The 52,673-nt window shown below is 44.4% G+C and overlaps 1 protein-coding gene across 1 annotated transcript; it reads left to right on the top strand.

The window, feature by feature from the left end:
- Positions 1-31,223: 31,223 nt before the first annotated feature.
- On the top strand, positions 31,224-33,875 carry TMEM158 (transmembrane protein 158). The gene has a single exon (XM_081164179.1). It carries the CDS (start codon positions 31,918-31,920, stop codon positions 32,809-32,811), a length of 894 nt encoding a protein of 297 aa, XP_081020305.1. The 5' UTR covers positions 31,224-31,917; the 3' UTR covers positions 32,812-33,875.
- The last annotated feature ends 18,798 nt before the right edge of the window (positions 33,876-52,673 follow it).

Below are 52,673 nucleotides of genomic sequence, written 5' to 3'. Positions count from 1 at the left end.
TACTATTTCTGGGTTAGCGGAGTCTGTAACCTGAAGCGTCTGTAACCTGAAACGTATGTAACCCGAGGTAACCACTGTACCTAGGTGTTACCGAAATGTATACCTACTGCTTCATTAAAGGACTTTTGATTTTGTGCGCTCATTTACCAAAGACGAGGTGGCGCTTGTCATTCACAACAGTGGCGCTTGTCAGACTCAATGACGGCGCTTGTCATTCTCAATGGCGCTGTGCACGTGAAATTAACTCTTACATCAAAATATTATGTTATGTGTTGTATTGAGCTGCTGTGTGGCAGGGCCAGCAGCACCTTTGACATGACTGATCTCACCGCCTGCCTGCCTGTCTGTGCAAGACCAGTCGTGTCAAAGGTGCCTGGAGTGAAACACTGGGAAATTGCGTTTTAATTTCATCACTTACAGTTCAAATTCATTTAGATAAATTGTTAAGAAAATTATGTTTAATTTGGGGGCTAAACTAAATTTGGGGGCGCCGGGAGGATCTTTGCACCCCAGTGGCGCATGTGCTAAAGACTGCCCTGAGAAGAGAAGAGGCCTGGGATGAATTAACTTGCTTCAGACTTTCCACAATAATTTTTTATTTTTTTATTTTATTTCTATACCACTTTATATTTTTAATAAAAGACTTGGCTGGATCCTGGATCCAAAGAGTGGGGCTAAACATGCTCTCCCATAAGAGAGAGCCCCCAGCATAGGTTTAAAGTCACAGTATGGTACCAGAGCATCTGCATCTAATCTTGCCCCTTTCTAAAATTCATTTATTGGTGTGTGCTTTTCTTTTTGTAAATCTACCAGAGAATAAGATAAAATAAAATCTGGATTAAGGTTGTTTTTTTCCTGAAATGTGGAGAGCATGTGTGCTGTGTCCTATTGGTGTTTGATAGGAAATGCTCTGCTGGGGGGGGACGACCCAAAATGGGGTTGAGGATGTTTTGGGGTGTGTGAGAAATGTCTCTGTTTTCATCTGAGGAATGTTGGAGGGTATGCACTGTCAGTACAAGTTATTTAAACCATTTCTTTCCTCCCTTTTGAATAGCCAAGTCATGTCACTGTTGTCTTTCTCTTTGTTGCTATAGATAAGGTGTTGACGTTGAATGAATTCAGTACCTCTCCTTTTCATTCTCTTAAATTTCTGTGGGAGTTGTGGTACAAATCTATAATGTTCTCTACCTTTCACACTGGGGTGTAGAGCCTACTGTAAAAAAAACAACAACCCAAAAACCAACAGAACACACACAACAAATTATATTACTCTGAGTTCTACCCAAATCTCAGAACAAGCAAATAGAAGCGTGGGCAGTAAGTCACCTTTCTCTACAGGGAGTCCTCCTTTTGCAGTGAATGCAATTTTTGCCCATTTCTCTTCTCTGTTGGATGATCCCTCTCCTCCTTCACTGACGTGTGTCCAGCTCTTTTCTTTACATTAGTTTAAAGATAACTGTCAGCAGTCGTGGTCTATTTATTATCAAAACGACACCGCACAACTAAGCAGGCTCCTGTGGATTCTGTTAGCCAGGCATGGGGCTTTGCTGAAATCTAGATTTGACACCTGTAATAAAGACTGCAAGCTCCAGGCATTGAGAGCCTCAACACAGGATTCCCTCTAAATCATAAGGTTGGCTTTTACACCAGAATGTATTAAGGAATATTTCTGTTTGTCATGCCTTCCTTGAGTCCCACAATGACCATGTTTTTGAGCTTTCAACCGGCTTCAGGAGCAAAAGCACCTTTAGAAAAATTGAAATCCATATGCTCATGTAATGCCGCAGGGAATGTTAGTTATACTCTGGGTATTTTTATGCAAGAAGTTTAAGGATGGAAATTTGTACTTGATATCCACCAGAGCATCGTTGCCAGCTGGGTGTCGCTACCTACACAGCTCCTGGTTCATGAGTGGTTTCCCCCCACAATCTTCTCACTTTGTAGCTACACAAAGTAAGCCTCTGATGTCCAAACCACAGAACCACAGGTGGAATACAGAAAACCAGATGTTCACACCCAAGAGGTTTGATGAGGACCAAGATCTTAAAATTTGCAATTATGCGGATGGCGAGACCTCAGTGCCATTTAATGAAAACGATGTCCTAGAGATATAGGCCCACACTTACGATGGAAAGGACACAGACTGCAGCTCAAGCTGTAATATAAGGGTTTGGGTGTTCAAGTTGCTGGCTGGGGTTGATGGGAACTCTAGTCCAAAACATCTGGAGGGGAAATATAGAGCCAGACCCCCACCCAAACTAGTGGTATTGAATAATTCCCCCTGGAACAACATATGTTTAAACAGCAAAGTTAGCAGCAGTAAGGTTGAGCATTGCACAATTCAGGAAAGTTATGAAAGGCAGTTACAAAAGCTTGCTGGTTCAGCAAAATATGGAGCATTGCTTTAGTGGGGAAACGGACAAAGAAATTAAGAATGGCAGGGGGGGATTGAAAGTCACTCTGAACAGCTTTGATTTTGCTATGTCTATCCAGAATCTGACATTTTTGGTAGGTTTAAAAGAAGAGGTGCGAAAACGCCATTGTTGCAATACGCTGATCTTTGGAACTTTTGACCGTTTGTTCATGATGTAATACGTATAATGGCCTCAATCATGCCAGATACCGGAAACAGATCAAATAAAACCACTGGGGAAAATCTTTTCTAATTGCAGGACGATGGGCTGCATGGACTGGGGCCCCATGCAGTGATCTCTTTCAGGCAGCTAAGCAGGCCCTGGAGAGGCCGGCTCTCTCTTGCCCCTTCTGCACAGAGAAAGGCAAAAAAACAATTACCAGGCAGATCCCAAAATTCAGGAAATCCGAGCGCCTTTGTTACTGAAAGCCGGCAGCTCCTGAGCGGCAAATTATTTCAGTGCATGCCACTTTCTTCCCTAGCATCCTTCTCCAGAATCCGGCTTTCCTATGTGGCCTGTGGACAGATCTTTTCCCCAGCTGTGATGACCCCAAATCTTATGCCAGGAGCAGAGGAGGCTTTCAGGGCTGCTAGCCAGCATCACTATGCTCTGCCCAGGGCAGATGAAGACCTTTAGAGGCCCTAAGCGCTCTAAAGATTTTGGTGCCCCCAAAGATATCAAATTCAAAACATAAACCACAATACAGTAAACCCTCAATTAAAGAGCTATTTTTTGAGATGAAACGAAAATTTGGGAAAAGGAATACAAAAATCAATGTCAGAGCTAAAAAGCTAATCTAAATAAAAACAAAATAAAGGGGACGTCTTAAACATGGGGGTGTCTTATCCATGGGAAAATACTGTGCTGCTCTCTCGCCTGGGGATCCTGAATCTGACCTTCCTGGAGGCCCTGATCCGCATTTCTCTCGGGCGTCCTACTGAAGGAATCATGTGCTGGTGGGCTGGAAGGCCTGGGGGTGTCGGCTGCCGCTGGATCTTTCGAACCAATCTGTGGGTTGCAGGAGAGGATGTCGTCTGCTGGAGATCTGCAAAAGTGGCACATTCTCATCAAGTCCAGCAATGGGATCCTGCCTGTGTGTATGTGTTTTAACTGGTGGTTTTTTATCATTTTATTCTTTTTGCAAACAGCTTTGAGGTTTCGTAACAATAAAGCGGTATATAAATCTTGTAAAATGGAAAAGAGAGCGCTTCAGTGCACCATTAGTGTTGGACTAGGACCTGGGAGATGAGGGAAAAACAGCCACCTTTGAGGTCAAGTTCTCTCCCTCCCATTCTCCCTGCCCCAGACCCCCAAGAACTGAAGCTCAATCCAGATCAGACAGAGGCCCTGTTAGTGGTGTCGGACCCTCCGCTACGACCGAGCTGGAAAAGCTCATCCTCCGGTCGAGTCCTCCGAAATCGCCTCCAGTGATGATTAACGACCTGAGCCTTTGATAAGGCTCCAGGCATGTTCCCTCATTCAGCAGAGTATCCAAAACAGCAGAAGGACGAGAAATACGAGCTACATTGCTAAGAGTTTTCTTTCTAACTACGCAGACAGAAAATACATCCTCTCTCTGTGAAAGCAGAGAGCAACCGGGAAAACAAAGGAACAGGAAGCCAGTAACATCACATCCATCTCCTGTCTTCCGTGAGACTTCCAACAGTCTGGAATGTTTGGAATGCAAAACAGAGTCTTGTGACTCCAAGCACTGCACAGTGGCAACACACAAAAACCTAACAAGTGGGTGGTTCACCTGAGAAATGTGGGTATGCACTATCAGTACAAGTTATTTAAGCCATTTCTTTCCTCCCTTTTGAATAGCCATGTCACTGTTGTCTTTCTCTCTGTTGCTATAGATGAGGTGCTGACGTCTAATGAATTCAGTACCTCTCCTTTTCATTCTCTCAAATTTCTGTGGGAGTTGTGGCACAAATCTATAATGTTCTCTACCTCTCACACTGGAGTGTAGAGCCTACTGTAAAAAAACAACAACCCAAAAACCAACAGAACACACACAACAAATTATATTACTCTGAATTCTACCCAAATCTCAGAACAAGTAGAAGCGTAGGCAGTAAATCACCTTTCTCTACAGGGAGTCCTCCTTTTGCAGTGAATGCAATTTTTGCCCATTTCTCTTCTCTGTTGGATGATCCCTCTCCTCCTTCACTGACGTGTGTCCAGCTCTTTTCTTTACATTAGTTTAAAGATAACTGTCAGCAGTCGTGGTCTATTTATTATCAAAATGACACCGCACAACTAAGCAGGCTCCTGTGGATTCTGTTAGCCAGGCATGGGGCTTTGCTGAAGTCTAGATTTGACACCTGTAATAAAGACTGCAAGCTCCAGGCTTCCCTCTAAATCGTAAAATTAATAAAATTATTATTATTATTATTATTATTATTATTATTATTATTATTATTATTATTATTATTATTATTAATATTTATTTATACTCTACCCATCTGGCTGGGTTTCCCCACTCTGGGTGGCTTCCAGCAGAATATTTGTTGTTTAGTTGTGTCCGACTCTTCATGACCCCCGGACCAGAGCACACCAGGCGCTCCTGTCTTCCACTGCCTCCCGCAGTTTGGTCAAACTCATGTTTGTAGCTTCAAGGGCCCTAATATTCCTAATGCTATATTGCTATATTGCTACTTGACTTTTGTGTGTTTAGACTCTGCTATTGGGGATTCTCTCCTGCTGGAGAGTGTGCAAAGCCCCATGTTTTGAATCCAAGCATGCAGCCGGTTCTTTTGTTATTTGCCCCCCTCCCCAGTGGGTCACAGGGATTCATATTTCCCTTCACAATCATGACGTTGTGCGGCTGATGGCCTCCCTCGCTCCTGCTTCTTTCAAAATGTGTAGCACTGGAGGAGGACATTGGAAGAATGCTCTCCTGCTTCCTTTCAGCTGTATGTGCTTTTCTTTTTCTGGAACTCATGCTGGTAGCTTCGAGAACACTGTCCCACCATCTCGTCCTCTGTCGTCCCCTTCTCCTTGTGCCCTCCGTCTTTCCCAACATCAGGGTCTTTTCCAGGGAGTCTTCCCTTCTCATGAGGTGGCCAAAGTATTGGAGCTTCAGCTTCAGGATCTGTCCTTCCAGTGAGCACTCAGGGCTGATTTCCTTCAGAATGGAGAGGTTTGATCTTCTTGCAGTCCATGGGACTCTCAAGAGTCTCCTCCAGCACCATAATTCAAAAGCATCAATTCTTCGGCAATCAGCCTTCTTTATGGTCCAGCTCTCACTTCCATACAAGGAAGTAAAGGAATGAAGGAATGGGTTTCCAAAACCCAAAAACTGACTGTGCAGGCAGTTTTAAACTGCACCAAAATTCCTATTTTTCCTTAGCTAAAATCCATTCATTTGAGCTCTGAGCTCAATGCATAAACAAAAGCCCGGCTGTATGGACAAGTGCTCAGAGCCCGCTCCTTTATCAGTTGTGACGGCAACTATGGCCTTCACTGTACCAGTAGTAGAACAGAACAGAGAGAAGACACGTCTGTGCTTTATCTTATGTCCTGGACACACTCTGACACACAAACCCAGGTCCAGGAACAAACGCCAGAGCGTGTTCCCGGAGATGGTGACCTCGTCCCAGATAAGAGTAGGAAGCCGAAGATCCTTTTATGGTCAGAAGTACCGGAAGGAAGATCCTTTTATGGTTGAGAGTACCAGAGCAGGAACAGATGTGATGTCAACCTGCATACGTAGGCTGACATGGTTGGGCTCCTAGGGGAGGAGTGAGAGGATGCCTGGAGGATATATATACTGCATGAAACTTGTCATTTCTTTGGACTTGCTGTGGACTTGATCACGCAAGTGCCTTCTGCTATCCGGAGAGCAGAATAAACTCTTTCTTTGAACCAACCTCGGTGTCATTTTGACTTCCTTCTTCCCGTCCCGGAGCAACGCAGAACCAATCGGTGAACTCCAATAAGGCTTCAACTAATGGGAAAACCATAGCTTTAACTATATGGACCTTTGTCGGCAAGGTGATGTCTCTGCTTTTTAAGATGCTGTCTAGGTTTGTCATTGCTTTTCTCCCAAGAAGCAGGCATCTTTTAATTTCGTGGCTGCTGTCACCATCTGCAGTGATCATGGAGCCCAGACTGTATTTTGAGCTTCAGACTGTATTTTGCGCTCTCCCCTTTCACCCTCATTAAGAGGTTAATTCCTCATCACTTTCTGCCATCAGAGTTGTGTCATCTGCATATCTGAGGCTGTTGATATTTCTTCTGGCAATCTTAATTCCAGTTTGGGATTCATCCAGTCCAGCCTTTCGCATGATGAATTCTGCATATAAGTTAAAAATATAGCTTGTTTCATCGCCATTATTCTCCCCAGAAAGAAGTCTAGGCGGAAGGGGCTACCACTTCTAAACACCCCAATAAATCCTCATAAGACTGACAGTTGTGGAAATAGTGCAAGTTTTGAGATCTGCAACCGTTTTGTAGATTACGACATGCATTTATGTTGCATTTATGTTATGCATTTACAACTGGCTCTTGCAACAGGAAGGAAAACATGATCTGCTCCCGTGCTTTAAAAAAATATGATATGAAGAGACCTGAACATCTAAGCCTGTGCTCTTCTCACTCACGTTCCTGTAACCTTTACAGTTTCACACATTTTCTATCATTTCCCTCTCACCCTTTTCTAAAACAGTAGGGAATCTCTTGCATTCAAGGAAAAAATGTAGATTATTTACCTTCTGCAGGGTGGCAGAGGGGGGTTGGCTGGAGAGAAAGAAAATGCTTCTCACTCACTTCCTACCCTTATTCAGAGCTGAGAAATCAATGTAACACAAAAGAGGTTTAGAAGATGCCTGGTGCCAGGAAAGAGGCAGCATTTACATGAAAAAGAAGCAGCCAATATATTTTTTAAAACTGCATTTTTCCGTCTCTTCACCTGCTATGTCTCTCACCTAACGTAAGATCAGAAGTGTTTGGGGCAGCCCTGTATAGGGGAGGTTTTTTTTAATGCTGAATGTTTTATTATTATTTTTTATATATGTTGGAAGCCACCCAGTCAGAAGGGTGGAGTACGAATAATAAAATTGTTGTTGTTGTTTGTTGTTGACTAGGACGTCCCTATTTCCATCAGAGACATGTTGGAGGGCATATGCTAATTCCAGGTTAAAGGTAAAGGGACCCTTGACCATTAGGTCCAGTCGCGGACGACTCTGGGTTTGTTGCGCTCATCTCACTTTACTGGCTGAGGGAGCCGGCATACAGCTTCCGGGTCATGCGGCCAGCATGACTAAGCCGCTTCTGGTGAACCAGAGCAGTGCACGGAAACGCCGTTTACCTTCCCACTGGAGCGGTACCTATTTATCTACTTGCACTTTGACGTGCTTTCGAACTGCTAGGTTGGCAGGAGCAGGGACTGAGCAACGGGAGCTCACCCCATCGCGGGGATTCGGACCGCCGACCTTCTGATCAGCAAGTCCTAGGCTCTGTGGTTTAACCCACAGCACCACCCGCGTCCCAGAAAAGGTTTAATAATAGGACCCATGGAGGGAAGGTGGGAAGTCCAGAGATTCAGAGGAATCTGTAAATGTGTATGTGTATGATTGTATTGCTATAATTTTATACTTGTGAAACCAAATAAAAATTATTATTATTATTTTTTAAAAAGAACATCCCTGCACTGTCCCCAAACAATTCTGTTCTCATAGAGGCCAGCCCAGATACTTATAGGAAGGAAGCTGGCAAGCAAGACCCGAATGCGACCATACTCTCCTCGCCTTCAGTTTCCAGCAACTTGCATTCGGAGACACCCTGCTTCCGACAGTGATTGAACTTGCAACTAACAAGATTTCCATGCAACTAACAAATCTTTTTGCATAACCAACAAGGAGCACTTGCAAAACTGTTTTCCCAGCACCAGACAGAGTTCAAAATTAACAGTACCGCAGTGCTTGTTTTATTTATGCACATATATTTTATAGAAGCTATCAAAATTGCAACGTCAAAAGCACATCTTTTAAAGAACGGTCTGTTGCAGCATTATCCTATCATAGAGTCCATTCATACCACAGCTGGTTGTGTTTTGATCATCCAAAGCATTCAGCAATAGCTTTTAATACATTTAGCTAACGTTTCTATATTGAGCATACTTGAAATTCATCGTGGGCCAAAAAGCAGACAAGGATAATGCTGCTATCTTAAATCTGGGATGTGTGTGTTTTGGGCACACAGATTTTTTTTCCAGATTAAATGAACAATGCCAGCTACAACAAATTGGCACCTTTGTGCAAATTGACCCTCCTTAACCTGGAATTGCGACCCAGAGTCGGTCACGACTGGACCTAATGGTCAGGGGTCCCTTTACCTTTTTTACTTCATCTTTTCAAATAATCTATGTTTTATATAACTCCATTGTCTCCATAGTACTTGCTACATTACAAGTGTTATTGCAGTCCTACTAATATTTTCATCTGCTTACAGTGGTCTCCAAGATAAATTATGAATTTTCCCCATTCTTTTTTAAAGCTTTGGTCTTCTTGGTTCCTGAGCTTCCCAATCAGCTTTGCCATTTTTGCATAATCTAACAGTCTAATTTGCCATTTTTCTCTGGTACAGAAGATTCTTTCCATCTCTGGGCTAATAGCATCCGAGTGGCTGTCATCGCATACATAAAAAGTATGTTCTGCTCCCTTGGAATATCAGCACCTATAATTCCTAATAAAAAAGCCTCTTTTTTGTTTTTGTTTTTTTAACAAAAGTTAATTTAAACATTTTTTTCATCTCATTATATATCATTTCCCAGAATGCTTTATTACAAGACCACCGCATATGATAAAAGGTGCCTTTCTTTTATTTATATTTCCAACAGATATTTGTAGCTGTCTTATACATTTTTGCTAACTTACCAGGAGTGAGATACCATCGGTACATCACTTTCATATAGTTTTCTTTCAGTGTACAACACAAACACACCATGAATTTCAAATCGGTTTTCCATAGCCTTTCCCAGTCTGAAAGTTGGATATTGTGTCCCAAATCGGTTCAGGGATGTTCTAGGTTTACCCCAATATTACCCCCCCCAAGCAAACTTCAATTTTGTCTGACCATGTTGTTGTTGTACATTTTGTAGCCTTAGTAGATTTTACTGATTGGTTGGGTGAGCGTTGCTCCTGGATGGGAGGAAGGACACCGAGGTTTGGTTCAGAGAAAGAGTTTATTCTGCTCTCCGAATAGCAGAAGGCACTTCATGAATCGGTTCACCGCAAGCACAAAAGCAAGAGAAATTGCATACAGTATATATATCCTCTAGGCACCCTCTCCCCCCCTTCCCCAGGAATCCAGCCACGTCAGCTTATACACGTAAGTTGGCACCCATGACCATAAACAGATGTTCCTGTTCCTGTACTCTTGACCATAAAAGGATGTTCCTGTTCCTGTTCCTGTATTCCTTATCTTGGGGTAAGAAGGTCACCAACTCTAAGAGCACTCCTGGCGCTGTTCCCGGGCGGGGGGGGGGGCTGACAAGGTCTGTGTGCCAGTGTGGTCAGGATGTAAGATAAGACCCAGATGTGCCATCCCTGCTCCACTTGGAACTGACAAGGCCATCCGTCATTACCAGCCTTCATGGACTGATAAGGGAGACGGTTATGTTTGTACAGCTGGGTTCCTGTTACACATGAGCTCAAGTTAATGGTTTTTAGCTAATGCACCCTTGGAGAAGGAAAAATGGGGATTTTGGGGTCCGTTTCAGACTGACTTCACAGTCAGGTTTTAGATTTGGGAAACCCATTCCTTCAATTTCATTCATGAATTGCTTCCCTTGAGGCATCCTGAAGCAATTTACACCATAATAAAAGCATGTATAGAACAATTATATCTATATCTATCTAGAACAGTTAAACAGCTGCATATATAAAACAGTTTGAAAAACCCATTATATATAGACACAAGCCATTTAAAACAACGTCAGCAGGAGATACATGAGAACAATTCACATCCCCTCAGGTGTGCCAGCTTGAATAAAATATATGGGTTGGGGCAGGTAATCCCCACCCCACATAACTGATCACATGATGCGGCGTGCACACACACACACACACACACACACACTATTTGAATGGCAATGCCCAACAAGTGGGGGGCAGCACCCTCAAATATTTTAGTGGGGGGTGCAAAGACCCTTCAGCCCCTGAGACCTGCAGGTATAGGGCGGTATATAAATTAACAACAACAACAAACCAAAGGAACATCTTACTAGTTAGTTCGTTAATAATCACAGTGAGATAAAAAAGAAGACATCTCCTAGAAATGGCGGTGCTCCCAATTAAGGCTCACTCCCCCCTCCGTCCCTATTACTCTACATCACTCCTACGTCCTGTAACCTGAACTTGTAGCCTCTGCGCTTTCTGTTCTAACACTCTCTGAGCTCTCTGGGTCTTTGGAGAAAGGGGGATGTATACTATCCAGAGACTGTGAATCTGTTAACTCTCTCTCTTTTAGTGTTTCTTCTCCTAGCTGCTCCCCAACCGGTATTTCCCAGCTACTGCCTTCTGAACTATGACCCTCTGCAAACCACTGTTCCAGATCTATGCTGTTCTCCTGCTCCTGGGTAGATTCAGGATCAGGGGGACAGGGTGGCTCCCACCATTCTTTCTCAGTGCAGCCCTCCTCAGCACGGTCCCTGACAGCATCCAATACAGATACCAACTGTGATAATGAAAAAAAATCTCAATTTGAAGTTATTGTTGCTGCACTCAGGAGAAGGAGGTAGAAATTGTTGTGCATTCACCTCATAGGTCAACGCAGAAGCGCTTAGGATCAAGGAAGGTTGTAGCTTAGCAACCACAATGCTCTTAATTATATCCCTTCCCCGTGGCCTGAATATTTTGCTGGATGAAATGTGCAGCGATGGGTCACCAAAAGCAGCAATGGGAAGCTTGTCAGCTAGTCAGCATTTCACCTGTGTATATTTTTTATATATATATTAAGTTTTACATAACAAATTTAAATTCAAATAAAACATCCATCCACATCATCATTTAGGATTCCTTGAATCCTTCGACTCCCCTCTGCCCTTCTATGGTTACCATTATTGATCTATTTTTCCCCAACTGCTTCTCTTATTTTCTTTTTTTTAAAGAAAAAAATGCATTTTTACCATAGTTTTTCGTACATTACAAGCATTACTCAAATCCTGCCAAAGTTTTTAGTTGTTTACAGTGTTCTCTTAAATACATTATAAATTTTCCCCATTCCTTCTTAAAATTCTTGTCTTCCTGGTTTCTGATTTTCCCAGTCAATTTCACTATATAATAATAATAATAATAATTTATTATTTATACCCCGCCCATCTGGCTGGGCCTCCCCAGCCACTCTGGGCGGCTTCCATAAAAACCAAAAATACAGTAAAATGTCACACGTTAAAAACTTCCCTGAACAGGGCTGCCTTAAGATGTCTCCTGAATGTCAGGTAGTTGTTTATCGCTTTGACATCTGCTGGAAGGGCGTTCCACAGGGCGGGCGCCACTACCGAGAAGGCCCTCTGCCTGGTTCCCTGTAGCTTTGCTTCTCGCAGTGAGGGAACCGCCAGAAGGCCCTCGGCGCTGGACCTCAGCGTCCGGGCAGACTGATGGGGGTGGAGACGCTCCTTCAGGTATACTGGACTAGTTCGGCGTAGTCCATCATCTTCATCAACCATTTGTCTCTGGCTGAAACTTTATCTTCTTTCCATCTCTGGGCCAGTAGTATCCGCGCTGCTGTCATCGCATACATGAATAGTCATTTCTGCTCCTTCAGAATCTCTGTATCTAGAATACCAAACAAAAAAGCCTCTGGTAACAAACATTATTTTAAACATTTTTTTCAACTCATTGTAAATCATTTCCCGGAATGATTTTGTTATCTTGCATGTCCACCACATGTGGTAGAATGTGCCTTCTTTCTCCTTGCATTTCCAACAAACACTTGAAGCAGTTCTATACATCTTTGCTAATTTTCACCTGTGTATAGTTGTGTTAGGGATGCGGGTGGCGCTGTGGGTTAAACCACTGAGTCTAGGACTGGCCGATCAGAAGGTCGGCGGTTCAAATCCCCGCAACAGGGTGAGTTCCCGTTGCTCGGTCCCTGCTCCTGCCAACCTAGCAGTTCGAAAGCACATCAAAGTGCAAGTAGATAAATAGGTACTGCTCTGGTGGGAAGGTAAACAGCGTTTCCGTGTGCTGCTCTGGTTTGCCAGAAGCAGCTTAGTCATGCTGGCCACATGACCCGGAAGCTGTACGCCGGCTCCCTCGGCCAATAAAGCGAGATGAGCACCGCAACCCCAGAGTCGGTCACGACTGGACCTAATGGTCAGGGGTCCCTTTACCTTTTTATCGTTATGTTGTCTGAGGTAAGACAATGTATCTGTGATGCTTTACCCGCGATTGACCAGAAGCTCCACCTATGGCCCATCATATACCACCTTTGCTGCATCTTCGTATTCTAGTCAGTGGTGCAGCTAAGACTGGAGCTCCGGGCTAAAGTCCATGTCCCACCTATGGACATCCAGAAAGTGGCAGGTGATCGTAGCAGCGACAAACAGGTCCAACATCAGCACCTGAGCCCACAAAAGCCCACCAGGACTAACATTGGTTGCCACAGCATCCTTCCTTCCTTCCTTCCTTCCTTCCTTCCTTCCTTCCTTCCTTCCTTCCTTCCTTTCTTTCTTTCTTCCTCCTTCTCGTTTTTTAAAAATATAATCTGTGTAGTCTGGGGGCGGCTGGCTAAATATGTACAGTACATGGTTATAAAATGCTCATTTTATCATTTGTACCTTTAAAAATAGATTATCCTTATCTACAGCTAAATCTCACTTCTTCCCCAGTAAATGTGTTTTTTACCAGCAGGGCAGCCCAACCAATTCCATTTTGTTCCTGAAGTCATGATGGTGCTATGATTTAAGTGAGTGGTTCTTTTTAACAAAAAGGCTGGCACACTGAAGTGTAAGTGTGTGTTTTATTCTAACACAATGGGAATGTAGAAGTGGTTGTGAAGCATGGGTGGCGGGGAGGAGATACATGTTAATTGTGTGCTTTGCATGTGAAGTAAGTGTTTTAACTGATTTCAATATTGTGTTTTAATATTGTTGTAGCCTGCCCTGGGGACTTTATGATGAAGAGAAGGTAAGAAATTGAATAATAGCACTATTTAACACATTTGAATCATACACTCAATGCAAGCTTGAATTATTGTCTAAAGGACTTCGAAATATGTTCCTGGGCTTTCAGAAATCAGCCTCATATAACCAACATGCTTAAGTCTAGTTAATGCATGAAGGGGTTAATACCACAGAGTCAACTGTCCTGTCAGGTTTAGCTATGTCACTTCCCCATACTTTGGGAGGAAATAGGTAATCAAGCCTATTGTTTCCCCCAGTCTACCTGAGAAACTCAATGTGTGAGGAGGTTTGAGCTGGTTGCTCCAGCTCAACCGCATGGCTCTCACCAGCCACTCTTGAATTCCTGTACCAGGAATCTAGGAACTTTTACCGCTTTGTAACTCAGCTACGTTTTATTGCCTGTGCAACTTTTCTGACTAATGTATGGAAAAGCACATGAATCTGACATTTGAAGAGCTTGTAAGTCAGGCTTCCCTAAACTCGGCCCTCCAGCTGTTTTGGGACTACAACTCCCATCATCCCTAACTAACAGGACCAGTGGTCAGGGATGATGGGAATTGTAGTCCCAAAACAGCTGGAGGGCCAAGGTTGGGGATGCCTGTGTAAGTAAACCAATTTTTAACTTGCCAAACATTAGTAGTTTCCTATGCTGGGGGGAAAGTGAAACTCTCTTGGAAGGGCATATTTTAAATGTCTACCAACTTATATCTCCATGTTTTCCTTTCCTGCATATTTTGTGACTTTAATTGTCGTCTGAGGTTCTCTCACAAAAGAGTACTTGCCCCAAACCTGGATTTTGGCATCCAGGGAATTCTCCTTTTGTACATATATATACTTTTGCACCAACAAGAAAAACATATGATATGGATACATCCACCCAGTGGCATAGTGTGGGGGTGCAGGGGGGGCCGGCCGCACCATCTGGGGGGGTGCGCTCGCACTCTCAGCTCTCTGCCCCTACCTGGCTCACTCACTCTCTCTCACTGCAGTGCTGGCTGTGCGAATCCGATCCGAGCCGCTGGGTCGCCACCCTCTGTGGAGGGGGGGGGTGCCAGGCGTGCGGTGCGGAGAGAGAGCGAGGGACTATCTGGGGGAGGGACAGTGCAGCGGCCGCCCAGCGCAGCGCTGAGTGCGGGAGAGAACCACACCAGACCAGACCAGGCAGCAGCAAGAAGAAGCTGGCAGTGGTGGCAGGTTAGGGGTTAGGGGGCGCAAATTACTTGCCTTGCCCCGGGTGCTGACAACCCACGCTACGCCACTGCATCCACCCCTTGCTTGTCGAGTGTTTGCTTTACATAAGATACGCAAACCATTCAAAACGCTTTTGTAGTAAAGATCTCAGACTGAACTCTTAATTGGTTTAGATGAAGAGTCAAAGGTCTTTAACAATGTCTCAGGTTCTCATAATTTTCTACCTGTGCTTCTCCCACAGACGCTATTATCCAGAGATCTGCATTACTGAGTCATATTTAACGGAGCTGATTCAGCCTAATCACAGCTAATGGCATAAACTTTGCTTTAACTGGCACAATATTAACATAAATTCTGCTTCGTGAGGTTAGTAAATTTCTGGTGCCATCTAAGTACCGAAGCAAGTTGTTTTCAACCTTTAAGCAAAGTCCTAGCCAGGCAATGAATGGCCTTGCAAAACGATGAACTGCTTTGAAACAGATCCCATCACTTTGCTTTCCTCCCCAGAAGAATATCCCCCCCCCACTAATGTTTATTTATATGACACTAAAATATGACTGCGAAACATGCGCTGAGCCATAGATCCCCCTTCACACAGGGTAGCAAAGCACATGTGTTGGGAATTTGAACAACAAATTCACAGAAATGGGCCGATCAGTACTAGGAAAGCATCATTCTAAGCATTATGAGAGGGAAATTGGGAGCAGGATGAACTCCTCAGAGGAACAGCTGCAGATCAGAAAGCAATTATCGCTTTCAGGCTCAAAGTACAAATACTTTCTGTTCTGCATGATGCAGAACATGAAAGGACAAGCTGTCTGCAGCAATAGTTCACAATCTGTTTTCTGTGCTGGGACAAGTAATTTGAGAACCATACACAGCACTGGCAAGGAAAGACACATATGAAAGCATTGAGAGATACAAAACAGAACCATTACGTTGGAGCAGAACACTTTTATTTGTCTGTTTCCTTTGACTCTAAGAGCTCTTCCAGACTGGTGGGTTGTGGAGGGTTTTTTTCGGGGCGGGGGGGGGGGGAGATATTCTGCAACATGTCATTGACATGTCATATCCTTCAACAAGTTGAATCCCAAAACTGGGACAGGTGTCTTCCTGTCTGTACAAGTCATGTGGAGGAGTTTGGATTTGATATCCCGCCTTTCACTCCCCTTCAGGAGTCTCAAAGCGGCTAACATTCTCCTTTCCCTTCCTCCCCCACAACAAACACTCTGTGAGGTGAGTGGGGCTGATAGACTTCAGAGAAGTGTGACTGGCCCAAGGTCACCCAGCAGCTGCATGTGGAGGAGCGGAGACGCGAACCCGGTTCCCAAGATTACGAGACTACCGCTCTTAACCACTACACCACACTGGCTCTCAGTGAGGCATCACGGAGCCCCAAAATATCTGCTTTCACAACACCCGAAAAGGTGTTTGGCGTGTTGTGTGAGATCGCTGTACTCCCAAAAAACCGTTTTTTTCTGAGCGATATCTCAGCACAAAATTATGGCACCCCAAATGGTAAGCAGGCTCTCAGAAGGAAAAAGGGGATGTCCTGGTTTTTCTGAGACACTTGTGGGATTTATACTGGACGGTCTGTTTTAAGAGTTGCTCTGTAATGTTCCCCCACAGTTATTGCATTATTGCTGTCTGCCATAGCACCACAAAAGCACGATGGCAGAAAAGCAAGATGACTTCCTTGTTTTGGTTGGAGAACACCTTCCAGGTGTGTCAAGATGCAGAAAAAACTGAGTTTGGAGTGGAAATCTCTTAAGCAGCTTCCCATGCGGCAATGTAAGAAAAGGTGGCAGGTCCCCATTGTTTCATGTACAAAGGATAAAAGGTAAAGGACCCCTGGACAGTTAAGTCCAGTCAAAGGCAACTATGGGGTTGAGGCGCTCATCTTGCTTTCAGGCCAAGGGAGCTGGCGTCTTCCACAGACTGCTTTCTGGGTCATGTGGCCAGCAGGACTAAACCGCTTCTGGCGCAACACAACACTGTGACGAGTGCCAGAGCGCACAGAAATGTCATTTACCTTCCCGCCGCAGTGGTACCTATTTATCTACTCGCACTTTTGAACTGCTAGGTTGGCAAGAGCTGGGACAGAGCAACGGGAGCTTACCGTGTTGCGGGGATTCGAACCGCCGACCTTCCGATCGGCAAGTCCTAGCCTCAGTCGTTTCGACCACAGCACCCCCACTCCCCCGTTTTTCCTGTAACTTAGGCTATGAACAGCAGAGAACCTGCAGAAGCAATGCTGACCAGAAACCGTACATACATTAAGCAAAATAGAAACAATGTCTTGATCCCCCCCAATGTCTCAACAAATGAAACTGATTTGTAAAAATGTTACATGGAAAAAATACGAGAGACATTACACATACTTCTGTAAAATAAAAAAATCTTTAATAAAATCATCATCATCATCATAAAAGATTTCAGGCAGGATCTCTCCCATTCCCACCAGGAGATGCTGGGGACTGAACCTGATGCCTTCTGCATGCTAAGCAGTTGTTCTACCACTGAGCTATGGCCCTAGCTCACAATATTGCTCTCAGGATAAAATGGAGAAGGTGGAGGCAGAGGTGTATATGCTCTGTGGAGGAAAGGTGGGATAGAAGTGTAAGAAGGAATAAAGTATGTAAACTAGCCTATAAGTGAATAAACTACAGTATATTTTTAACTTACTCTCCTAATAATTTGTATATAAATTATAAAAGTGACATATAAATTTTGTTAAATAAAAAAATAGGAAATGTTCAGACTTTCAAACAGTGTGTTATGCCTGAGCCTTCATTGCTGAAACTCCCAACAGCATTTTCATGCTCACAAACACCTGATGAAGGCTTAAGGAACCATTGTGACATAAGCCATTCAAACAGATTTAAGGGGCAACAGGCTGTCAACAGTGGCAGTAGTTGGGAACTCCCAGCTATTGAAAAGCCACATAGAGTCTTATCATACTGCCTGAGGAATTAATTCCTTATTTAACGTTCCTAATTGCTGGATAGATTTAGCAGGACGGGAGCTAACATTTGCTTGCATTTGGCCCCATTGAAAGGGAACTGCCTGCTGCGTCCTACGCTTTGAAGTCACCCTGGTCTTTGGGCCTCCAGCACCTTCTTCAGCATGTCCAACCCATCCAAGAGGCGTATGATACTGGTGTTCCACTGGGTTAGGAAGACGCCCTTGACAGAGAAGCCGTGCTCTACCATCTCGGCCAGACCTTCTGCCTCTGCACCGGCTTGCAGCGCTCCTCACATTTCGCCCTACTTGACAAGGAGCAAGACACAACCCGCTCCGCTCAGGAGGTCCAGCAGGCGCAAGGTGCTGCGATTTCCGAATCTCACCGACCCCAGGTTTTTAAGATCTGTCATTGGCAGCGTTGGCCGGAAGAGAGCCCACAGGCGTAGCAAGCCAAAGAAGACTCCAGCGTAAACAGGACAAGGGGAAGCGGCCTACTGGAGTTGCCATTGACAACCACTCTCAGCCTCCTTTTTCCCCTTCTGGCCCAGCATGCTTTGCGTGCACCCAACATGGCGGCACCCAGCCCCAGCACGTCCCGACTGGCGCCCGCTTTCTCTTTCCTCTTCTCCGCCTTGATGGGCGGGGCTGAAAAACCCGCAGAGGGGCAGCCTCTGCCGGCCGCTGAACCGAATAAGAAGAAGCCGCCCTGTCGGGCCTGCACGGACTTCAGGAGTTGGACATGGGATCAGAGGAAGCAGTCGGACCTGCTATTCTTTTTCTTTTTTAAAAAATAATTTTTATTGAATAATTTTATGTTACAAAAAACAATACAGCCATACTACCACTAAATATAATTAAGAAATAAAAATTACATACATCAATATTTAGTTTGTTATTTGTTATTTACCGTCTTATTTCCTCCCAAACATTGCATACATATGAGTGTTTTTGTATGCGGACCTGCTATTCTTAAGGAGGCTAATGGAAAAGAAGACTTGGAAAAGAACCTCCTGAAGCTTCGGAAAGACCAGAAAGAGGCTGTGCTGAAGTTTTCCATCACGTGGAACACAAACTCGCAGAACTACCTCGAGGCTCAGGCAGTGGTGGAAACCCTCCTCAAGCATGAGACGCCAGAGAGCCTCTTGCAATACGAAGGGATCAAAGCAGCTGCGGAGTCTCTCCTACCATACACAGAACGGCACTTCCAGAGGCTGGGCCGGTTACTGCAGGCCTCCATGTTCCTCGATTTCATGTGGCAAAACAGGAAGCTGCCTGATGCCACCAAGTGGGACGAGGAGATGGACACATGATGAGCTTTGGGTGCCAGCGGCATGCGGAGCAAAAGGGCTGGACACTCGTGCCAAGTTGGCACTGCTCTCACCGGTGGAATATGTTGAATTGGTTTGTAAAAAAAACTCCCACAAATGTACGTTTTTCATTTTGTAAAGGCATAAATCTCCCGAAAGTGTCTTCCTACGTACATCCCTTCCCCATCCCCGTTAAAAATGAAATAAAATTATTTAGCATTTTAAAAAACCCAATTTTTATTAATTTTTCAGTTTATACATCTCAAAATAAACATTTTACATAATTGTTGTTGTTGTTTAGTTGTTTAGTCGTGTCCGACTCTTCGTGGCCCCATGGACCAGAGCACGCCAGGCACTCTTGTCTTCCACTGCCTCCCGCAGTTTGGTCAGACTCATGTTTGTGGCCTCAAGAACACTATCCAACCATCTCGTCCTCTGTCGTCCCCTTCTCCTTGTGCCCTCTATCTTTCCCAACATCAGGGTCTTTTCCAGGGAGTCTTCTCTTCTCATGAGGTGGCCAAAGTATTGGAGCCTCAGCTTCATGATCTGTCCTTCCAGTGACCACTCAGGGCTGATTTCCTTAAGAATGGATAGGTTTGATCTTCTTGCAGTCCATGGGACTCTCAAGAGTCTCCTCCAGCACCATAATTCAAAAGCATCCATTCTTCGGCGATCAGCCTTCTTTATGGTCCAGCTCTCACTTCCATACATCACTACTGGGAAAACCATGGCTTTAACTATACGGACCTTTGTTGGCAAGGTGATGTCTCTGCTTTTTAAGATGCTGTCTCCATGGACAAAGACAAAAGGCATTTTACATAATATGATGTAACAATTGACTTCCCTTCTTCCCCTTTCATGGTTCATTTTACTTATCATCATTCCTGCATATTTTACTATAGCAAATCTAATCATTTCTATATTTTACATCCTTCAAATATTTACCATACTGCTGAATTTATCTAAACACTACCAGCGTTTTCAATTGTACACAATTATTTTCTAAAAATTCAGTAAAAATTTTCCACTCCGCTTTGAATAAAGATTCTTCTTGCCCTCTTATTCTGTTAAACCTGCTGCTTCTGCAAATTCTATCATCTTAAGTTGCCCGTCTTCCTTACTAGGGATCTCGCTCATTTTCCATCTTTGGGCTAGCAAAATTTGAGCTTCCGTGGTGTGTGGAGGTGAGGGTGGGTGTATATGCATGCACTTTGTTTGATTAAAAAGCCTCTCATTACCGCCTTACTGGCATCCCAAACCATATTTAGATCTGTTCCTTTATTAACGTTGAGGTTGAAAAATTCTTGTAGGGAACATATTCCCTTATTAACAATTTCTATATGATGTAGTATCGTATCATTTAGCCTGCCATGGTCATCAGAATACCATTGTGATCTGATAACGTCCTTGGTTGGATCTCAACCTTTTTTACTCTCGTTGTCAGGTCTTTCAAAGCCCATAACAAGTCTATTCTACTTGAAGAACTGAGACACCAAAGATCAGTTAGATCCATGTTGGCCACCATGTCGAAGAAAGCACTAGGTAGTTTCCCTTCTTTAGAGTCTGATTTTCTTATAGATCAGTCTAAATCTAGGGACACCACACCATTAAAGTCACCCATCATTATTAATTTGCCATCAAATATCAAACAGTTTCTCTTCTATAGTTTTGAAGAATTCAGCTTTCTGCTTGTTAGGAGCATATACCCGTATTTTTCGCTCTATAAGATGCACCAGACCATAAGACACACCTAGTTTTTGGAGGAGGAAAACAAGAAAAAATATATTCTGAATCTCAGAAGCCAGAACAGCAAGAGGAATCGCTGTGCAGCGAAAGCAGTGATCCCTCTTGCTGTTCTGGCTTCTGGGATAGCTGCGCAGCCTGCATTCGCTTCATAAGACGCACACACATTTCCCCTTACTTTTTAGGAGGGAAAAAGTGAGTCTTATAGAGCAAAAAATACGGTAGTTTCATAATGACCCTATGAGGAAGTTTAGGCTAAGAAGCAGGTTTTTAACATGGGCGAGTAGAGATTTGAATGTGGCAATGAAATTATTTCCTTGCATTGTGATGAGATGGCATCTCAGAGCTGAGGGCATAACAGCAGAAAAAGTTTGATTTATGTTTCTGTGCAGCTTCACATCCCTTGCATAGCTTTTGGGTGGGAATGGTGGGGTTTTCAGCTCATTTCCAGATTGCATAATACATTTCCAGTGCAATCCTATACATGCTTGCCCAGATATAAGGCCCAGTTACGTCCTGGTACATGGGTATTGAATCGCACTGTTAGGCTGTACACAATTACCTGGGAGCAAATACCATTAAATTCAGTAGAGTAGAGATGTAAAGGATTGTGCTGAACAGAAATCTGTAAAGGTTAACAAAAAAAGCGGCTCTCCCACCTTTGTTCCCAGAAACTGTCTCGCTCAATCTATAATCGTCAGCTGCATTCTTTAGCTCCAGAGAAAAGAGAGCGATGATTTAAAAATAAGAAACGATGATTCGATTCGTAATGAGCTTTTTCTAAAGAGCAAACGATAATGTGTTGAAATATGTATTCATAAACCGTGGAAATCATCTTGCATATATTTTGCACCTTCCCTCCCACGAGAGATCCCAAGGCCTTGTTGCTAACTGCATGAATCATACCACCAATCTTTGGGCCTAAATTCTCTCCACTAGGAAAGAGCCTGCTGACTCTGATAAACAATCAAAAGGGAGAAGATAGGTGCCCCCCCCCCATTTTTTAAGCTAACTACATATTCCATGCACATAACTGTAGCAGGGTCCCAGTCTTGTTTTTCAACAAAAATAAAAAATAAGTAGTTTTGATCAGAGGGAATTAGGCTATGCACACATTAGTGGTTTAAAATGAAGCCCATTCTGCATTCCAAGGCACATTGGATGAAGTGGAAATGTCTTCACCCAATGCTTATTGCCTGTTTACATTCTCTGTGCGTGCATGCCATACCCTCCAACATTTCTCTGATGAAAATAGGAATGTCCTATTCCATCATCATCATCATCATCTCATCATCATCATATTTTTATTATCTATAGCCTGCCCCATCTGACTAGTTTGCCCCAGCCACTCTGGGTGGCTTCCAACATATATAAAAACATAATAAAATGTCAAACATTCTTTAAAAACACTTCCCTAGACAGGGCTGCCTTCAGATGTCTTCTAAGGGTTGTAATTTACTTATCTCCTTGGCTCGGGGGTTGCGTAACTCCAACTTTTCTCTGATGAAATTAGGGACATCCTAAGGAAAAGTGGGACATTCCGGGATCAAATCAAAAACCAGGATAGCTTCTTTAAAATTGGGAGTGTCCCTGGAAAATAGAGACACTTGGAAGGTCTGGCATGGCCCCAACTCCTATTTGCGAAGCTGTCATCTGCACATGTGCAATGGCTATCTCAAACATACAGTGGTTCCTCTGGTTAAGAACTTAATTCGTTCCAGAGGTCCATTCTTAACCTGAAACTGTTCTTAACCTGAGGTACCACTTTAGCTAATGGGGCCTTCTGCTGCCACCGCACGATTGTGTTCTCATCCTGAAGTAAAGTTCTTAACCTGTGGTACTACTTCCGGGTTAGCGGAGTCTGTAACCTGAAGCGTTTGTAACCCGAAGCGTTTGTAAACTGAGGTACCACTGTACACACCTCGGCTTAGTTGCAGATTCTTTTCAAGTGGAGGCTGACATGAAGGAAAATGCATCAAACACCTGGAGTTCTCAAGAAGCTATGGAATTGAAACCATGAGACGCAGGACACAGACAGGTGGATCCTGCACACCTGTTGTCTGGGAGGGGGGCTGTAGAGGATGGGATGGAGGTAGCGTTTTTGGTGGCAAAACGTCCTGGGCTGGCCCTGTACAGGATAGATATGGACTCAGGCTAATGTCATTTGAACACAGTTTCAATAACCAGCCGGCCATGAACATGCTTTACCTTTAAAACACATTCCCCCCAAGGAATTATGAGCACTGTAGTTTATCCCCAGAAACCCTTAACAAACAGAAAAGTCGAGCTCAACATTTTATTGAAAGTACTAAGGCAGGTAAATTTGAACACAGCACCCCGCCTTACATCTCTGATCTTGTGTATGGAAGTTCTGACACGACGTATTTAGTATTCGCCGTGTAAACAACAAGCAACAGGAAAATAATATTTCTATTAAGCATTTGGCCAATGATCATGCCCTTATCTTTCTGTTGGATTATATTCTTTTCTGTTGTAGTGCACCAATGAAGTCAGTATATCCTTGCTGTCATGGTGTGCTGGAAATCCCACAGGGACTAATTAGACATTGCTGATATGCCATAAAAATGCAGAGGATTGTTGTCAATTCCTGTTTTTGCTTGTGTGAGTTTAACAAGACGCCTTGGGTTAAGCATGCCCCCTAAAATGTAGACTTGGCCTCTGACATTTCCAACTACCTGATAACATACCACGCCATATTATAATTGAGCCTTACCATTCTGTGATTTGATATAAAGATCCATACTAGGTGAATAAGTTTGCTCTGAGAAATGTTTATTCTGGATTTCGCCCCCCCCCCCCCCCCGGATCTCCAAAGCTTTCTATTTCCTTAAATGCCTGCTATCAGTTAACCCTGTTTTATCTAGTTAATGCTACTCCTTTATGAAGTGCTTCCACTTCAACATATTCTGTCATTAGAGGACTGTAATACCACACTATAATAAATTAATAATAATAATTTATTATTTATATCCCGCCCATCTGGCTGGGCTTCTCCAGCCACTCTGCGCGGCTTCCAACCAAATATTAAAATACAGTAATACATCAAACATTAAAAGCTTCCCTAAACAGGGCTGCCTTCAGATGTCTTCTAAAAGCTTGGTAGTTGTTGTTCTCTTTGACATCTGGTGGGAGGGCATTCCACAGGGCAGGGACCACTACCAAGAAGGCCCTCTGCCTGGTTCCCTGTAACTTGGCTTCTCGCAGTGAGGGAACTGCCAGAAGGCCCTCGGCGCTGGACCTCAGTGTCCGGGTAGAACGATGGAGGTGGAGACGCTCCTTCAGGTATACTGGGCCAAGGCCATTTAGGGCTTTAAAGGTCAGCACCAACACTTTGAATTGTGCTCGGAAACGTACTGGGAGCCAATGTAAGTCTTTCAGGACCGGTGTTATGTGGTTTTGGCGGCCATTCCCAGTCACCAGTCTAGCTGCCGCATTCTGGATTAGTTGCAGTTTCCGGGTCACCTTCAAAGGTAGCCCCACATAGAGCATTCTAGTAGTCCAAGCAGGAGATAACCAGAACATGCACCACTCTGGCAAGATAGTCTGTGGACAGATAGGGTCTCAGCCTGCATACCAGATGGAGCTGGTAAACAGCTGCTCTGGACACATAATTGACCTGTGCCTCCATGGACAGCTGTGAGTCCAAAATGACTCCCAGGCTGCGCACCTGGTCCTTTTAGAAGATGTCTTCTAAAAGTCAGATAGTTGTTTATTTTCTTGACATCTAATGGGAGGGTGTTCCACAGCGTGGGTGCCACTACTGAGAAGGCCCTCTGCCTACTTCCCTGTAACCTCACTTCTTGCAGGGAGGGAACCGCCAGAAGGCCCTCGGTGCTGGACCTTGGTGTCCAGGCTGAACGATGGGGGTGGAGATCCTCCTTCAGGTATACTAACACCTTGGATTGGAGTTTGGCAGAGGAGATTCAACACAGCCACTACCCTGGTGAGTCGAATGTCCTCTGCCAAATACTTGGCAGTGAGTTGGCATCACATCAGTGGTGACCAATCCCTACCTGCGCTCTGTGGAAAAATATTCTGCCCATGAAAGGAAAGAGATATCATTCAGACGTCGTTGTCGTCCTTGTCATTTTATTAGATCTATGTAGCAAAAATGGCACCATCTGTACTCAAGGTGCCAGCCAGTTCAGGGAAACCGCAAGGTTTGCAGAAGGAGCGAAGGAACGCCACAGGGAGGGAGGAACGGAATAGATATGGGGGAACTCAAACTTTATACCCACAGGGCACCCTTGAGACAGTGGAGAACTACGGATGCTCACCAGTCACAAAATGATGGCAGAGAGGGAGTTGGGCAGCTAGGCATTATGGAGACCACTTTCTACTGACCTCTAATCCTGCTTTACAAATTGCTAATTTGTTTGCCACAACATCTAAATTGTTTGCCCAAAATCTTCCTGATGCAGAGTTTGTGACTGGCAAATAAGAAGGTAGTGGCACTGAGGCCCACCTGAAAGTACCCTACCTAGGACTTTCATTAGTGTAAATATTCACGTTGGAAATGACTGAATGTGTGAAAATCCTAAATTTGCTTTGCTAACTGAAAAAGTCAAGGCAAGAAACCCCCACCGACAACTTTAAAAACTTGCAATTAAAATCGAGTAAACTTGTCTCAGCCTTAATTAAAGGCTGCTCCATAATAAGCCCAGCCTTTCAAAGTATTCAAACAAATGAAGTTAAAGATGGTCGGTTATTGTAGCTTATATAACCACACATTTTTCCTTAAAAGTGCATTTGGAGAGCAGCTAGTGCCTTGTGAATAACAAGCTATTCAGAGAAAAGAAAAATCTGTCCTTGCCATGTTTTTCTCTTTCTGTTTTTCAGTTCTTGATCACTAGGGGTATTTGCATAACAAGAGGAGGATGAACTTTGTTGCTGAAGGGATTACATTAAGTCTGTCCTTCACTGGCATATCAAAGAAACATTCTTCTTTCACTTGCACAGGTGTAAATTGGTATCCACTAAGATGAGAGCTGAAAGCATGTGTCATCTAGTCACTGTAAATCAGTTATTTCGTTAATTGCAGACTGAAAAGACCAATTGTTAATTGGATTTTGATCTGAGCTGTGAAATAACTAAAGGTTGTTTCTCCATTCAAGTGAATGAGAGCCAGTGGGTGACTGAATCTCCTTGGTGCATTGATAGACCGGAATGCTCTCTTAAATAATGAGGTTTGCCAATTGCAACACACAATCCACTGATTGCTGAGACTGATCAGTTTACACATTTTTAAAATTGATTTAATTGATTAAATCAATTGATTGATTGATAAGTGACTATTTTGAAATATAAGCCCCACACATGACAAGCAGCATCTTAAAAAGAGCACTTCAGCTGGAATCTTTGAACTTAAAGAGAATGCCTGGAGCAGTGCCAGGAAACATTTGCTACCCATTAAGGCATTTGTTCCATGGATACTCTTAATTGGAATTCACACTTCTCTCAACCCATTATGACAAAATCCCAGTGCAATTGCTTATTTTCACAATGCAAGCATATTGGCATGAAGTGTGCATCTCCTGTATGATTTTCTTCTTCTTACAAAGATGTACTTACAAAGCTTGCTGCGGCCCAAGGCATTTTGCACTCACCTGAACCCTTGCAGGGAAAGGGGCAGGGCACAATGGGAAGGGGCGGGGCAACCGGGCTGCTTAAACCACGCCCCTTTCCAACGGAAGCAGCATGGGGGGGTCAGTATCCAGCACCCCCTTCTCTGCTTCTTTTGAACTCCTTGACTCTAACCCTTCAGTGGTGTCCAAACTTTTTTCAAAGAGGGCCAGATTTGATGAAGTGAAGGGCTGCGAGGGCCAACCAAAATTGCCGACCAAACCTTTTTTTAGGATTTGAAGTTGTTCAGGTTTTTTTAGGATTTTACCCCTAGGAAATAAACTGCCACAGGGGCCGGATTAGGCCCCCAAAACGGACTTTGGACATGCCTGGTAGGCTCTCAGATAAGAGATCTGTTGTTCAAGCAGTCTGATCTTGTGCTCTTATGTTCCGAGATTATGAAATATATATTAATGAAATTATTCACCAGGCAGTTCGAAAATGGGTTTCTGTTTCATGGCAAAATTTCCTTTTATTTCATTCCTAGAAAAGTGTGTCAGGGTTGGGTAGGCTAGGGAGATATTCACTAAGAGAATCTTGCAGTAATTACATAAGCCTTCAAATTATTATGCTAACCACAGTCAGTGAAATTCCACAGAAAGTATTATACTTCTACTTTATCAATACAAATGTATGGAGTCCAATAAATATTCTTTAAAATCTACAGGTTGAGGTCAGCATTATATTATGATAAGCATTATATTAAGTGATGGAAAACCCAAGTTTGGTCATTCACACAACCTATAGAACAAGTCGCCCTTACTCTTACACCCTTGGAAAATAGATAATACTGTAATTCTATGCTCTTAGGCCCTTTGTCCAGTATTGTTAATAATCCTTTCACAAGTACATTTCTAGAGCTTTCTGAGGAAGGTTACGAAGAAGAAATTATGAGTAATTCTTCCGCTACAAAGAAATATGTCCAAAAGAGCACAAAAATTATAACATTGCTTCCTTACTAATGTAAGTCTAACATTAATTCAATTGCCAATGTTATTATTCTGGTAATTAATTGCATGTTTGAATCTCATATGCTGGAATTAATTGTTCTAGTACTCAGAGGCTCCAAAGATGAATCATAAATGAATGTACAATCTGCAAGGCAAAGGATAGGACTGTATGATCCTTAACAGCTCCTGGAACTATCATTTCTGAACAATATATTTCACAACAAGCTGTCTTTTCAGAAACAGATTTGTTTGAGAGAGAGAAAAGCCACAAAGTCATGAAGGCCTTCTACAGGCATTTTTCCCCCCATACAGAAAAAAGGATCTTCGGCTATGTGATAATATACATAGTTTGCTGAACTGTCACTTTTGCATTCTTAAACCTATAGACCTGTTACAGCAGCCTTTGTCTTTCCTTCCCTCTTCCTGCAGGAAAGAGCTTATCTGCAGAAAAACCAATGTCCAAGCCTAGAGATGGGCTTAAGCTGCAGCTGTGCAGGTTGCAACTTGCTCTTCTACAAGCCTCAGCCAAGTCTGGGAAGAGTGGGAGAGTCACTCAGCTCTTTTCCCTATCCCGAGGGAAGCGCCAGACATCGGTTATTAATAGATAACTTGCATTGGCCTCTGTGTCTTTTGCACCTGTCAGATCTGTGCAAAGCTTTATGATGTAAAGACAAAGTTGTACATTCAAATGAACTGAAGAAGATACTAAAAGAAGCAGCAAGGATGTTCAGTGCAAGGAGCATTTTCCATATGAAAATAGGCACAAACAATTAGACTTTGCAGCTTAAAATGAGAGGGAGGAGAGGGAGTTTAAGCAAGAAATGTACGAAGTCATAAATGGGTAGCAAACGTGTTTGAACTTAGGACATGATCATTTCGAGTAATCCAGTGATTTTGACGGTCGGTACGAACAGAAAGGAGAGTTTTTCATCTAATGAACAATTAATTTATGGAATTCATTTCCGCAGGATGTTTCTGACGGAAACGAGCATAAGTGGCTGTTAAAGGCTTAATTAAATTTGTGGAGATAATGCCTATTAGCCATGATAGCTTAGGGTTATATTTGCATGTACATTAAAATTATCTCCTTTAAATACATGTTTGAAGTAAATCTCTCTGTGTCGTCCCCTAATCTGCCAAAAAAAAAGAGAAAAAAAGTCTCAGGATAGTCTAGGAACACAGTCTGGAAGGCAGTTTCTTGATGAGCAATGGGTGATGGCAAAAGACCCAATAGACAAAGTGTGTATCACCATCTGGATGTCTAGAAAGAGAGAAAACACAAAGCCATGTTCAAATATAACACTAAGCCAAACCATGGCTCTGCTGTTGGCAGGAGGGACCAAAGGGAAAAGCAAAGTGGCCTTTATTTTTTATATTGGCACCCACATGGACCAGGTCTACTTATGCGATTTACTGCATGCAGCTTACTTTAGTGCGGGGTCAAGATTTTAGGACAATTCCTTTAATTTTATTTAGAGCTTTTGTACTGAAGTTCTAAACAAATGTAAGCAACTAAAAGACACTGTATATTTGTCTTTGATGTTTAGAATGTTTGCTGTAAGCTGCTTTGGCCACAGCTCATTGTGCAAAAGTGGCATATAACACAATCCATCAATCAGTGCTCAGCACAATAGCTCACTGAAACACGGGATTAAGGCCTCTATAAAGTATAAGCTGCACCTTATAAGCTTTCTTCCTTTCAGCAACGTAATGAATGGTCTGTCGTGTCATGGTTGCCACTGGTCAATGTCGATATGAATGCCGAAATCCAGCATCGCCTGAGCTCTGCAAGGACTGGGACATTTGCAGGGAAACCAGAATGCTTGCTTACAAAGCTATTGTACTACCAACCCTACTGTATGTTTGTGAAGCATGGACCACTTATAAACACCATCTCCAACTCCTCCATCAACATCTCTGAAAAATTTTACACATCACTTGGGAAGACAAGCGAACTCATGCCAGTGTACTGGAAGAAGCAAAGATCACCAGTGTTGAAGCAATGATTCTTCAATATCAACTTTGTTAGACTGGTCATGTTGTGCGGATGCCTGATGATCGTCTTCCAAAGCATCTACTCTATTCCGAACTTAAAAATGGAAATCGTCAACAAAAGAGGTTTAAAGACTCTCTCAAGGCAATTCTAAAAAAAATGTAGTATAAACACCGACAACTGGGAAACACTGGCCGGCGAGTGCGAGAGCAGCCTTTACCAAAGGTGTTGTGAGCGTTGAAGATGCTTGAACTCAGGACGAAAGGGAGAAATGTGCTAAGAGGAAGGCATGTTTGGAAAACCCTCACCATGATCAACTTCCACCCGGAAACCTATGTCCCCACTGCGGAAGGATGCATGGATCCAGAATTGGCCTCCACAGTCACTTATGGACTCACTGTTAAGACCGTGTTCATGGACAATCATACTCGGCTACGAGTGATTGTCAAAGGAGGAGGAGAAGCCACTGGTAAACAATTGGGAATCAGAAATCTTTGCTGATCTTTTTCCAGGTGTGTTAATGTGACTAAAATATGGGGGGAGGCAGGGAAGCCTTGCCAGCATAATTGATCACATGTGACACCCCCCCCCCCATTTGAATGGCAATGCCCATCAACTTTGGGCGCCCAGCCCCCTCAAATATTTTATCTGGGGGCCAAAACGACCTTGGCCTCTAGGAGTTGACTCATATACCCCAGAGACCTACACCATCTTTAAAGATATCAATGCTCCACTAATTGTTATTTTTTTACAGGAACAAGGAGAGGAGAGGAACTAGTGCCCGAAACTTCCAGTGAGGCCAGATGTGGCAGATTAAAACAACATCCTCTCAAATGTTCTGCCCTGTTGCAAATATAATACAGTCATACTTCTTGTTATGTTTGCTTCAGGTTAAATCTTTTCAAGTTGCATCCCGCGGTGACCTGGAAGTACCGGAAAGGGTTACTTCCAGGTTTCACCGCTTGCGCAGATTCTCAAAATGACGTCACACACATGCGCAGAAGTGGCGAATTGCGACCTGTGCATGCGCAGGTTTCGTTCTGCTCATGTTGCAAACAGGGCTCCGGAACGGATCCTGTTTGCAACCAGAGGTAGCACTGTATTCATTAATGGAGGAGTGAAAGAGTCCAGGGGGTTGTACAACTGCGGTGTCAAGATGACGGGGGCGTCCCTGAGGCGAACGAGGGTTGGCATGCAAAAGAGAAGCGCATTAAAGATGAGCAATATAGAAAGGTGTGAGATGTAACATAAACAGTCAAATACAACATTTCCTGTTTGCCTAGAGTGGACATGCAGGGGAATGTTGGTCCAGGCAGTTGAACTTCCTGTTACACCTGGTCTGGAGCATCCTTCCTTTGTGTGTGACCAGGTAGGTGGGCATGACCCTTACAGACCCCACAAAAGGTCCAGTCACGCAGCCACCTTCCTCTTTTGATGCCTTTTCTTTGCTTGGACTGCACTGCTGGCTCTCAGCCAGTTCCCATATGGGATGAACTCAAACCCTCTTCTGTAACTCTAAGCTAAAGCCTGCGTTCAGGGATCCAAGTGTGAACTGAAAGTAAGTAAGCTTCTTATTACTTTTAAAGGAAGACTGCTGTGTCTTTATTCTTTGAGGGGGGAATCAAAGGGGTCTTACCAGGAATCATAGAACTTAAGAGATTCTAACGAATCTGCAACTAGCTTCCTGCTATTTAAAAGGGGGGATGTACTCTGCTCTATGAACAAACTCACTAGCTGGAAGAGTGGCAGATGAAGATGATGGACTTTGCAGAACTGGTGAAGCTGACAGGAAAAATCTGAAACCAGCATGATCAAGTATTCCAAAAGGACTGCAGTAAATTTATAGGATACCTGAAAGATAAGCAATTAACATCACTAGCAGCATTATCTGAAGACTTGTAATGAGAAATTTTCTATCTATATTTATTTGAATTTTGAGCTATTTTCTAATCAGTGCAATTAGAACTGGAAAACCTACAAAATGCAATGATACAAAGGTTAATTTTGAAAGCCGTGAGGCGGGAGGGAAGGAAGTGGATAGGCTCTAAAGAGCCAAAGTGGTGATGTGTATAATGGAAAATGGAAAAACAGTGAGGCGAAATGATCCTTTTTTGTGGGGGGAGGGGGAGCGACAAGCGAGGGACTTCGCTTCACGTGGGAGCGGGGGGGGGGCGCGCAGGGAGATCCTCCGGAGTGACGAAAGAAAGGGGAATCCTCGCCGGCTGAGGGAGCGAAGGGGAATCCTGTGGCGAGGGAGGAGGGAGGGACGGACGGGGAGAGAACGGAGCGCGCGGGCTCTCGGGCCGCCGCCGCCGCCCCCTCAGAAGATTCCTCACTCCACTCGCGCCTGGCGCAACGAGGCTGAGGCGGCTCCGGGCGCAGCGCGCGCGCCAGAGAGAAGCGGCTCGAAGTCGCTCCCGGCGGCCGCCTCGCTCGCTCGCTCGCTCCCACCCAGCCGCTCGTCTCCTCCCCGCTTTCCCGCCCTCTCTCCGCCGGGCCGGGGGGGAAAGCGTGCTCTCTCCGCGTTTCCCTCATGGCCACGAGCCGCGCCATGCAGCCTCCCCGGGCGCTGCTCTAAGCCATGCCGCTGCCGCTGGCGCTGCTCCTCCCGGCGCTGCTGGCCGCCTTGGCGCCTCCGTGCCGAGGCTGGTCCGCTCCGGAGCCTCCTTCTCCGCCCGAGCTGGCGCTGCCGCCCGTCAACGCCTCTTCGGCGCCCTTGGGGGGCTCCTCAGGAGGGCGGGAAGCGGCCGCTGAGGGGGAAGCGCGCCCCACTGCCACGGCAGCCCCTTCGCCCCACCGCCGCCCTCCGGCGCCTCAGCCGCAGCAGCAGCAGCCGCCGCCGCCTCGCGAGGACCCTCCGTGCAACATCAGCGTGCAGCGCCAGATGCTGAGCTCGCTGCTGGTGCGCTGGAGCCCGCTGGGCTTCCAGTGCGACCTGGTGCTCTTCTCCACCAGCGGCCCCGGCGGGCGCGCCTTCTTCTCGGCCGCCTTCCACCGCGTGGGGCCGCCGCCGCTGCTCATCGAGCACGTCGGGCTGGCGGCCGGCGGCGTCCAGCAGGATCTGCGCCTGTGCGTGGGCTGCAGCTGGGCCCGGGGCAGGCGCGTGGGGCGCCTCCGCTCGGGGGTCGCCAACCCGGCGCCCGCCGCAGCCTCCTCCTCCTCCGCGCTCTCCTCCTCCTCCCTGCCCTCTCCGGAGCAGCAAGGCGACCGGCTGCATTTCTGCTGCCTCGATTTCAGCCTGGAAGAGCTGAAGGGGGACCCCGGCTGGAGGATGAACCGAAAGCCCATCGAGTCCACCTTGGTGGCTTGCTTCATGACGCTCGTCATCATCGTGTGGAGCGTGGCCGCCCTCATCTGGCCGGTGCCCATCATCGCCGGGTTCCTGCCCAACGGCATGGAGCAGAGGAGGAGCGCCGCTGCCGCCGCCGCCTCGGGAAGCACATCTGGAGCAGCTGCAGCAGCCACCGCCAAATGACCCCCATCCAGTACCGGATGAAACCCCGAAGAGGCCCATCGGCGATCGAAATCTTGCCGCCCTCCCAGTGGGATAACACTGAACTCAGAAAGCTGGATTTGTCATTTTCCTTCCAAGATCAAATCAATCTCGGGGCCCCCTAAAAGGCGTGGGGGCCTGCTCTGCCTATTTCTTAATCCAGCACTGCCTCACCCCTGTCTCCCTTTTGCTTCTTCCTCCTCGCTTCCTGGTCTAATCCGGGTCGTATCCATTGTCCTGGATGCCGCCCATCCCCTCTAGTGGGATAACACTGAACTCCGAAAGCTTGATTTGTCATTTTCCTTCGAGATCAAATCAATCTTGTTTTGATCTCTGGGCCCCTAAAAGGCGTGGGGGCCCTAGGCCGGTGCCTAACTCCGGCTATTTGGTAATCTGGCACCACTGCCCCATCCCTGCCTCCTTCTCGCTTCCTGATCTAATTCGGGTCGGATCCATTGCCGTGGATAGGCCTCTGATGTGGGCACTGACCTTGCTATGCTTTTTGGGGGTAGTGTTGGAAAGGAATATAGTTTGTAGATCACTGCAAAGCCATCTTCTGTTGCTGAAGTGGAGTGCTGAAGAGAGTGGACTTGGGTGGAAATCTTGTAGCTGGGATCTTTGGGGGACCCCCCCCCTCCCCTGCTCGCTTAAGGGAGTTTATAGATCTATTTCTGGTGTGCTCAAAGTCATATCTTTTTTTTTAGAAAAATGACCAAAACCTGTGTATTGGCTTTATATATTTAAAACTCTTTTAAGTCAGTATTTTAGTAAAGACCACACACACACAAACCCAGTGCACTTTGCAAGTAGCTGTGAATCAGAGTACTTATTTGTATATGAATACACTTTTGTCTCTGCAAGATTTTATTTACCAAAAGAGGGAACTTTTTTGGGGCAGGGTTGAAACTTGCTAATACAATATATATTGTTCCTGGAGAACCGGGAGTTGAAACACTCTTTTACAATGTGTGTGTTTCTTATTAGAGAATGTGTGGTTACTATTGTAATTCTGTTGGGTTCTGAATACAGATATTTTCTTTGTCGAAGCGTTTTAAGACTTTGGTCTGCTTTTCTCAGAGTGGTTGACTTCACAAATCTCAGCAAGGAAATCAGATCTAGGGGTACGAACGAAGGCTTAAGACATGCTTTCACACCCACCTGTACATAACACCACCCAATAGAATTAAACCCTCAGTTCTTCTGTAATGACAAGTCACAACATTTGAACTCACTTTAACTTCTGATTTATTTACAAGTTCATGGAGTGGCTCAAAGGATTAAACAATCCCTAGTTTCTGGCAGGGACTCACCTATCTTTTATGCTAGTATCAGTAATAATGCAGTGCAAAAAATAGCAGGGAAAATTAAATAGTGATATACATTGACCTGTGATTGACCCCAAGACACAGCCTAATACAAAATTTAATTTCAAAGTGAGTTTTGCTGCATTCTGTGAAAACTCATTGGCAGTTAACATCTTTGCTCCACCAAATGCCAACAGGGCTGGGGCTGTGAGAGACCTCTGTAGTGGCTACCCAGTGAGGACATCCTAACCCTCTTCAACAGCCAGGCGATTCAGCTGCAGAGGGGCATTTGCTGGAGAAGAAGAGGACTTACAAACTTGCTTTCCATTCATGCTTGTATCACCATCTATTTTAATTGTTATTTGAATATATACTGTGAGCCACCTCTATTTTTGAGAAATAGAATTTAACTTTTTAAAACAGTGTTTAGTTTAAGAGGACAGTCCTTCACATACTATCCTGTCCTTGGTTTGCCCTGGTACTTTGATAGTGCCATATGCTAGTAAGGGATTGCAAGATCGATCCTAGAGTACCTTCTAGTAGCACAGCTATGTAAACTGCAAAAAGAAACTCCTGGTAGAGAACTGTTTTCCCACCCCAGAAAAGATCTTTGCTAGTAGCAGTGAAGGATGGATTCTAACCCCACTCCTACAAACATGCTTTTTTTAAATTCAGAAACAGCCAAAATTATATGGGTGCGCCTATATAAACACCTCCATATGCATTACAGCGATAATCTGATTTCTATCTGAACTGATATATGTACAACAAAGATGTACAGATACATCAAGCTTCAACAGTTTTGTGTGATTTGACTACATATTGACGACAGCTTGACTGGGATGTTTCTTGTTGTTTAGTCGTGTCCGACTCTTCGTGACCCCATGGACCAGAGCACGCCAGGCAGTCCTGTCTTCCACTGCCTCCTGCAGTTTGGTCAAACTCATGCTGGTGGCTCTGAGAACACTGTCCAACCATCTCATCCTCTGTTGTCCCCTTCTCCTTGTGCCCTCCATCTTTCCCAACATCAGGGTCTTTTCCAGGGAGTCTTCTCTTCTCATGAGGTGGCCAAAGTATTGGAGCCTCAGCTTCAGGATCTGTCCTTCCAGTGAGCACTCAGGGCTGATTTCCTTCATAATGGATAGGTTTGATCTTCTTGCCGTCCATGGGACTCTCAAGAGTCTCCTCCAGCACCATAATTCAAAAGCATCAATTCTTCAGCGATCATCCTTCTTTGTGGTCCAGCTCTCACTTCCATACATCACTACTGGGAAAACCATAGCTTTAACTATAGGTAAAGGTACCCCTGCCCGTACGGGCCAGTCGTGTCCGACTCCGGGGTTGTGCGCCCATCTCACTTAAGAGGCCGGGGGCCAGCGCTGTCCGAAGACACTTCCGGGTCACGTGGCCAGCGTGACAAGCTGCATCTGGCGAGCCAGCGCAGCACACGGAAACGCCGTTTACCTTCCCGCTAGTAAGCGGTCCCTATTTATCTACTTGCACCCGGGGGTTCTTTTGAACTGCTAGGTTGGCAGGCGCTGGGACCGAGCAACGGGAGCGCACCCCGCCGCGAGGATTCGAACCGCAGACCATATGATCAGCAAGTCCTAGGCGCTGGTTTTTACCCACAGGTTTTACCCACAGCGCCACCCGCGTCCCTAGCTTTAACTATACAGACAACCTAATCTTCAGACTTGGCAGATCCATTAGTCTATTGATAGTAAGGGAGGCATGTGTTCCTGATTAACCAGATTATAATCTGTCAAGTGTTAGAGCTATTTGCATCCTTCTACCAGAACGTAAGAAAAGCAAGCAATTTGCCTTTTTCACCTTCTATAATTGAGTTGATTGATCAGCATCCAAAAATTAAAATGGTAGGGTCCCAGGAAATGGCATTTGCTTCAGACTAAATAGACACATCTGCTCCTGGAAGCTTCTAAATTCTGAATGCAAATTATAAACTTGTGTTGTTTTAGGGTGCGGTCCAATGAAGTAAAAATGTTGCAGTGAAACTGGACTGTGCTTTTTGAATTTCAAAGGAACAGCACTGTTTGTCACCTACGATTATCTTCCACCTTTCATGGGTAAAACTAGCAGCCTGATTTGTTGCATGTTGGAACTTCCATTTAATTTGGTGAACTGCCCCCATAAATGTGCTTAGGCTGGAGTGCTAATTACGCTTTGAAATAAAAAAACAACCAAATGCCACAATACTGCTGAGTACATATAAATCCATAGTGTCAGCTTGTATGTAAGTAAACAATGTTTTGTAGAATTTAAGAACACAATGTGAGGCTCAAACCCATGACCCCAAAATTAAGAGTCTTACACTCTACCAACTGAGCTATCCCAGGAAGAGCCAGATCGGTTTGCCTCATGGAAAACCTTGCAAAAAGTGACATTGTAATCTGGATTTAGAACACTGAAGATTGGCTCAAAACCCACTTGAGTTGATAAAAGTTCCTAAAGCATGATTGTGCAGATCAAGCTTTATGCCTGTATGAAAATCACTTTCCTTAAATGGCCCTTCGTTAAAATGCCAGCTTAATTAGGTACTTGCAGAACCATGACCTCCAAATCCATTGTCTTTAACTTCTCTGTGAAGTTAAATTATATTTTGCTCAGTATAAAACAGGATTCCCTGGGAAAACCGGCGTGTCAGCTTACTGAGGGACGACTTGGTGTTGCTAAGCGATATGAATTTAGAGAGATACAAAATGAGAATGCTAAAGACGATAATAAGCAACAGAAAACAGAAGAACTGTCATTCTTTGCCTTTTTCAAAAGAAAGCAGGCTGGAGGGAAAAGGGCATAAACAGCAAAAAGAAGTGAGAAGTGGGCAGAAAAGATTTGGCGATAAATGTCCTTTCCGTCGTCTAACAACAAAACAATATTCTCATCGCCATGGGAGGAGAACTTAGTGAAGCAGGCTGATTAGTACTGAAGCTGCTTTAGACTTCATCCTTTCCATTTTGTATTTTTTATTTATTTTTACTGAAGTGTGGCAAATTGCGCTGTTTCAAGAAGAGCACTTTACAATATCACAAATGGTTGTGTGGGCAAAAATATATGGAAATCTCTTGTGATTTTAGGCTTCATTTGCAACTGTTTTCTCAGAATAAAGCCTGCCATCTCTCTACTTCCATTCCTTTATTCAGTTCCCACAGTACAGAAGCAGAGGATCACCTCTTTTCTACTGGGTGCAGTAAGTCTAAGCAGGTGTAATGAAGTACAGAATCAGGCACAACCCATTAGAAGCAGCCAAGAGTGGGGATGAACACAGCAGTGTGATGTAGTGGTCAGGGAGCTGAAATAGGTCCTGGGAGTCCTGGGTTCAGATCTCAGCCATGAAACTGACTGAGTGGCCTTGGGTCAGTCAGTCTTGTCTACCTGGTAAGGCTGTTTTGAGGGCCTCCAACTGTTTTTGGACTACAATTCCCATCACCCTTGACCACTGGTCCTGCTAGCTAGGGATGATGGGAGTTGTAGTCCAAAAACGGCTGGAGATCCAAGTTTGGGAAACACTGCTTTAGAGGAAAAGTGGAATATAAAAGAAAAGAGGGGTAGGGGATTTTCCATGTAAGGTAGGAACAATTTTGTGCTGTTGTTTTTTTTGAAGAAGTGGGCCCTGCCCCTTGCAATCATTATGTCCTGGCTTATTAAGGATTGAACAGACGGAAGACAAAACCAGAAGAAAACAAAGCTTATTAAATAAGAGGAAATTGGCTGTATTTATTATAGTAGTTGCCAGCAGGTTCAGTCATGAGTCACGGTCCCATTAAGGTTTATATTGCACACAGCGAAAAGAGAGAACTGTATCTACTTGAAAAGCCTTGTGGACTGAAATGTCCTTGTTGTGGAGGAAATGTCTCAAAGCAGAAGAAGTAAATCAAGACCAAAGAAATACAGCGGTGACAGCGAACAAGCAAAGCTAATAACTACAATCCCAAGGGAATACTGCATGTGAAAATGGTCAAAAGTAATTTTTTCTATAAAGCAGCTCCCTGAAAAGGAGGTGAGCTAGAGAGTCATAATATGCCAACATCACATTGTACGGTTCTTTTAAGGTGGTGTTGAACAGACCAAGGCAGGGGTCAGCAAACTTACTGTGTCTCCAGCGCCGATTGCGTGGCGGGCCAGAGAGCGGAGGAGCGCATGCCCATACGCGTGCGCACACGCTATTTCCAGCACACTTCCGGGTCGGAGGAGCACCGGAAATAGCTTGTGTGCATGTGCACGGGCCTCCTCCGACCCGGATGTGCACCAGAAATAACGCATGCGCACAAGCTATTTCCGGTGCTCCTCTGACCCGGAAGTGGGCAGCCGCACAGCACAGCAGCGGTAAGAGTGGGCGGTGGCAGCAGGTGGCGGGGGTTGCCATGGGCTGGATAAACGAGTCCCTCGGGCCTCATCCGGCCCGCGGGCCTTAGTTTGGGGACCCCGGACCAAGGGATCCATGCAATTATTTTTACTCAGACCCAAGAGCTTGCAGAACAGGCTTTCTTTAAGTGGCACTAGGAAATATCAAGACATAATGAATAAAACCTTTGCTACGGCTGCCATGTGTCCGGATTTTCCCAGACACAGCCAAGAAATGTGCTTGAAAATGATGTCCAGGTGGATTTTCGCTGAATTGGCAAAATGTCCAGGAAAACCAGGACATATGGCAAGTAGGGTGTTCCATATATATATATATATATATATATATATATATATATATATATATATAGCAGATGTTGAGTGATTTTACCTATACCCATGGATCTTAGGGCAGTTAACAGAATAAAATCAAAATATAAAATCACAAAATATATAATAAAAATAAAAACAATCCAATAGCACACCCCTACCTCACTCTTGTTCAGATGCAGAGAACTACAGCATACTGGCATTAGAAAGAATATTCATATTTCCCAGGGAAACCAGTTGTCTAAACCTCACTTTTTATGTATAAACACAAATATTTGTGCTTCTTGAATTTTTCCATTGCCACCAATTCACTTAGAATGCTCTTGTTGCTTGGACATGTGATGGGCACCAACACGAGTGAAATGATGAGGTTTTAACTAAAGATTTATTAATGGGGAATATTGAAGCATTAGACACGGGTGGCGCTGTGGTCTAAACCACAGAGCCTAGGGCTTGCCGATCAGAAGGTCGGCGGTTCGAATCCCCATGACGGGGTGAGCTCCCGTTGCTCGATCCCTGCTCCTGTCAACCCAGCAGTTCGAAAGCACGTCAAAGTACAAGTAGATAAATACTTCCAGAGGAAAGGTACATGGCGTTTCCGTGTGCTGCTCTCGTTCACCAGAAGCGGCTTAGTCGTGCTGGCCACATGACCCGGAAGCTGTTTGCGGACAAACGCTGGCTTTTGTTTTTTTGATACGGGTCTCAATGAGTACCAAAATGCATTTTAAAATGTGCATTTCAGGATAAAAATACATCTTTAAATACAAATTTCTGTGCAGGCTTTTTAAAAAATGCAGATAAATGTGGAAAAAAAATTAATATATGCAAAATTGTCATGGACCGGAAATAAACTGATCTATCCATCTCTAGTTTTGTCCCACCACAGCGACAAAGTGAAAACGCATACCATATTTTGCAACTCCATTAGATGCATACAGCTTTGTCCAAACACCGTGTGCCCGTTGTATCTGAAAACAAATTTATTCTGATGACAGAAATAAGGCTTGCTAGGGTTTTGAATAGCACTACCAGTGGGGGAGGGACGCAGGTGGCGCTGTGGTTGAAACCACTGAGCCTCTTGGGCTTGCCGACAAGAAGGTTAGCAGTTCGAATCCCCGCGACGGGGTGAGCTCCCGTTGCTCAGTCCCTGCTCCTGCCAACCTAGCAGTTCGAAAGCACGTCAAAGTGCAAGTAGATAAATAGGTACCGCTCTGGCGGGAAGGTAAACGGTGTTTCCGTGCGCTGTTCTGGTTCGCCAGAAGCTGCTTAGTCATGCTGGCCACATGACCCGGAAGCTGTACGCTGGCTCCCTCGGCCAATAAAGCGAGATGAGTGCGCAGCCCCAGAGTCGTCTTCAACTGGACCTTACGGTCAGGGGTACCTTTACCTTTATTGAAGCATAGCCTTGAGGAAGAAAGCAGGAGCACACACTTCACTGTTGAACTACTTCAAGCAGAGCACATCCAACCTTGGGAGAACGATGGTTTGTTTAAACTATGGTTTGTGAACAAACTAGGATCATAAACTATGGCTTGATCCTGGCTTGTTTGAAGGGGGTAAATGAGTTTAATCTTACAGTTTACAGATCAAGTTACAGATAAAATTTACAGATCAAGTTACAGATTTAAAGTTACGGATAACTTGGGAACTTTGCCACAGGGGTCTCTAAATTAGTTTAGAAGCAGAAATTGATGTTTCCAGTCTCTGTCTTCAGGGTTGGGGGCAGTGGGAGAAAGATACCCAAGCCTCACTGTTGCTCATGTTTGTAGTGTTGCACTGCCACCAGCACTCTATGTGAAAATGGACCATTATGTGAAGGTCATAGATGGGAACCTGTGACCTGCTAGATGTTGCTGGATTACCCTTGACAACTGGCCATGCTGGCAAACTGGGGGGCCAATGGAAATTGAAGACCAAAAATATCTGGAAGACCTCGCTGCAGACTTTTTTTTAGCAGTTAGAACAGAGGCAGAAAGTTTAGTCAGTTTGCTGATGTTTCAAGTACAGCAATAGCCATTAAATCAAGCCCTTTGTATCTTTTACATCTGACTAGCAAAATGATTGTAGAGGGCCCTTCATCTTAGTTAAATGCCCACTTCTTCCATTAATCAGAGGTCCTTGGTAAGAGAAGGGCTGCAAAGGCAGTGGTTGTCTCATATTATAGCAGTATATCTGCATTTTTATTTCTACACAGGGCTGGGAAAGTGCCATTATCCTTTTCTCTCTCTCCCACGAAGGCAGCAATCTCTTGCACACTTACAGACCCTCCAAGCGTTCCAATTTTCCAGGGACAGTCCCGGATTTACAGAAGCCGTCCCAGTTCTTGATTTGATCCTAGAATTTCCCGCTTTTCCTTAGGACGTCCCTATTTTCATCAGATAAATATTGGAGGGTATGGAGTTATGCGAACCCTGAGCCATCTGAAGACAGCCCAGTATAGGGAAGTTTTTTTGATGTTTAATGTTTTACTATGTTTTTTTATATGTTAGAAGCTCCCCAGTCAGGTGGGTGAGATATTATTATTATTATTATTATTATTATTATTATTATTATTATTATTATTTCTATTTTCATTAGAGAAATATTGGAGGGTATTGCACTTGATTCAGTGGGACTTGTTTCCAGATAAGCATATATAAGATTGGGCTGCCTGTGGTACATCTTTCTAAAACAAGAACATGAGATCCGGTCTAACAGAGCTTGAGTGTGTCAGTTTCTCTGTTCATTTGGTCTCCAGGATTTTGGCCAATCAGCCTAATGTTCAGGTTCAGTGACACATCTTTACACCTACTTTTTATAATCCCTGGAAAGTAGAAACTGTTTACAGGCTGACACTTAGCTTAAATGTCAAAGCGGTGATTGGACTGCCATGTGTGTATCAACAGGTGCTGAGATCAAATGTAAGGACTGGCAGAGCAGAATATTTTAAGATCAAACTATTAAAAGCTGATACCTGAATGTCAGGAATGAGCCTGCTTCCAGCGAAGGTTTGCAGCCAGCTGCAGAAAGCAGCCAGAAACAGAGAGGCTTAGATGTTAGTCAGGCAGGGGAGAGCCGGCAGCTGCAGACTCCGGCTCTTCCTGACCTTGACGGGTAGGCTGATAAGGCAGTAGCTGACAGCAGGCTGGAACACAGCCAAAGCTCGTAGGAAGCACAAAAAGGCACAAACAAACAGTCTCAGATACAGCCTCTCAGAACAGGAAGAGATTGGCCCTGATCCAGTCATCGAATGGGAGGGCTGCTAGATAGGAAGCAAAACAAGAGATGTAGGGTGCCATGAGTAGAATTTCCCCAGGTGATCTAAGTGGTCTTATGTGGGCCTATACAGGGACAGGTAACCTGGTTTGGTCACCCTCTGTAGTTAGAGCAGGAACAGGGAACTCCCAGGTGTTGCTGCACTACACTGTCCTTGACAGTGCTGGAATGGCACAGGGTCCTCATCACTGATCAAGAGGGAAGCAAGGTTATTATTGTTGCCAGTGGTGTAGCGTGGGTTGCCAGAGCCCATGCCATGCTTCTGATTGTTGCTCTGCCCGCTTCTCTTGCAGAGGATGCTAGGTTAAGTGTTGCAGAGGCGGCCCCAACAGCGAACACTTTGAGTAGGGCCACACAAACCCTTTGACGCATTGGCACTGTGGAACTGCAAACACGGTGACTTGCTTTATACAAAAACAGGAGTGGGGATTCATTTCAGTACTAGGTGAGTACTGTACTGTACCACCAATATTGGGTGTCCCTTGGGCTTGCTTGCTGGTACAGACCCCTCCTTTGTGTTCCCAAGAGCCCAGCACAGAAGGCAGGAGGAAAGAGGTGGTATGTAACCCCATCTCCATAATGAGAAATGTATAAGGGTAAGTTCTTAAATAGGGCTAGTCACCCATCATTCTAGTATCATTGTTGCTCACAATTGCACTTAAATTCCACAAATTATATGGAGCTATTTCACATGCAACTGTTCCTAATCCAAACCACACTTTAGGGCGGCGAATGACACTTCTTTGAAGTTAAAATATGCATACCACAAGCCTGTAGCTTTTCTGTATTTTTTACCTACCCACCGACCCAGAAATCTGCAATGATTTTAGGCAATGCTCAATTCTATTAATTTCATTTTTATTGTAGATATCCTCAGATTAGTATTCAGATCATAAACATGAATATATGCACTTCAAGAACAGTTTGAATAGCCAGTGGACAATATTTGTACTCATATTACACTTTGTATTTGTAGCAAACATCAATTTAATTGAGATTTACTTTCTGCCTAAAGATCAGGAAAATTGAGTTTTGAAAGAGCAAATATAATTGGGTTATAGTTTTAATTTCAACTTACCAATGACCATAACTTTCCAACTGTAAATTCAGTTAATAAGATGTGCATTGTGTCTATTTACAATTGGAAATGAATGATGAGGCTCCATTACTCTTCAATGTTATTTACACCATTATAGGACAATTGCTTCCCCTAACTATTGGAGACCCTTCCTCCCATAAAGCTGCTTTCAATTCTCCAACCATTTGATGCATAACTTTAAAGAGCACTGGTGAATGCCCTAAGCATTCATTCTTCTCACACACATCAGCACATACAATATTTTTGTTTTATTAATTTATATTTTGTTGCAACCTATCTTAAAATAAAATATTCCCAAGGCAGGGAACAACAATGCAAGCAAGCAAATAATCATCATAAAATGAATAGAACAAATCAAAGAATGCCAAGCAGCCATGGCAAACAGTAATAGTAGCTCCAATGGAAATATTCAGCAGACAAAATGCATTTTTTGCTTTCAGAGCTCCCTTAAATGAATCAAATTCCCAGGTCTGGCAGATTTCTTAGGGGGTGCGGTGGCGGTGGTTCACCCCAGGTGTCACCACTGAGGGGGGTGACAAAATGCCAGGTGGCACTTACTGCGGTTCCAGATTTTGGGGGCCATTAAAAAAACAACCTTAATCATTGCCACTAATTTAACAGGAGTAGCCACTAAATTTTCAGTGTTATATCTGATTACATATGGAAGGTGGTCTCTCAAGTATGCTAGACTGTAAAGATGAGAGGCACTGCTGTGTGGTTCTCAGAGAACAGGAGTTACACAGCAACAGAGGAAGCTGCCATATACTAGGTGTCAAGGACGTGGCTGAATCGGACGCTTGGGAAGAGCGACTCTGGAGATGAGGGATTGCAGCCAAAGACAGAGCAGGAGTGGGTTAGTTTGGGCCCCCTTCATTAAGAGTTCCCAGACTCAGATAGAGCAGCAGACCAGAAAGCCCGCAGGCAGAAGGAGGGGAGGAGATAGATGGCTTTGAGGGGGTTGCTATGCAACCAGGAGGGAGGCAGTATTTAGAGGGCTCTGAGAGTGGGGGAGGGGAGTCCGCCCACCTTCTCCCCAAACCAGAAAATCTGAAAGGGTTAAAATGCAATGGAAGTACAAAAGAGGAAGGACTGGACTTTGGCGCCCTTCATGCTGTGAAAGGGGCGAAGAATCAGAATGACCAACTCGTAGCTAAGAGCGGCAGGCTCAGAGCCGCTCTCTGGATGTTAATTGTAAATAAATGTATCGTAAAACTGCCAGAGACTCATTAATTCTTATCAGAGCTTGCTTGCCTGCCTGAAATCATTACACTATGTTAGAATTTTTGTCCATTGAGCCCAGTGTTGTCTACTTTGTCACTTTGTCTACTGGCAGTGGCTCTCTGAGCTGGGGTGTGTGTATATATATATATATATATATATATATATATATATATATATATGCTTTCGTAGATTTTCACGGGTACAGGAATGCAGGTTTTGGTGTTTTCGGGTATCTTCCCGTGTAAGAGTTGGGGTGTCTAGGCGACGTTTCGACGAGGTCTCACTCGTCATCTTCAGGCTGGTGCTTTCGGCTTCTTGTTACTGGAACAGAGCAGGATCTCAGTGTTTGAGTTCCTATAAATACTGTTGAGGGGGTGTGGTGTATAGGGTGTGTGGTGACACACTATCTACCGGAAAAAAACACACACCAACCGCTACTTACATGCACAATCACACCACCACCCTGCACAAATAAACTCCGTAGCCAAGACTCTCATCTCCAGAACCAAACGCCTGGCTGACGAAGACCACTTGACAACTGAGTTACAGAATCTCTCAAATGTGTTAATCGCCAACGGATACCAGCAAAACAGGGTTACGAAGCTAATCCAAAAAGAAACACCCCCCAAAAACCAAGACACAGAAGAAAACAATGGCATGGCCCTCCTTCCTTATATCAAGGGCACCACAGATAAAATTAGCAAAATCCTCCATAAACACAATATCAAAACAGCCTTTTGCACCAACCAAAAAATAGCCAATATCCTCAGAAACCCAAAAGATAAAATCCAGTTAGAAAACCAAGGGGTCTATGAAATACCCTGCAAAGTCTGCCCAGCCACGTACATTGGACAAACAAACAGACGAATAAATGCACGTATCGCAGAACACAAGAATGCCGTCAAAAAAGAAGAAAAAACTTCCTCTCTTTACCAACACATGAAAGAAACAGGACACGAAATTAATTTTGCAGATTCCAAATTGCTCTTTAACATGGAACATCACCACAAGAGAATAATCATGGAAGCCATCGAGATAGAGAAACACCCTCACAACATGAACAAGCGTGACGACACGTCCCGCCTGCCAGACATCTGGAAATTAGCCCTCCCCACAAAAACCGACACCAGAACCAGAGGCACACAGAACGCCATCTCCAATCAACCACACCAGACCCAAACCCAGACCCTCTCCACAGATAAATTACAGATACCATCCAGTAGCCAAACCATAGTGGCACCTCCGGATGCTGCACCCCCCTGCAATCCCTACACAGATCTGGCTGGCACAGGGCACAAAACCACAGCTCGCCCCTATACACGAAGCCAAGCCAGAGCACAACTAAGTGCAGTACAGCCATCTTCTCAGAAAAACTCTTCTCAGAAAAACTCAGAAAAACTCTTCACAAGCTCAAGAGGTCAAGACACGAAAGCTTTAGCAATTAATCCACACCTAATGACCCTCCTAAGTGGTACTCAGAATATCACTCAAGAAATCACTCAAGATATCCCTCAAGTAATTAATGAACAAAAGAAGAAAAGGCACAATAACCTGGGAACTTCCTCTCTGCCCAGAACGTTGGAGGCTATACACCACACCCCCTCAACAGTATTTATAGGAACTCAAACACTGAGATCCTGCTCTGTTCCAGTAACAAGAAGCCGAAAGCACCAGCCTGAAGATGACGAGTGAGACCTCGTCGAAACGTCGCCTAGACACCCCAACTCTTACACGGGAAGATACCCGAAAACACCAAAACCTGCATATATATATATATATATATATATATATATATATATATATATATATGTTTGTGTGTGTGTGTGTGTGTGAGAGAGAGAGAGAGAGAGAGAGAGAGAATTTATATCCCACTGTTCTAATGCATACTTAACTCTCTGGACAGCTTACAATCGTTAAAAACTACAGCTGCGGAATAAAAAATACATAAAACAACATCATAAAATAGCATCACAATAAAAGAGACAGACATTGCAGATAAAGCAAAACAACAAATATAACCATTATGTTTCCGGTAAAATAAATGTCTGCTGATTTTTATTTTTTAAAAAAAGATCTTCACTTTCCGAAAATAGCATGAGGGCGGATGACCAACCAAGGCTTACTGTGCATGGAGTCCCATTCTATTGGTGTGATCACTGAAAAGGTCCCTTCTATTGTCCCCATTGACTGTGCTTCCCTAGCAGATCCCTGGCAGCAGACAGGCAGGTATGGAAAGAGGTGGCCTCTAAGCAGGGGCAGGGGCAGGGGGTGTGGTGGGGGCGGTCCACCCTGGATGTCATCATGGGGCGTTCGCCCTGCCCCTGGGTGCACAGCCCTGGGTGTCCCTGTTGGGATATTTCCGTTCCACCTTAAAAGGGAGCAGGATGTTTGTGTCACAGCCTGCGTATTTCCTGTTCACAGGATGTTTATGTTTGCTATTGCTTTCGTTTCTCTCTCTGTCGAAGACACTGAGGCAGAACTGTCATGTCTTTCTTTGTTCTGATCAATGCTGAATAAAAGCTTGTAAATAATGCTCTCCTGGGTGCGACTTCTGGCTGTGCATTATCTTCTGATAAGAGTGTGCATGAGCCGTGGAATGTGGCAAGGTATTTCCAGGAAACTCGTGTCGCTAATAGCTCATACTGCGTGACTACGGGAGGTCGATGGATCGTCCGGCAGCCGGCTTGGGGGCCATGATGGACTTTATCTCCCTGGCAGTATCCCACTGAGGGGGGGTGACAAAATGCCAGGTGGCACTCACTGTGAGGCCTGCAGCGCGCCTGAGCCACGTGTCTCTCCTGGGAGTCATGCGGTGGCTTGGGTGCCCGCAGGCTCCACGCTGCCCCAAATGGTCCACCTGCCGCCTCCCTCTCAGCTGTAGGGTGGCTGAGTGGGAGGAGGCAGGCAAACTCCTCAGAGGCGCTGCGGAGTGTACTGCCCCGGCTGGCCCCATCCCACAGACAGCTGGCACCGCCCCCCATGGGTGGCTGGCCTGCCCCTGGACGTAGGCCATGTGTGCCGCCTCAGGCGCCCAATCGGCTTGCTCCGCCGCTGTCTGGAAAGACTTAAAAAATGCACAATTGAATACTTGGCATAAAAAGAGTATGGCGCATTGCCCTTATGGAAAAGTTGATGCACCAGTTGAGACTGGCAAGAGGAATGTACCGAGATCCCAACAGATCAGAGGAAACTGTTCATGTATGCTACAACGTCCACTCGAATACTGCTAGCCCAGAGATGGAAGGAAGAGACAACCCCGACCAAAGAGGAACGGGAAATCAAGCTAATGGACTATGCCAAAACGGCAAAATTAACTGGGAAGCTCAGGAACCAAGAAGACAAGAAATTTGAAAATGAATGGGAAATGTTTATAACGTATATACAAAACCACTGCAAACTGGTTAAAACATTAGCAGTGTTCTAAATACACTTGTAATGTAATAGAAAGAACAGATAATTTAGGAAGATGAAAAATTGGAGAAAAAATTATATGCAGTTCAAAATGGAATTCAGAGTACCCAGGGATGGGGGTAAGATTCAGAGCAATCTCGATATGTGGAATGTCTATGATATTTCAATGTAACATTATTCTTTTTATGTCTTGTTCTTTTTCTTTCTTTATCTTTGAAAAAAAAAATTTAAAAAAGAGACTGGCAAGAGGAATGGTAGAGGTTTATTTCGTTCACAAATACTCCAGGAAGCCAAAGAACAGTCCCAAAGCTTTATTACTATTTTGTGGATTAAATAATAACATGTTTTACAGATGGATACTGTTATTTACAAAAGTACAGGCTTTAATAATGTGCTTCTGGGGCCTCTGGGGATAAACATGGGTAATCTTTGTTTCTAAAATGTATATAAAATGTGATGATTATGAAAATAATAAAATTAAGGGCAGGGAAAATATGAGTTATCTTGCTGTGGGTTTTTTTCTTTCTTTTAAGGTAAGAGGGGCAGGAGTTGCACAAGTATGGATTGCTCTCCTTCAGCAATGTTGCCTGAAAATCATCATGCATATCTCTCTTTGTCAAACTTATCTCCATGGTAACAGATCTATGTTCACTGAACACCATAAAATATGGCATTTTCAGGTATTCCCCCCCCCCCGAGTTTTTGATGAGGGCTGCACTTACTTCTGTTCGGAATAACTCAAATTTCTGGTGAGACAGGAAATGCATAAAGTTGTGAAGAGGCTGCTACAAGGACTGTTCAACATGTGTCGGTAACGTTTCTGTAATTACGCATTTTAAAGCACACTCCCAATTGCCTTAATTTTGAACAGCAGGCCTCTAAACATCGCTTTCTTCTTCTCCCTTAAAAAAATTCTCCCTTTCCCTGAAATTTGAAAGAGTCCTGGTTACGTAAAGACACGCCAAGACAAAGAACGAAGCAACAGAAAACAGCAAAACTCTTTCAAACCCGTATCATGGAAATACAAATTAGCTGTGTTTAGTAAATAATTTGCCAAATGTACACTTTGCTCAGATTTGTGGACCTCGAGCAATTGCAACCAGTTCCATTGCTATTAGCTGCTCTGATGCCTGCGAAGTAAAACTCTGCCAATAGCATTAGAGGCAGAGTAAGATGAGGAGCATTGTTGTGCGGAAAATAATGACCAACAGGAGAAATTAAGAGTACTGTTATTCCCAGCATGCATTTCAATAGTGCTTATTTCCCAGAGTGCAATGTGTAAAGCGCTGCTTGTTCTCCAATTAGACAATTGGACTTTGCAGGGTATGATTATAGAGAGACTCATACTGTAATCAACATTCAGTTCCAAGGCTACATTTTCTTCCTACTTTACAGCAAACATTAATATGTGACTACTTTTATTTTGCAGAACAATTTGAAAGCTGCATCATAGGGAGTCTTTATCTGCCAATGAACTTTTTTTTTTTTTTAAGGACACACATGACTGTTACAGTAAGAGAGTCTCTATCTATGCTTCTAAAACTCTCTTATGGCACAGTATCTTGTTATTCAGCTAGCTATAATTTCCTCCTCAATAGAAGCACCCTCTAAAAACCGAGAGTGGGGGTGAGAGAACATTCTGTTCTGCCGTGAAATGGGCTTTTTTTTTCTCCTTTGAAACATGCAAATTTCCACTTGAATGCCACACTTTCTAAAATCCCAGATTTTGGAAATCCAGTTTGATGTTCAGGCAAAAATGCTTAGATGCCCGATTTTACAAAGAACTGTTCTGTACTGAAGAGAATTCTCTGGACATCAGCAATCCAAAGGGAAAAGTACGAAGCTATCAAAATATGAGAATACAGTGGTACCTCGGGTTACAGACGCTTCAGGTTACATACGCTTCAGGTTACAGACTCCACTAACCCAGAAATAGTGCTTCAAGTTAAGAACTTTGCTTCAGGATGAGAACAGAAATCGTGCAGCAGCGGCGCAGCGGCAGCAGGAAGCCCCTTTAGCTAAAGTGGTGCTTCAGGTTAAGAACAGTTTCAGGTTAAGTACGGACCTCCGGAACGAATTAAGTACTTAACCCAAGGTACCACTGTAGCAGAAAAACATTCATAACAAAAAGATGACAGGAAAATTTAGAAACTAGATTTAAGGGACAAAAACCCTCCGAGTTCAGTGCTACCCTCCCAACTGCTGAGGAGAACATTATATATAAGCTACCTACAGGCCAGCTTACTCAGTCCAGGCCATGGACCGCCACATGCAGAGGAAGAGATCTGTTTCAGACAGACTACTGTGGGAAACTCCAGCAAGCAAGTAAAACCACAGGTGTCCATATCACATGCTTCTGGCCACCATATCTGCTTACTCCATTTTTAAATTACGAGCTCAAATTTTATTTTTATTTATTCTATTAGTCGCCTTAAGAAACTGAAAGGTAGGATATATGCTACATTTAAATCAATAGTCCTTCTAGGGGCTGATGAAGCTTGGCCCCCTGGGAAAGTGGCCCCTCTAGAAGGAAAACTCTGATCCTCAACCTCTGGGAGCCAGTGTGGTGTAGTGGTTAAGAGCGATAGACTCGTAATCTGGTGAACCGGGTTCAATTCCCCACTCTTCCACATGCAGCTGCTGGGTGACCTTGGGCTAGTCATACTTCTCTGAAGTCTCTCAGCCCCACTCACCTCACAGAGTGCTTGTTGTTGGGGGAGTGTGATATACTGAGTGGAATAGGATCCAAAAGGCAGCCGTCTGATTGGTCCTAGAACAATAGGATTCAGAATGCCACAGTCTGATTGGTCCTAGAACAATAGGATCCATAATGCAGAAGTCTGATTAGTCCACAGGAGCCACCCAATCCAGCTCCAGGTGGAAGGGAATCCGCAACCTGATGGGCCTACAGGAGAATCCCGGAATTAGCCAATCACGTGGGGCCCATTGTGTAAATAATGTATATAAAGCAGACATTCTGGGGGAACTTCCATTCCTCCTCACCACTATGAGCTGAATAAAGAGCATGAAATCCACTTTTGACTCCGAGGATATTTCAGGGAGGAAGTGAAAGGAGAATGCTAGCCGCTTTGAGACTCCTTTGGGTAGTGATTAAGCAGGATATCAAATCCAAACTCTTCTTGCCTTGTGGGATATCTTCAGGAGAAGAAAAGGCTAAGAAGTACAGAAACCTGGAGTAGAGACCCTAAGACAGTTGGATGGTGCCTTGAACGTCTCCTTCAAGCAACTCCTTCAGCCAAGCTTGATTGCCCTCAGCAAGGCCAAGAATGGGGTCTTTGGTTATCTGGCCAGAACCTCCTTACACAGGCTTGCCCCTGGGGAGGTCACTTTGGTGCTGCTAATGCCATGGTTTAACTTCACCCTCGGAGACACACTCCATTGTCTCTCGAGACAGACATATACCATAAATACTCTAAATATGGGAGCCTTTTGAGTCAGTTACAGACTTGGCAGTGTGGGGAAAAAGGACCCCTGGACAGTTAAGTCCAGTCAAAGACGACTATGGGGATGCAGCGCTCATCTTGCTTCAGGCCGAGGGAGCTGGCATTTCCCCACAGACAGCTTTCCAGGTCATGTGGCCAGCATGACTAAACTACTTCTGGCACAACGGGACACCGTGATGGAAACCGGAGCGCACAGAAACGCTGTTTACCTTCCCACCGCAGTGGTACTAATTTATCTACTTGCACTGGCGTGCTTCTGAACTGCTAGGTTGGCAGGAGCTGGGACGGAGCAACGGGAGCTCACCCCTTCGCACGGACTCGAACCGCCAACCTTCTGATCAGCAAGCCCAAGAGCTTTAGACCACAGCACCACCTGTGCTTCAACATACTGTGTCTTTGGTTTGATTTTGTGGAGAGACAGGGTAGTATCACGTCATGTGGACTGGGGCATAAGTAAACCATGTGGTCTAGGAAGAGATGCTAGAATGATGTCTGGGAGCAAGATCTTGAGTGACAGGGGTGGGTGGAAAACACAGCTGTCAACCTTCCCCTTTTTTGCAGGAAATTCCCTTATCCCAGCGCCGTTTCCCGCTGCTTCCCGCTGCTATCCAGGATTGTTAGATATCCCGTAGACCGTCCCCGGGACAGGTGAGACTGCTGATCCCTTTCCAGGCTGCTGATCCCTTATTTTCAAATCTGAAAGTTGACAGCTATGGTGGAAAGAAACAGCATGTGAATGCTCAGTTTGAATGCTCCAAGTTGCAATTTGAACCCTGTTTCACCCCTAATTGCCTGTTTTAGAGTTTCCACATTATTGTTGTTGTTGTTATTGCTAATTAAATTACTATGCCAGACTTCATCCGAAGATCACAAGGCAGTAGACAATGTAAGTCCTATTTCACATTTGGATACAATTTAGATGAAGTCTGATCCTTTTACTCTTCCCCACATTGATTCAAAACACCTACAGTATAGGCATGCGAGTTTTGCGGCATTCAGTAACGTGTCTCTTCTCTGGCTCAGGTCTGGAATAGCAACTTTAGCTCTGGTTTCCTAGACAACCTGCCTTTAGCAAGAGCCAAATCATCCTTTGTGCTCTGGAATAGTGTGCAAACGCATTTAACACCATCAACTCTCTAGGTGCACTTTGTGCAGCAACAGAGATGGGAACTGCAATTTAAAGTCTGGGGAAGCCAGATCGTTTGAATTAAAACTTACGCTTTAAAACAAAGGACCCCTTCTGATGTCTTGGTCTACAATTGCCAGAAACTCTCTGCTGCCTGGAATGGAAAGGATTTTTTGTCCGGCACATCAAGGGGAAGCATCTTTTAAAGTGATTTCCACATTTGTCATAGTTCAGAGGCTGCTTTGAATATACGGTCATATCTCATGTTACGGACG

Source organism: Podarcis bocagei, assembly GCF_964188305.1.
Source record: "Podarcis bocagei genome assembly, chromosome: 12".
Taxonomy (NCBI): Eukaryota; Metazoa; Chordata; class Lepidosauria; order Squamata; family Lacertidae; genus Podarcis; species Podarcis bocagei.
This window is presented reverse-complemented; position numbering and strand designations above follow the sequence as displayed.

Excerpts from the sequence above, each read along its gene's own strand:
- TMEM158 (XM_081164179.1), top strand. The coding sequence starts at position 31,918 with ATGCCGCTGCCGCTGGCGCTGCTCCTCCCGGCGCTGCTGGCCGCCTTG.